General features: G+C 45.2%; 1 protein-coding gene and 1 long non-coding RNA gene across 3 annotated transcripts; both read right to left on the reverse strand.

Moving 5' to 3' along the window:
- Nucleotides 1-23,345: 23,345 nt before the first annotated feature.
- Nucleotides 23,346-49,922, reverse strand: LOC122934805 (zinc finger protein OZF-like). Its single transcript, XM_044290506.1, has 5 exons — nucleotides 49,880-49,922; nucleotides 49,084-49,207; nucleotides 45,635-45,732; nucleotides 25,598-25,655; nucleotides 23,346-24,734 (listed from the first exon to the last, which is right to left on the reverse strand). Exons 2-5 carry the CDS (start codon nucleotides 49,166-49,168, stop codon nucleotides 23,656-23,658), a joined length of 1,320 nt encoding a protein of 439 aa, XP_044146441.1. The 5' UTR covers nucleotides 49,169-49,207; nucleotides 49,880-49,922; the 3' UTR covers nucleotides 23,346-23,655.
- Nucleotides 49,923-49,998: 76 nt separating this feature from the next.
- LOC122934860 lies at nucleotides 49,999-56,462 on the reverse strand. 2 transcript variants are annotated; one of them, XR_006388716.1, is made up of 3 exons: nucleotides 56,014-56,462; nucleotides 50,160-50,272; nucleotides 49,999-50,047 (listed from the first exon to the last, which is right to left on the reverse strand). It is a non-coding gene; the product is annotated as an uncharacterized LOC122934860 (long non-coding RNA). The 2 variants fall into 2 exon arrangements; XR_006388717.1 differs by lacking the exon at nucleotides 56,014-56,462 and adding an exon at nucleotides 50,929-51,160.
- Between the last annotated feature and the right edge of the window lie 15,627 nt (nucleotides 56,463-72,089).

A 72,089-nucleotide genomic window follows, 5' to 3' on the forward strand; every position in this document is an offset into this window, starting at 1 on the left:
GCTTCAGGTGTTGCTTGTTGGTAAACTACCTTTCAAATAAATAGCAGCTTCTCACTCTTAGAGGTGCGGTTTATAGATTTTCTTCCTGCCTTCTAACTAGCTGGTCGGTTGTACTCTGTGATGCTTCTGGAGTTGCCAGTTTTCTACTTTCAGATAAGTCTTGTCTGTTCTTATTGTTTTGTATTTGTTATATTGTTGTTTGTATCTGGGCCTGAGACAGAGACTTCCATTCATCCATCTGTGAAGGAATGATTTGTCTCTGGTCCTAACCTCATTCCAGGGCTTTATAGGGATATAAGGGCTTAGGTATACAGCATATGAATATTCCTACCTTCAAGGTCTATTCATATTGATAGGTAGTTAGGGCCCGGGTTAGGGTTGTTTAGGAGGTGACCTGTTTCTTCCCTAGTTTCCAGGCACAGTTACTGTTCCCCTTCCCTCCTTTGTTTAGTGTGGAGTTTTTCCCCCACACTGATCGTGACACTGGCCCTGCAGTTGGGAATTCCATTGCGCGCAAAGGGTAATCCATCCCAGCTGCACATGGTGGATGGCAGCACCCTCCAATCCGGTCCTATCGCCATGGAATCACACCCCTTGCTCCTTCGTATCGGCGACTACCACTCCGCTGTCTCCATTGTTTCCTGTTATCCCCTGGCTCCGGAGACACAATTCTCTGATTGACTAGGCCGCTGGATCCGTCACCTTCTGTTCCCCTCCCAGCTCCTTGGAGAGCGTTATTTCCATCAACAAGCCTTCTACGGCCCTGGGTACCCTTGAACACACCCTACCAGACAAATACCAGGAGTTTGCGGATGTGTTTGAGAAAAAGGGTGCGGATACCTTACTGCCCCACAGGCCTTATGATTGCCCTATAAACCTGCTCCCTGCGGCCCCGCTGCCATTCGGACGCCTGTATAATCTCTCAGAATAAGAGTCCAAGACCCTGAAGGAATATATAGATGGGAACCTGGAAAAGTATTTATCCGCCCTTCTACTTCACCCGTCGGGGATGGTATTTTTTGGTGGGGAAAAAAGATGGTGGACTCCGTTCCTGTGTGGATTACAGAGCTCTCAACGTTATCACCAAAAATAACTAGTACCCGCTCCCCCTCATTCCAGACTTATTGGATAGGGTAAAGGATGCCAGGTTCTTCACCAAAATTGACCTCCGAGGGGCCTACAATCTCGTTCGCGTTCGGCAGGGCGATGAATGGAAGATGGCCTACGAGTATCTCGTAATGCCCTTTGGACTCTGTAATGCCCCAGCCATGTTTCAGCACTTCATCAATGACGTGATACATTACCACAATCAGTAAGTATAAATATACATTACCGGGTCAAGGATGAACAGAGTTTCGGATATGATCAGTTCTCAAAAACTTTTCCAGTATACAAAAATTAATCCAAGTTTCTTTGTGATAAATCCTTCTTATGGCCAATGTTTCTTTGTAGCAAGATTTTCTTGTTGTTGTAGTTGTATTTTAGTTGTTGAAGTCCTTTTAGTTTTTAGTTGAAACCTTTTTTTTGTTGAAGTTAGTCTAACCTCTTACATGCATACTTTATACCCCATTTTATCTAAGAACTCATACCCTTCTAGATTAGGAATTTCCAATCAGATAAGATGGGTGTGACGTATGGTAATCATGGGGATGATGTCATTTAATTGGCATTCCTTAGAAACTTCTGCCCATCTACCACTTGATGGCACTGTTGTATCATATAACAATTTTAAATATTTTAAGAATTAACACATATATATGGCTTCATTACATCACTTAAACTTTGACCTTTTCCACCTTAAATCAATTAGGAGGGATTCTTCTTTGACACTTTAGAATCACTTTCCCAGACATCATGGATCCATCTTGACAGTTAACAGACCATCTTATTTATGGTCCGATAAGAGAATAAAGTCCTTTTACTTTTTTCCTGGTTTGTGTACCCTAACGGTCTTAACTATTGAGTAATGATGTTTGAAATAATATCAGCTCCTCTGAATCAGATTTAGGAAAATTCAACTTAAAGAGGACCTTTCACCAGAATAAAACTTCTAAACTATACAGGCATGTAGAGCGGCGCCCAGGGACCCCCCTGCACTTACTGTTATACCTGGGCGCCGCTCTGTTCTCCCGTTATTGCCTCCGGTATCTTTACAGTTAGGCTCCACCCAGGGGAACCTGCTGTCGGCTCATTCTCCCATGCTGTAGCGCTGGCCAATCACAGCGCTCAGCTCATAGCCTGAGAGAGAAAAAAGCCTCTCAGGCTATGAGCTGAGCGCTGTGATTGGCCAGCGCTGCAGCATGGGAGAAGGAGGCCGCCGGCAGGTTCCCCTGGGTGGAGCCTAACTGTAAAGATACCGGAGGCAATAACGGGAGAACGGAGCGACGCCCAGGTATAACAGTAAGTGCAGGGGGGTCCCTGGGCACCGCTCTACATGCCTGTATAGTTACTTTAGAAGTTTTATTCTGGTGAAAGGTCCTCTTTAAACGCTCTCCACATCCTTTAAAATTATATATCCTACTCAGTGTGATACACACGTTATACAATATACATTAATAATATTTGGTTATAATACATCAATATTGCATAGTATATATGAACCATTAACAAGTTCAAACGCTAAATAAATGCATACAGGAATATATATATATATATATATATAAAAAAGAAAATAATGGCGGCACTGGAGCAAAATACTGGCGGGTGCTAGGTCCAGGGATAGAGCTGCTTACCCCAAATGGATAGAGATGAAAAACGGACAGCACTCCAAATAAAAAGCAATGGTGTTTATTCACCCATGTGGAAGGCAACGTTTCAGCTCATACAAGAGCCTTTTTCAAGCAATGAACACAGTGTATCATGGGGTATATATAGTCCAACCCCTATTACATCACAATAGAATCAATCAACAATAAAGTGCAAATAGTGCATAAACAATTCATAAAAACATACAAGATGTGCACCGCTCATATGCGGCAACCCGCTGTAATATTACATCATGTGTACAATATAGGGCACAGACATTATGCCATACAGTGCAATAATCGAAAAGTGAATACAGGTGCACATCATCAACAATGTGAGAGGAGCGATGTGATGTGATGCTACCAGGAGGGAGCGATGACATACCCGAAGTTGTCCTCTGTGTCACACACGCCAAGCCTCGTCGAATTCGGCGTTCCGATGGAAACACTGCGCAGGCGACAAGTTGCCTCAAGATCACGATATGACGTCCTCACAAGACGTTGCGGGAACATGCGCATCACTGCTGGGCCGCTCATTCGGCCATTTTACAATAGGTAAAAGCCTCCCAATACTGTGTGTGCGCATGACCATGTAAAGATAGACAGGACAGCGCATAGCAGAGAGTATTCCGCGTTCTGTGGCGTGGATATGTCGGAGGCAGGGGAGGGTGCGACTCGTTAGAGACATAAACCCACACCCAATGTGGGCATAGTATGACGGTGACCACGACGGGGTACGCCATGGCCGCCATATACAGAGCCCACCAGAACCCTCCAAGCACCACACCTAGTCAAAGACACACAATATAGAGAAACAGAGGCTAAACAGAGGATAACTTTTTGGCACAACTTGGAAATTTAAGCAGAGATACTAACAATCATGTATAATGAACAAAGGCACAGTATTCTTAAAACGGGTACGCCCCACTTCTCAATCTCGCAGCTATGAAAATAGAAAAAAATAAAACATAAGAATAAAAAATGGCTTAGTGGTGTTCATAATACACTAAGTACCACCAGAGGAGTGACGTACATTATATACACATGACAATGTAGGGCAAACTGCTCATCTAGGAATACATCCCCGGGTTGTAATCCACATTGAGCCCATTGGGTTTTAAGCTATTCAAGGTAGAAATCCAAAAGAGCTCCTTTTTTTTTAGCATCAATACTCTGCTGCCCCCATGTCTAGGCATGGGGACATGGTCAATGGCCCAACATTTCAGATATTTTTCGGAGTGATTATACTCCGAAAAATGTTTGGGGACAGGAAGATCCTTTCTTTTTTTGCATATGGAAAATCTGTGGTTATTTAACCGCGTCTTGAGATCGGTCGACGTTTCCCCCACATATAACAACCTGCATGGGCAGGACAAGACATAGATGACAAAGTTAGAGTTACAAGTGAGGTGGAAACGGATCAGGTAAGAGACTCCAGTAGTGGGATGGACAAACGTCCTACCTTTGCCCATATTTTTACAATTAATGCAGCTAAGGCAGGGGAAACTACCCTTGCCATGTATGTTGAAATATAGGAGGGTATTTTTTATCCGTGGGCTTAGTATACAGTTGTGTATGCAACTTGCCCTTGCTGAATGTAACCAGAGTATCTAGAAACTGTAATTCAGTCTCAGAATGGACAAGGGTAAACTGTAGATCTTTATTGACACTGTTTAGAAAAATATGGAACTCGGTCAACTGGACAACACTACCAGTCCATATGAGGAAGATGTCGTCAATGTATCTCCACCACCACAGAAAATGGCTGCGGTGGTGGGACACATAGACGACATCCTCCTCAAAGCACCTCATAAAGATGTTGGCGTAGGTCGGTGCTACATTAGACCCCATCACTACGCCTTGTTTTTGCTGGAAAAATGTATCCTGGAACAGGAAATAATTGTATCTCAAAATTATCTGTAATAAGTCGATGATAAATTTCTTAGCAGATATGGTGTAAGATGAAAGACCAAGCATACGCTCAATAGCACCAATGCCCAAATTGTGGTCAATTGAGGTATACAAGCATGTGACATCAAAAGATGCCAAGTGGACCTCATGGACACCAATGAGCTCAATCATATTTAACTTGCATAGGAAGTCGGTCGTATCTTGTATATACGACTCAGCCCCCACCGCAAAATTGCGTAGAAATATCGCAATGCAGCTAAAAATAGAATCCGAGCCGGACACAATCGGGCGTCCGGGAGGGTCACTGAGAGATTTGTGCACTTTGGGGAGTATATGTAGAACCGGCGTGACCGGATGGTCAACAGTAAGAAATGTGCACAAATCATGTGCACCGTGTCTGTGGTGTATCTTGACACCGACACTGTGTGCCAGAGATAACGTGGCCATATAGCTCAGGGATGCCCTTCTGGGAGAAATATTGCCTTCAGGGGACCTTCCATTGCAGTGTGCCAATGGCCACTAATTTTCTAATGGCCTCAGAGTCCACCAGTTTATATGGCAGTAGTAGGCGGGCTAGCAGTTCCGACAAGCCAGCAGTCAGCCGTTGGGCAAGAGGGTTATCTGGCGTCATCATCTTTTTACTTTCAAACATTTGGGCCATGGAAGCCTGCCTTTTGCCAGATGAACGTGACGATGGCATGGTGGAAGGTGGAGTGGAGGACAAATGGGAGGATACAGAAGAGGCAGGACGTGGAGTGCCAGGAGTGTGGCTTTGTGGGTTCTGACAGTGTTGCTCCCACTGGGCTCGGTGATGGGAGGCCAGGTGCCTTCTTAAGGTGGTCGTCCCTAGGTGAGGGTTGGGCTTACCGCGACTTATGTGTTGACAGCACAGGCTGCAGATGGCAACACTATTGTCAGCAGCGGACACGTTAAAAAAAATCCCACACTGCGGAGCCATGTGTCGGCGTCCTGGGAGCGCCAGATGTGACCGTGCCTGGTGGATGACTCGTTCCAGATACATTAGCAGTCTGCTTTTTGCCTCCTGTGCACTGTAAGTTCTGCCTGCTTCTCCTCTTCATCTGCTGCTCCGTCTCTCTCTCTGAACTCCACTCCTCTTCCTCTCTTGTGGGCACCCACGTGACATCCATCGACACGTCATCATCGTCACCTTCACCACCACTGACATTAAAAATAAAGAATTCCGCAGCACATCCAAATAGTAAAAAAGTTGAAAAAAGGCTTTATTCACCAGACATGCGACTTTCAATCCTCTCAATGGGATTTTTCTCAAGCAGTGACACAGTGGGCAGTGCTGTGTACATATTTAAGCAACTTCACATCATTAAACAATCAACGAGTTAAGTACATTCATTAGAGATAATAAATTCAAAAATAATGATACAGACAGTACTATCCATATACTAATACAATCACATCCTGTCTCAGATCTAAATACAGTGATATAGTGTCGATCCTTCTCATAACAGATTCAACATGACCATATATAACACAAAATACTCTAATTGTGACAATAATCAACACAGGTATAGATCTTAAAAACCTAAAGTGTACAGGTGTACCTTCAGTAAAATGATGAACTGGATCACAGGAGCGCGCAATGGGGTCAATGCACGTGGGTCCCGGCGTCTCGGGCATTACATTGCGCATGTCAAAGGACCTTCCTGAGTACTCCGATCACGTGATCACCTGTTCAAGCCGATCGTTAAGATGCGCATGTCCAAGGACCTTGGAGCATGTGATCGTGACATGTGATCACACCTCCGATCATGTGATTAGATGTATCACATCATCGGAAAAGCAATATAAGATTCCAAGTACTCCATGGTCTTGCGGACACATCAAAGGATATAATCGCATGTTCGATCTTGTTCTCAAATGTATATATCTAATGTCTAATATCTCTATCTTCCTTGATAGGGTATTACGACAATATGCATTGTCGTACCTCACACATATCAAAATGTAAAATCATCAAGATAAAAGCTATAGACATACGCATGAAACTGACAGAATACACAGACTTGCAACGGCTCTTAGTAGAGTCCCATTGCGATCCGCACAGTACCAGTTCACATGTGAAAGGCAAGGTCAATGGGTCATTGATCAATCTGAGAGATAAAGGTGACTATATAGACGGAAGTACCGTTACTATAAAGAAAAGAGAAAATATATGTGATATGCGGTAGTACCGCCGCTTTTCTTATTGAATATTGGACTCGACATAGTTATTATTGAATGGCCCCCTAGTCTAAACGAGGAGTTCAGCTCATGTGGCTCATACTGTCATCATAGAGCCACAGGCTAGAATATCCCCCCTGTCCGTCGGATACCATTCCTGGAAATCCAACATGGCAGACCCGGGATCATCCTCTAGATTCCGGGGGCAAACTTATAAAAGTCCATTGGAAAATCTTAAATGTCACCAATCTCTCTGAGATCAATGGCTCCAAAGGCCTATCCACATATTAAACCAGAACATGTAGATAAGGCAACTGGACACCACAAGTATCTCATGGCAATGTCGTGTATAGTCATGTTCATGCGTAAGGTACAAAATAAGTAATACACAGAGATCACCTAATAAATCTAATTATTTTTATATCCGCAAGAAAATCTTGCTGTACATTGAAAAAAGTGTGTAAGGACTTGTAGGATAAATAATTCAGGTCCCATCGTGATCCAGTAGACTAACCTTCCATCGCTCACTCCTGATATAAACAAGCCCAATGTTCACCATAATCCTGAGGGTAATAAAAACAATATATAAGATCACCCTGTTATATAAACAAGGGGCACTACCACACATAACTCCATATAGAAACAGGCAAGCAGAATCCCAAGCACAATTACTCCGGACAATAACCAGGGCCTATAGTCCACATTTAATCCCTGAGGTCTCAATGTGTTTAATTTGGCAATCCATCGAATCTCACATTTCTTAAGTAAAGCATGTCTATTGCCACCCCTACGCGGAGTGGGAATATGATCAACCAACATGCATCTGAGGTCCCTTTCCTTGTGGCCCATGTCAGTGAAATGTTTTGGGACTGGAAGGTCCATACGTTTTTTACAAATGGTATATCGGTGCTGGTTAATTCTACTTTTAAAATCCACTGAAGTCTCACCAACGCATAATAACTGACATGGGCACCAAAGAATGTATACAGCAAAAGAAGATTCGCATGTCAAAAAATGCTTGATATGGTATTTTTTCAGTGTCAATGGGTGCAGGAAGAAACTACCTTTTTGCATATATCGGCAATTAATACAATTTAAACATGGGAAACTTCCCAATTTGGGACAGTGTAAAAAGGTCTGGCCAGACTCTTTTTGTGGACCTATATCAGTATGAATTAATTTATCTTTAAGGTTCCTGGCTCTCTTATATGACATGAGGGGAGGAAGAAGAAACTCTTCAATCCCCCCATGTCCACTTTTCAAGACAGGCCAGTGTTTTAAGATAATTTGTCTAACATGTGTACTGTCCTCCGTATAGACGGTAACTAGAGGAATTCTCTTCATTTGTTTGTTATTGTTTTTGTCCCTCTTTGTAAGAAGGTCAATACGTGATTTATCCTGTATAGCGGTAAGATGTTGATCCAGTAAAGCTACAGGATAATCTCTATCTATAAAGGACTGTGTCATACATTTTAGAGTACCTGACAAGTCATCATTGTTGCTCACTATGCGCTTTGCACGGTAAAATTGGCTCAAGGGAAGGGACTTAACCATAGCCCTAGGATTTGCAGTGTTGTAACTTAATAGCGTGTTGCGATCAGTGGGCTTAGAATATAAGCCCGTCGATAGCACATGATCTCTCAAGGTCACAACAGTGTCCAAAAAATGTATTTGTTCACAGGAATGTTCCAAAGTAAATTTAATTGGAAGAACTCCATGAGTGAGTCCTCTGACCCCGTCCAAATCAAAAAAATATCATCTATGTATCGCCACCACTTCAGAACATGTCGGAAGTGGGGCGATACATAGATGTACGTCTCCTCGAGGAAGGCGACCGCCATGTTGGCGTAAGTCGGGGCCACATTAGACCCCATAGCGGTCCCCTTCCTCTGGAGGTAAAAATAATCCCCAAATAAAAAGGAGTTGCATGTCAGTACCAGATGTAAAAGTTGTAAGATAAAGTCCTGACATTCAGCTGAAAAAGTGGACTGGGACAAAGCCTTGGTTACCACCTTTATCCCAAAGTCATGTCTGATTGAGTTATATAAACTGGTAATGTTTAGCGATGCTAGAATTACATCCGTTGATAGGGTGATCTCTACCAATTTGTTTAAAAAATCTGAGGTGTCTTGGATGTAGGACTGGGCTGACAATGCATATTGTCGTAATACCCTATGAAGGAAGATAGAGATATTAGACAACAGGGATCCACAACTAGAAACAATGGGTCTCCCAGGGGGAATTTTAAGATTTTTATGAATCTTGGGCAATAGGTACAAAAACGGTGTCATAGGATGTGAAATAGAAAGGAAGGCTTTGAGCTTGTCATCAATGATGCCAGCATTGCTGGCCTCTTGTAGCAAACTCTGTATCTTCCGTTCAATATCCCATCTAGGGTCCATGTGTAATTTTTGATAAACCTCACAGTCCTCCAACTGTCTATTGGCTTCTGCAATGTATTGATGAGTGTCCATGACCACAATCGCACCGCCCTTGTCAGCAGGCTTAATGGTGAGACTGTGGTCATGGACCAACTCATCAATAGCACGCCACTCAATCTGTGTTATGTTAGGATGTGTAAACCTTTTCTTTTCATTCAATTTCAAAGTATTCACATCTTTCATTACCGCATCAATGAATAGATCAATCGCAGGGGATGACACAGGTGGAATAAAATCACTTTTGTTAAACAAATTATAATCACTCAATTTCAATTCAGTGTTAGTGCATATATTACCCGTAGATGGATGTGTTGCGAACCAGGTTCTAAGCTTCAGTCTACGGAAAAATTGATATAAATCTGCTTCAAGTTGCAGCCAATCCGTATTACTATTGGGACAGAAGCTTAGGCCCTTAGCTAAGACATTCAACTGTATATCTGATAAAACATGTGATGAAATATTTACCACAATATTAGCATTATCTAATTGCGTTTTTTGACCAATGGCCTTTTGCTCCTCGTTTTTATGTTGGTAGCGGTGAAGTTTTCGTCCTCCACGCCGCGTTCGTTTCTTCCTGATGAATTCGTTGTGTACTCTAAAAAAGGCTCAGTAGTGGAATTATTTTGTTGAGTTTGGGTCAAGTCCCTAGTAGGGTTTTTCTTTCCGGCTTTTTGAGTGCGTAAAAAGCCGATTGATTGTCCAATTATACACATTCCCTGTGTTATAATCTAAAGTATCACGTTGCCATTTACTGCGCTTGGTATCCTGTATTTCGGATCTTAATTTATCCAAGTACGGTTGAAACTTGGACAAATAGTCCTGATATTCATCTGTGGACAGCAGGGAACGTAATGTAACCTGTAGAGCTTCTTGTTTTTCTGTAGTATCAGCCAGATCTTTTTGGAGAAATTCCATATTCAATAATATGAGATCCAGTGCAAATTTGTTTGCAATGGATTCATACTTAATGCGAAATTCATTCTCATGCATATACATGGTGGGTTGTGAGTGTGTCCTCAATCCTCGGGGTACTCTGCTGGTTTTAAAATATTCACCCAGTGTAGTGAGATGCAAATCAAGACTCACCAATTTCTTGGTAATGCGTTCAAAATCCCGTTTAGTATCCACGATGTTAGAAATGGACAAAAACTCGGCATCTCCCTTGTGTGCGCCAAGGATTCTGCTCGCCTGTTCCTGGGAGTATGAAAAAACGCCTGGTGTAGACAGGTCCCCAGTGGGAAGATTTGTATCCGAAGTCATCTGGTGTATCTCGGTGTGCTCAGCTCCACTTGATGCAATGCTAATACAGGTAAAGGAGTGTGGGCAGCACCACTGTCTGTAGGGTACAGTCGGAGTGCCAGCGGCTGTGGGGGCGATCCACCTCCAAAATGTAAAAATAAAGAATTCCACAGCACATCCAAATAGTAAAAAAGTAGAAAAAAGGCTTTATTCACCAGACATGCGACGTTTCAATCCTCTCAATGGGATTTTTCTCAAGCAGTGACACAGTGGGCAGTGCTGTGTACATATTTAAGCAACTTCACATCATTAAACAATCAACGAGTTAAGTACATTCATTAGAGATAATAAATTCAAAAATAATGATACAGACAGTACTATCCATATACTATTACAATCACATCCTGTCTCAGATCTAAATACAGTGATATAGTGTCGATCCTTCTCATAACAGATTCAACATGACCATATATAAAACAAAATACTCTAATTGTGGCAATCATAAAGCACAGGTGTAGGTCTTCTTAAAAACCTAAAGTGTACAGGTGTACCTTCAGTAAAATGATGAACTGGGTCACAGGAGCGCGCGATGGGGTCAATGCACGTGGGTCCCGGCGTCTCGGGCATTACATTGCGCATGTCAAAGGACCTTCCTGAGTACTCCGATCACGTGATCACCTGTTTAAGCCGATCGTTAAGATGCGCATGTCCAAGGACCTTGGAGCATGTGATCGTGACATGTGATCACACCTCCGATCATGTGATTAGATGTATCACATCATCGGAAAAGCAATATAAGATTCCAAGTACTCCATGGTCTTGCGGACACATCAAAGGATATAATCGCATGTTCGATCTTGTTCTCAAATGTATGATTACCATATCTGGAGCATTGTAGCACTCCTAGAGTACCTCACACATATCAAAATGTAAAATCATCGAGATAAAAGCTATAGACATACGCATGAAACAGACAGAAAACACAGACTTGCAACGGCTCTTAGTAGAGTCCCATTGCGATCCGCACAGTACCAGTTCACATGTGAAAGGCAAGGTCAATGGGTCAATGATCAATCTGAGAGATAAAGGTGACTATATAGACGGAAGTACCGTTACTATAAAGAAAAGAGAAAATATATGTGATATGCGGTAGTACCGCCGCTTTTCTTATTGAATATTGTACTTGACATAGTTATTATTGAATGGCCCCCTAGTCTAAACGAGGAGTTCAGCTCATGTGGCTCATACTGTCATCATAGAGCCACAGGCTAGAATATCCCCCCTGTCCGTCGGATACCATTCCTGGAAATCCAACATGGCAGACCCGGGATCATCCTCTAGATTCCGGGGGCAAACTTATAAAAGTCCATTGGAAAATCTTAAATGTCACCAATCTCTCTGAGATCAATGGCTCCAAAGGCCTATCCACATATTAAACCAGAACATGTAGATAACACAGTCCTTTATAGATAGAGATTATCCTGTAGCTTTACTGGATCAACATCTTATCTCTATACAGGATAAATCACGTATTGACCTTCTTACAAAGAGGGACAAAAACAATAACAAACAAATGAAGAGAATTCCTCTAGTTACCGTCTATACGGAGGACAGTACACATGTTCGACAAATTATCTTAAAACACTGGCCTGTCTTGAAAAGTGGACATGGGGGGATTGAAGAGTTTCTTCTTCCTCCCCTCATGTCATATAAGAGAGCCAGGAACCTTAAAGATAAATTAATTCATACTGATATAGGTCCACAAAAAGAGTCTGGCCAGACATTTTTACGCTGTCCCAAATTGGGAAGTTTCCCATGTTTAAATTGTATTAATTGCCGATATATGCAAAAAGGCAGTTTCTTCCTGCACCCATTGACACAGAGAAAATACCATATCAAACATTTTTTTACATGCGAATCTTCATTTGTCGTATACATTCTTTGGTGCCCATGTCAGTTACTATACGTTGGTGAGACTTCAGTGGATTTTAAAAGTAGAATTAACCAGCACCGATATACCATTCGTAAAAAATGTATGGACCTTTCAGTCCCAAAACATTTCACTGACATGGGCCACAAGGAAAGGGACCACAGATGCATGTTGGTTGATCATATTCCCACTCCGCGTAGGGGTGGCAATAGACATGCTTTACTTAAGAAATGTGAGATTCGATGGATTGCCAAATTAAACACATTGAGACCCCAGGGATTAAATGTGGATTATAGGCCTTGGTTATTGTCCTGAGTGATTGTGCTGTGGATTCTGCTCGCCTGTTTCTATATGGAGTTATGTGTGGTAGTGCCCCTTGTTTATATAACAGGGTGATCTTCTATATTGTTTTTATTACCCTCAGGATTATGGTGAACATTGGGCTTATTTATATCAGGAGTGAGCAATGGAAGGTTAATCTACTGGATCACGATGGGACCCGAATTATTTATCCTACAAGTCTTTACACACTTTTTTTAATGTACAGCAAGATTTTCTTGCGGATATAAAAATAATTAGATTTATTAGGTGATCTCTGTGTATTACCTATTTTGTACCTTACGCATGAACATGACTATACACGACATTGTCATGAGATACTTGTGGTGTCCAGTTGCCTTATCTACATGTTCTGGTTTAATATGTGGATAGGCCTTTGGAGCCATTGATCTCAGAGAGATTGGTGACATTTAAGATTTTCCAATGAACTTTTATAAGTTTGCCCCCGGAATCTAGAGGATGATCCCGGGTCTGCCATGTTGGATTTCCAGGAATGGTACCCGACGGACAGGGGGGATATTCTAGCCTGTGGCTCTATGATGACAGTATGAGCCACATGAGCTGAACTCCTCGTTTAGACTAGGGGGCCATTCAATAATACCTATGTCGAGTCCAATATTCAATAAGAAATGCAGTGGTACTACCGCATATCACATATATTTTCTCTTTTCTTTATAGTAACGGTACTTCCGTCTATATAGTCACCTTTATCTCTCAGATTGATCATTGACCCATTGACCTTGCCTTTCACATGTGAACTGGTACTGTGCGGATCGCAATGGGACTCTACTAAGAGCCGTTTCATGCGTATGTCTATAGCTTTTATCTCGATGATTTTACATTTTGATATGTGTGAGGTACTCTAGGAGTGCTACAATGCTCCAGATATGGTAATCATACATTTGAGAACAAGATCGAACATGCGATTATATCCTTTGATGTGTCCGCAAGACCATGGAGTACTTGGAATCTTATATTGCTTTTCCGATGATGTGATACATCTAATCACATGATCGGAGGTGTGATCACATGTCACGATCACATGCTCCAAGGTCCTTGGACATGCGCATCTTAACGATCGGCTTGAACAGGTGATCACGTGATCGGAGTACTCAGGAAGGTCCTTTGACATGCGCAATGTAATGCCCGAGACGCCGGGACCCACGTGCATTGACCCCATCGCGCGCTCCTGTGACCCAGTTCATCATTTTACTGAAGGTACACCTGTACACTTTAGGTTGTTGAATCTGTTATGAGAAGGATCGACACTATATCACTGTATTTAGATCTGAGACAGGATGTGATTGTAATAGTATATGGATAGTACTGTCTGTATCATTATTTTTGAATTTATTATCTCTAATGAATGTACTTAACTCGTTGATTGTTTAATGATGTGAAGTTGCTTAAATATGTACACTGCACTGCCCACTGTGTCACTGCTTGAGAAAAATCCCATTGAGAGGATTGAAACGTCGCATGTCTGGTGAATAAAGCCTTTTTCTACTTTTTTACTATTTGGATGTGCTGCGGAATTCTTTATTTTTACATTTTGGAGGTGGATCGCCCCCACAGCCGCTGGCACTCCGACTGTACCCTACAGACAGTGGTGCTGCCCACACGCCTTTACCTGTATCACCACTGACATTAGAGATCTCGGAGTAGGCAGCAACAGCGGGGACCACCCTTCTTGGGCTGATCTGGGTACTGTCGTCAGACTGCTGGGTGGCGACCGTTGATACCTCCTTTCTAATACAATGCCAAGAATGGATGCACATCAGTAAGGTCTTGGAATGGATGGGAAAATAATTCCACTGACTCGAGCGGAGGGGATATGGTAGGTGTCTTTGGTGGAGGATTAGGAGGGTGCAGATGCAGAAGGCTGAATGAGCCACTCAACCAAGTCTGGTGCGTCCTTTGACGTAATCGCACGCATCTTCTGCAACTTCCCACTTAGGCTCTGGTCTGGTGCACCTGCCCGACCCCTACCACCCCTGCAGAACAGCCTGCCTCTTCCACTGCCTGTCATTTTCAAAATCACACCGTGACAAAAGTCCCTATAGAAGAGCAGTATTTGTGGAAGAAGGTATATAGAACCCCTGCTTCAATCAGTTTTTTGGGGGGGGCAACTTGTATATCACACCAGTTGAAATTATTTGTTCCAATAGCATTTGTTACTCTGTGTAGCTGCGGTAAAGCAGCAGAACCGCAAACAAATGCTGCACTACCCAAATGCACTATATAGAAAGTACATTATTGATGTATAACACCCCTGGCTCAATCACTTTTTTGGGGGGGCAACTGGTATATCACACCAATTGAAATTATTTGTTCCAAGAGCGTTTGCCCCTCTGTATAGCTGCAGTATTGCAGCAGAAACACACACAACTGCTGCACAATACAAATGCACTATAATATACTTTCTATGTTAGAAAGTATATTATAAGTATATCACACACCTCAGTAAGTCACACCTATCGATAGCACACCTATACCAGTCCTTAAAAGGACTTTTGTGGCCCTATTAGCTACTGTTCCCTAACAGTCTGTCCCTGCTCCACACAGCAACCTCTCCCTACACTGGCAAAAGACTGAATATAAAATGACGGCCAGATCGGGTTTATTTATAAGGTAGGGGGTATGTCCATGTGCTGAAACTTCTTAATTGGCTGTCGTGTCCCACCTGATGGATGTGTCATGGGTCAAAGTTCTTCACAATGTAAAAAAATATGGCGCCGGCGGATGCAAAATCCGAATAATATACCTTTCCAGGATATAACCTTTTGATACGAAGAAAAGACTAAGATGAAAAATTGATAGACGGAATTCCAAGAAAAGACAATACTTTTCTTCATCAGGATGGATGGAAAGGGGGTAAGCTCTTTCAAAGTAAAATATATTGATGGACATAAAAATTCTTCTGACCTTTTTCCCGGTTATGTACAGTGCAAACTGTTATAATGGAAAAAAGGGGGGGGGGGGAATTAATCATAAATACACTGCCCGTCCCAAAAAACAGTTGCCACCAAAAATATTTTGTTGAACCGCCTTTAGCTTTGATTACAGCATGCATTCGCTGTGGCATTGTTTCGATAAGGTTCTGCAATGTGACAAGATTTATTTCCATCCAGTGTTGCATTAATTTTTTACCAAGATCTGGTAATTGATGATAGTAGAGTCTGACTGCTGCGCAAAGCCTTCTCCAGCATATCTCAAAGATTCTCAATGGGGTTAAGGTCTGGACTATGTGGTAGCCAATCCATGTGTGAAAATGATGTCTCATGCTCCCTGAACCACTCTCACAATTTGAGCCTGATGAATCCTGGCATTGTCATCTTGGAATATGCCCGTGCCATCAGGTAAGAAAAAATCAATTGATTAAATAACCTGGCCCTTCAGTATGTTCAGGTAGTCAGCTGACCTCATTCTTGGAGCACATACTGTTGCTGAACCTAGACCTGACCAACTGCAGCAACACCAGATCATAGCACTGCCACCACAGGCTGGTACAGTAGGCACTAGGCATGATGGGTGCATCACCATCCTCTCTTCTTACCCTGATGCACCCATCACTCTGGAACAGGGTAAATCTGGACTCAGACCACATGACCTTCTTACATTGCTTCAGAGTCCAATCTTTATGCTCCCTAGCAAATTGAAGCCTTTTTTTTCTGGTTTGCCTCACTGATTAGTGGTTTTCTTACGGCTACACAGCTGTTCAGTCCCAATCCCTTGAGTTCCCTTCGCATTGTGTGTGTAGAAATGCTCTTACTTTCACTATTAAACATAACCCTGAGTTCTACTGTTGTTTTTCTTCGATTTGATTTCACCAAACATTTAAGTGATCGCCGATCATTCAAGATTTTTCCCGCCACATTTCTTCCTCGAATACGATGGGTCCCCACTATCCTTCCAGTTTTTAATAATGCATTGGACAGTTCTTAACCCAATTTTAGTAGTTTCTGCAATCTCCTTAGATGTTTTCTCTGCTTGATGCATGCCAATGATTTGACCCTTCTCAAACAGACTAACATCTTTTCCACGACCACGAGCTGAAAGATAAATCGTCCCTGCAGTAATTATCCAATAGTAGGATCATAACTATTTGCTTAGTTAAATCCAGGTGGTGACTTTTTTTGGGACAGGCAAGGTATATAGACTTTTATATCCTGTTATCTGTGCTGAATGTCAGCCATCTTTCCTTGTCTTATTTGAAAGGGCAAGGGGAGTTCAGTATCCTTTGGACTTAGAATCCCTAACTTCAGATTAACTATCTGTACACAAGTGTTTACAGTCTGGTCTTGTAAGAAAAAGATTTAGACAGATTCAATAAGAGGCATTTACTCAGATAAGGGAATATGCTGAGTTTTGATTTATTCCCAGTGAGTAAAAAGAATATAATTTTACCACATATTGTAAGGTTTATTTGAATAATCACGTAAAAGGATTTTGGGATTTTAAATCATTGTTTTAAATAAGGAGATTTTTTGTGTAACTCACCTGTAAAATCTTTTTCTCGACTTTTCCATTGGGGGACACAGACCATGGGTATAGCTTAGAGGTATTAGTAGGAGGGACACTATGCAAACCCAAAAGAGCTCCTCCTCCTCGGGCTATACACCCCCCCCCCCCCAATGAGGGGCATGGCGAGTTCATAGAAATTTATTTTTTTGGCACAAGTTAGCGGAAATTGATTTATTTTTTTTCTCACAAAGTCTCCCTTTCCGCTAATTTGGGACAAAAATTTTAATTTTAATCTTTCATGGACTCAATATGCCCCTCACGGAATACCTTGGGGTGTCTTCTTTCCGAAATGGGCTCACATGTGGGGTATTTATACTGCCCTGGCATTTTAGGGGCCCTAAAGCATGAGAAGAAGTCTGGAATATAAATGTCTAAAAAATTTTACGCATTTGGATTCCGTGAGGGGTATGGTGAGTTCATGTGAGATTTTATTTTTTGACACAAGTTAGTGGAATATGAGACTTTGTAAGAAAAAAATCAAATAATAATTTCCGCTAACTTGGGCCCAAAAAAATTCTGAATGGAGCCTTACAGGGGGGTGATCAATGACAGGGGGGTGATCAGGGAGTGTATATGGGGTGATCACCCCCCCTGTCATTGATCACCCCCCTGTAAGGCTCCATTCAGACGTCCGTATGTGTTTTGCGGATCCGATCCATGTATCCGTGGATCCGTAAAAATCATACGGACATCTGAATGGAGCCTTACAGGGGGGTGATCAATGACAGGGGGGTGATCAATGACAGGGGGATGATCAGGGAGTCTATATGGGGTGATCATGGGTGATCAGGGGTTCATAAGGGGTTAATAAGTGACAGGGGGGTGTAGTGTAGTGGTGTTTTGTGGTACTTTACTGAGCTACCTGTGTTCTCTGGTGGTCGATCCAAGCAAAAGGGACCACCAGAGGACCAGGTAGCAGGTATATTAGACGCTGTTATCAAAACAGCGTCTAATATACCTGTTAGGGGTTAAAAAAATCGCATCTCCAGCTTGCCAGTGAACGATCGCCGCTGGCAGGCTGGAGATCCTGTCTCTTACCTTCCGTTCCTGTGAACGCGCGCGCCTGTGTGCGCGCGTTCACAGGAAATCTCGCCTCTCGCGAGATGACGCACGGATGCGTCCAGGAGGAATGAATCAACCGCCTCCCGGACGCATCCGTGCGTTCAGCGGTCGGGAGGCGGTTAAACTCTTCCACTGTATTTGCAGCTACCACTTCTGCAGGAAGGCTATTCCATGCATCCACTACTCTCTCAGTAAAGTAATACTTCCTGATATTACTTTTAAACCTTTGCCCCTCCAATTTAAAACTAGTTTTCCTAAGTCCTTTTCCATTTGGTGTATCCCTCCAGGAACATCAACCCTGTTACAAATCTTTGTGTCATCAGCAAAAAGACACACCTTACCATTGAGGCCTTCTGCAATTTCGCTGATAAAGATATTAAACAATATGGGTCCCAGAACAGATCCCTGAAGTACCCCACTGGTAACAAGACCTTGGTCTGAATATACTCCATTGACTACAACCCTCTGTTGTCTGTCCCTCAGCCACTGCCTAATCCATTCATCAATATGGGAGTCCAAGCCCAAAGACTGCACTTTATTGATAAGCCTTCTATGTGGGACAGTATCAAAAGCCTTACTAAAGTCTAGATAAGCGATGTCTACTGCACCTCCTCCATCTATTATTTTAGTCACCCAATCAAAAAAATCTATAAGATTAGTTTGACATGATCTCCCTGAAGTAAACCCATGCTGTTTTTCATCTTTCAATCCATGGGATTTTAGATGTTCCACAATCCTCTCCTTAAGTATGGTTTCCATTAATTTCCCCACTATTGATGTCAGGATTACTGGCCTATAGTTGCCCGATTCCTCCCTACTACCTTTCTTGTGAATGGGCACAACATTTTCTAATTTCCAATCTTCTGGGACGACTCCTGTTGCCAGTGATTGGTTAAATAAATCTGTTAATGGTTTTGCTAGTTCACCGCTGAGCTCTTTTAATAGCTTTGGGTGTATCCCATCAGGCCCCTGTGACTTATTTGTATTAATTTTAGACAGTTGACTTAGAACCTCTTCCTCTGTAAAGACACATGCATCAAAAGATTCATTAGTCTTCTTTCCTAACTGAGGTCCTTCTCCTTCATTTTCCTTTGTAAAAACTGAACAGAAGTATTCATTGAGGCAGTCAGCTAGTTCTTTATCTTCTTCCATATACCTTCCTTCTTTTGTTTTTAGCTTTCTTCTATACCTAGAAGACATCTCAGCCATCTGATCCTGTCTATAATAATAAACTGGGGAGTTTCTTTAATTATCTATGAGGTTGGTTATATGAACATAAGCTGGATGAGGTGCTGTACATTGAATATATGCATGTAGTGCAGCAAGTCTACTGTGTTATGTGCCACTTGTGCAAGGGGAGGGAGACTAGGGGCCCACTAGTGGATTCACCTGTACCCCTGTGCTCCAGTCCAAGCCTGGCTCAGTTCACTTCAAGACCACATACAGCATCCCCACTGGCTGCATTTCTTTTAGTCCAGACCTCAATATAGCCATGTACAGTTAACAGGAAGAGAGTAGCAATGTCTCTCCTTTTGCAGTCTGTTAGTACTGGGCACGCTATCAATCAAATTCAAGCATGTCTCGACTGAAATCTGTTCCCAGACCTCTTCTACGCGTTCTCAATATCAGTGCATACTGGTCAGGGTGATTTCTCCAATGAAAAACAAGATACGACAACCACTGATCTTCTAACACTACAAGCACTTGGTCTAAGACTCAAGAGTTCTTTCATGCCCCCCAGAACCTACCACCCAGCCAAAACCTACATCAATCCATACAGCATATTTTGAAATCTCATGTAAGGGATGAGTTTAAACAAACATACTCCTAATTCATCAATAGAAGAACAAAGAGCCATTACGGAATTACAGACAGATAAGAACATCATCACAAAACCTGCTGACAAAGGGGGAGCGCTGGTGGACATGGACAAATCCATGTATATTGGAGAAATTAGAAACCAATTGGGTGACAACACGACTCACGAATTATTGACTACCAACCCTACCACAATAATTGCCAATAAAATTAGGCCCACACTTCAGCATTACCGTCAGCTAGGAGTGATAGATGATGACACCATTACCTTTTTGACTACATATATCCCTATAAGACCTGTTTCCTACATCCTTCCGAAAATCCACAAGAACCTACGTAACCCACCAGGTAGACCTATAGTGGCCTCACTGACTCCATACTGTCTCCACTCTCTATTTACTTAAACTGCATACTCACCCCACTTATCAAAACATCACAATCCTTCCTGTTAGATATCAATGACTTCATCTCAAAACTCCAACAGGCCAGACCAGAGCCAGATTCGTTACTAATCACTATGGATGTTAATAGCCTTTATACACCCATAGAACATAGCAAAGGCATCAGTTCTACTGCTCACTTGCTCTCCACAACCTCCACACTCACTCCTCTACAACAAGAAATCTGTTTGTCTTTATGCTCTTTGGTGTTAGAAGATAATTTCTTCCTTTTTGGTGACCAATATTATGCCCAGAAACGAGGGACCGCAATGGGGGCCAATGTGGCCCCCCTTACGCTAATGCGTACATTACTCATTTTGAGGAAGAATTTGTGTACCCCCACCCTTTGTTCAAACAGCATGCAACGATATGGCTACATTTCATAGATTATATTTTTGTCTATGGAAGGGCCCCCGAATCGAGTGCCCTCCTCTTACAACAATATTTAGACAATATTTACCCTGAACTTGGTTTTACTGTCCAGATCGATGATTGCTCAATTAGTTTCCTTGACATTCTTATTCTCAAAGATGAACAGGGCCAGATAGAGTTTGATTTGTACAGAAAACCTACCTAAAGAAACAGCCTCTTACAATATACAAGCAACCATTCAAAAGCCACCAAGATGTCATTACCTAGATCAGAATTGACAAGGGTAAAAAGAATTGTTACTAATTTGTCCACATTGCACAAAAGGAGAAGATGCTATTGAAATTCTCACAGAGAGGATACCCTAAACACTCACTCCAACAGAAGCCCAGGAGACTATATACTGAAGGTACACAGAATGCCTCATCCAATCGAATACATGTATCCTGACTTACCACCCCTTGCACCTAAAATCCAATACACCATCAGACAACAATGGCACATACTGTCTCAAGTGTATCCCAACATACAGGAGTTTCAGACGCCACCCTTAACCTGTTATAAACAAGCTAGGAATATAAGAGACCGCCTAATAAGAGCAGATATCGGACCTCTTACTAAAACTCCTTGACAAAGGTTTCTACAGACCCCTAAATCGGGCACTTATTCCTGTCTTTACTGCGCTCAGTGCTCTAGCGTCATTAAAGGGAACACTTTCACACATCCACATTCCGGTCAGAAATACTCTATTGATGGATCTTTCACATGTGACTCTACACACGTAGTATACCTCATCAAATGTCTGTGCGGCCCGATTTATGTTGGCAAAACCACACAACATGTTAGGGACCTAGGGATTTCTAAACATACTGTAAATCCACTATTAGGACTGAACAGCTCCTTTTACCAATTCTTGCCCACTTTAAGGAATAAAACCCATCATGCGTCATCTCTACGGTTTCAAGTTTTGGAACAAGTCTCTACCCCACGGAGGGGCGGTAATCGAACACAGTTCCTAAAACAACATGAATCCTTCTGGATACATCGCTTGGATGCCTTGTCTCCGAAAGGACTTAATCGACATTGCAATTTTTTTCTCTAATATTTAAATTGTTTTTATTAGACATGGACAATATTCTGATGTGTTATCTCCTTTATTGCAGACTCGTTAGTCCGGACCTTAGCCTTTAGCCTTCTAGACAACGTGGGTGAGACCCCCCCCCCCCCTCCTTCCACTCACCCCCCATCTCTCACCTCCATTTCCCGTTTCCCCCTTAATCGTAACCCTTTAGCCATAATTATAATATATTCCTAATACGTTGTTTTTATTATTCTATGTGTTATAACAATTGATTCCTCTTTAGGAGATTCTCAACTACCTTGATTTCCCATCCTCTCTAATTCTCTATCTTCTTTCTCTACTCTCTATTCTCCACCCTCCCTTTTTCCTCCTTTCTTTTCCCTCACCCACCACATCATTCTCATACTACATTAGACCTTAATTATTAGATTCTCTGTTACATCCAGTCTACTTTAACATACTATCCATTATATCTTATACACTACATACATTTCCCCTATATCTATATATACACACCACTTTACACACTATCTACATACATGTATCATTATCATATCCCTCTATTCTGTCCTCCCCACACTCTGGTCAGCTTGCCAGTAATTCCCCTAGGAGTCGCGGTACCACTGTGCCCAAGAGCACGCTCCAGATCACGTGATCTCTGCTCACGTGACGCTACATTCTAGCTCCATGATAAATATGCAGCGCGCCAGACCAGCGTCCGCATCCAGATGATCTCTCTTTTGCCCCGGCCACAGGTACTGCAATGTTTAACTATTATCCACTACATTTGCTCTGCCTTATACTTGGCATTTACGATAACTACTAATGAATTGTACTTATGTATCTTTACCCACAAATAAGTTTATTCTGTTGATTATGTAACTGCTCGAGATCAATTTTAAAATTGATATATTCCTACACTTGAAGGAGTTGGTGGATACCTATAGACTTACTACCTTATATTCTTGTTTTTTGCTTCTATCAAACTTCATATACCCCACTGTGGACTTCTGACATCATGTTGTATTTGTTTTAAATTGGTTTTGAGCTCTTATACTGCACTAGTTGGTATATATATATATATATATATATATACACACACACACACACACTATAATTATTAGCCATTTTCTTCCACACTTAGGATATGATCATTTTTGTGTCTCCCTTGGAAAAGGTCAGTCTTGACAGAAACGTTGGGACACTTTATATGGCCCATTAACTTAATTATTCGTAATATCTGGATAACAAAAATATACACAATGATTATGTGAAGATGCACAATATGTATTAAAGTACCACTTAGCAAAACAATTTTGGTGTGCCATAGATCTTCTTACAAATTTAGACAGACCACAGTCCTCTATGAGCACCCATCCTTAGCGGGTGTGCACATCTCATCTCTTTCAGGTGCATACTGGTGGTTGACTCACTTTCCTGAGTATAGGTCATTAATATGGGAAACTGGACAACTGTTTTAAATTATACAGAAGACATGATTAGGCAGCAGGTCTCACAATGAATCTCCACATCTCTCACATTTCTTACAATCTAAACATTACAATGGCTTCTCTTCTAAGTGAATTCTCTCATGTTTAGCAAGTCTTGATTTCTGAATAAAAGACTTCCCACATTTTCCACATAAAAATGGCTTCTCACATGTGCGAGTTCTCTGATGTCGAACAACACTTGCTTGACAGGTGAAACATTTCCCACATTTAGGACAAATAAATGGCTTCTCTCCTGTGTGACTTCTCTGATGTCTAGCAAGATTTGATTTCTGACCAAAACATTTCCCGCATTCAAGACATGAAAATGGCTTCTCCCCTGTGTGACTTCTTAGATGATAGTCAAGACTTGATCTCGCCGGAAAATACTTCCCACATTCAGGACACATAAATGGCTGCTCTCTTATTTGAGTTCTCTGCTGGGCTCCTATGTGAGTTATCTGATGTGTAACAAGACCTGATTTCCGACCAAAGCACTTTCCACATTCTGGGCATGAAAATGGCTTTTCCCCTGTATGAGTTCTCTGATGGGAAATAAGATGTGATTTCCGACTACAGCATTTTCCACATTCAATACATAAAAAAGGCTTTTCCCCTGTATGAGTTCTCTGATGTCTAACAAGACACGTTTTCAGACTAAAAGATTTCCCACATTCTGGGCATGAATATGGCTTCTCCCCTGTGTGAGTTCTCTGATGCCGAATAAATATTGATTGATTGCTAAAGCATTTCCCACATTCAGGACATGAATATGGATTCTCCCTTGTGTGCGTTCTCTGATGTCTAACTAGAATGGATTTCATGCTAAAAGATTTTCCACATGTCAAGCATGAAAATGTGCCGTTAGCTCTGCAATTGCTCTCATGCAAAAATAGATTAGATTTCTTTTTAAAAGGTTTCTCACTAGAATTTTTTTTCCCACATTTCTGTTTAGCTCTTGTTTTACCAATCAGTAATTGCTTAGATGAAGGTTTCTTGTGACCAGCGGTATCAATGGATAGATCTCCGCTGTGAAGGACTGAGGGTACATTAGGAGTTATTGAATCATCTTGTGTGGTATTGTTATCTTCTGCTTCATGATGGGAAGATGAATGGAGATGTCCAAAGGAGTTGCTCATCCCGTCTTCCACTGGAAAATGAAACCAAATTATATTTTTGCAGCTTTTCTAAGACAATTGCAAGCCAGGAAATGTGATCACTACCATCTTCAATAATCTGTAGAATCCCCTGCATAAACACACTGATATAAACTTTTCCCCACCACATATTGGTGCAATGTGTCATTCTAAAACTACTGGTTGACTTGTTTCAGGATTAAGGGATCTCCTATCACTGGTGATTTCCTTTGCCCTTTTTTGTCAGAAATAGGTGAGGCTCATCTACTCTTAGACCCAGGATTCCTTGAGGATCAAGATCTACCTGCTGTGATCTTGGCTGCCTGGCCCTCCTTGGCAACTTCCTTCTTAGCTGGATCCCATCACTCTAGAAATCCTTTGGTCTCCTTGGATCTGCAAAACTGCCTTCTCCCCCACCATCCCCTGCTAGGCTTCCTGCAACATCTCCTGTGATGCTGGCCTGTACTGAATGAAGACTAGTTTGGTATAAGTACTTTACACATTTACTTTTTTTTTGCAGAGCCTCCCTCTTGTCTAAAAGGTTCACCTATTTTAAATTGCCTTTGATCTGTCTTTAGCTAACTGCTACCTTGATGGTCTTGTGATATGGAAACCAGTTTTAGTCTTTAGGACTAGGCCCTAATCTGACTGAATGCTTACATCCTGTACTACTGATCTCCCCTGCAAGGTGGAAACCTGTCTGAGAGGGCATATGGACAACCAGAGCACTCTGAACCGAAAAGGACGTCATAGGTCCACATACTACAGGTTCTTTGGCCTATCGTATCATGTGATAGGAGGTTTCTCTGAACTTCCTATCAATTGTCCTATTAATAAAGACATTTACAATCAAAAAAGATTTATGAAAGGCTCTTACCTTTCACAGACACTGAGATGGGTTTTTCAAGTCCGCTGGTCGTTTCACCAAAACTTTCCTGCAAGATGAAAGACATGAGAAAAATATACCCCGCTGCTAGTTCTTATTATGTCTAGGTGAAAATGAAACACTTCTAGAAGATATGAATTCGGCCACTTTCACACCAGAGGTTTTGCTGCATCCATCATAGATCAGCAAAAAAAGGTTCCATCATGATAATACAACCGGCTGCATCTGGATCCGGTTGTATTATCTTTAAAATGGCCATAACGGATCCGTCATGAACACCATTGAAAATCAAATGGGGGACAGATCAGTTTTCGATTGTGTCCAAGAAAACGGGTTCGTCCTCATTGACTTACATTGTGAGCCATGACGGATCCGTCTTGCTCCGCACCACATCGTAGACAGAAAAACGCTGCTTGCAGAGTTATTCTGTACGCGATGGGGAAGCAACCAAACGGAACGGAATGATTTCGAGTGCACACCGTTTCGTTCAGTTCTGTCCTTATTGACAATGAATGGGGACAAAACTGAAGTGTTTTCCCCTGATATTGAGATCCTATGACGGATCTCAATAGTGGAAAGAGAAAGCGCAGAAGTGAAAGTAGCCTTAGAGATGAGCGAATTTCTTTAAAAAAAAAGATTGGGTCCAATTTGAATGAATCACTCCAAGAATTCAATTTGGGTCTGAATCGATTCTACCTCAATTACAAGTGCTCCAATTGGCCTGAAAACTGGTATATCACAGGCTAAGGCTGGTTTTACACGGGCGTTGCGGGAACATGCGTAATTTTTCTGCGTGAGTGCAAAACATTGTAATGCGCTTTGCACGCGCGTGAGAAAAATCGGCATGTTTGGTACCTAGACCCGAACCTGGACTTCTTCACAGAAGTTCGGGTTTGGGTTCGGTGTTGTGTAGATTTTATTATTTTCCCTTATAACATGGTAATATGGGAAAATAATAGCATTCTTAATACAGAATGCATAGTAATAAAGGGCTGGAGGGGTTAAAAAAAAAAAAAAATTAAAAATATAACTCACCTTAATCCACTTGATCGCGCAGCCCGGCTTCTCTTCTGTCTTCATCTTTGCTGTGCACACGAATAGGACCTGTGATGACGTCACTGCGCTCATCACATGATTCATCACCATGGTAAAAAAGATCATGTGACGGACCATGTGATGAGCACAGTGACATCACCACAGGTCCTTTTCCTGTTTACAGCAAAGATGAAGACAAAGGAGAAGACAAAGGAGAAGCCAGGCTGCGCGAACAAGTGGATTAATCGCACCGCATCCGCACTTGCTTGCGATATTCAAGCAGCCCCATTCACTTGCGTTAAAAATGCACAATATAGAACATGCTGCGATTTTCACGCAACGCACAAGTGATGCGTGAAAATCACTGCTCATGTGAACAGCCCCATAGATATGAATGGGTCCGGATTCAGTGCGGAAATCTCGCCCGTGTGAAAGAAGCCTAAGATCTCCTAGGACACATATTATTTCTCTTGTGTCTTTTTTATTTTAAATAATGTCAGAGTGACACTGATCTGTATAGCTCTGGCTATTTGGGCCGGCATCTGCCTCCAATACGGGACAACTATTGGAATGTTTTTAATTTTAAAAAGCATAACACATGTGACGGCACAGTGTCTTTTTAAACTTTTCATACATTTGGATGCTTTATTGACAGTGTTAAGAAGCAGCCGTCGCATGTGTTATGCTTTTTAAAATTAAAAACATTCCTAAAAATTCTCCCATTTTTGGGAGCAGCAGTGCAATGAGAAACCTAAAAAAAAAAAGCAGGCAACGTGCAGCCATTTAGGGGTAGTAGTAATGGCACCAGGAGGAGCAGGAGCTGCAGTACAGTATAAAACACCATGAACAGGCAGGCAGTCACATCGCTGGGCTGATCATAAATAGCCAGCAATGCCTGAATTATTTTGACAAAGCTAATGCTTGTTGTAGCAGAGACAGCGGGAGAGTGGTAACTTAAATTTTGGTGAAGGAATGGAACTGCACTGCAATTACCACAACTAAGTGGTACAGCAGCAACTGCACTGACAGCAACTTAGCCACATGGGAGTTCAGTTTGCACACAAGCTATTTGCTGGTTGCGAATAGATTTCCCATGGCCACACATTCTGTTATCGATGTCTCATGAGGGAACAGAAGACAAGGAGGAGTATGAGCAGGATAAGAAGAAGCTGCTGATAAGGTCACTGTACGGGATGTGGCCTGGGTGTCACCAAGAAGACTGGGAGAAAGAGGACAGACTTTATCGAATGCTGGCCAGTAGGGGTGGGCGATATAGGCGATATAAATTTGTGCCACGATATGGATTTTGTGCATATCGCCTATATCGGAGCGGCAGTTCAGATCAGAGTCCCAGCAGTGTCCTGGCTGCCATGGTATGTCAGTGAGCAGCACTGACGCCGGGCGCTCCTTCTTCTGTCTGTGCGGCGCATTGCTAATGCTTATAGCTCACGTGCGCCGTGGCCGCCGGGCACTCCTTCTCATAGGTCTGTGCGGCACATTGCTAATGCTATAAGCATTAGCAATGCCCCGCACAGACAAAAGAAGGAGCGCCCGGCGGCCACGGCGCATGCGAGTATAATGCTGCTCACTGACATACCATGGCAGCCAGGACTTCAGTAGCGTCCTGGCTGCCATGGTAACTGATCGTAGCCCCAGCAATACACTGCTGGGACTCCGATCGGAACTGCTGCTGCCACCAATGATGTGGGAAGGAAGGGGGCCCCTGCCACCAATGATGGTGGGGAAGGGGGACCCTGTGGCCACTGCCACCAATGATTAATACTGGGGGTGGGTTTGAGTTACCAGAGGGGGCTGATAAGAGGGAGAGGCTGGGGGGCACATGAGAAGCTGGGGGGCACATGAGAGGCTGGGGGGCACATGAGAGGCTGGGGAGCTGATCAGAGGCTGGGGAGCTGATCAGAGGCTGGGGAGCTGATCAGAGGCTGGGGAGCTGATCAGAGGCTGGGGGGCACATGAGGCTGGGGGGGAACATGAGTCTGGGGGGAACATAAGAGGCTGGCTGCCATGGTCAGCTCCCTGCTGTTGTGTGCACAAAGCACAGGGCAGCAGGGAGAGTGTAAAGTCCTATTCACCCTAATAGAGCTCTATTAGGGTGAATATGACAAGGGTTCTAGCCCTTAAGTGGGCTAATGGTTATTAAATAAAAAGTAAAAAAAATTAAAAAAGTTTAAACCCCCCCCCCAAATATAGAAAACAATATTGCATATCGCACATGCTTAAAATTATATTGCAATATAGATTTTAGGCCATATCGCCCACCCCTACTGGCCAGTTCTATTTCCCCACTGGATTTGGTGACGCCGTTTGGTGACGCCGTCTCATTGCTACATTGCCTCCACTCTTTATTGCAGCCACGCCATCACCCTTCTCCTCTGATGCCGCCTCCTCCTCAGCACACAGATCCCGCTCCCATGTCCTGTCCAACACAAAATCATCATCATAGTCCTAACCCTTCCCGTCACTTTTATTAGAAAGTGATATGTCAACATGGGATCCTTGCCCCCACCGATTCCCTGTTCTGGGTTTGCCTATTTGTCACACTGTCGCCACAGCTACTATTGCTGTTACTGTCACTACTACTTTTACCACCACCACCAAAACAGCTATGCATTGGGTCCTCCGCCTCTGCCTGAACTTCCTCCTATGGCAGTCCTAACTGACACTTCTCACACAAGTCATTAACAGGAAGACTATTTGGATTATCTTCCACAGCACATGGGGTTTTGTTGCCTCTTTTTTGGAAACAAGAAGGTCCCTCATTAGAAGAGCGCAATTAAGAGACAGAGATGATGCAAATGAAAAGAGTCTCTGAAGCTGCAAGGAGGAGAGCAGGGGGAATGCTGTGACTTCTAGCTCAATGGAACATTGTAAGAGAGAAGAAGCAAAAAAGAGGTTAAGGGTACAAGATGTTATGGGCGAGTATATACCCCTGAAAAAAAGCAAGAAAAAAGTGGGGAAAAAGTACCCCAAGGGTACGGCGCCAAGTGGGTGGATGAATAATCTATAGTGCTATATAATTCAGGATTCAGAAAGGCGGGAAAGGCTGCACAAGTGGTACTAGTGTGTCGGAACCGATACTCTGGTAAATATATAGGAACAAAAGGGAAAACGAGTTCAATCCGCAGGATGGGTAACCCCACGTTTGAGCCGTAACAAAAACCACCTTAACAGGCGACAATCCCTATATCTATGAGTGGTCCTGGATACATGTAATACATTTCCTAGGTGTAGATAATATTAAGTGGAGTATAAACCAGAGATAGTTTAGTTAATAATCAATTGGCCCATGGCTCTAAGTGAGAATTAAAGATGTCACAAATGATCTACTCACTTCACAGGGGGGGATGTCCGTCGGATAAAGCTCAAGACACCTTTGGACAGAGCCCCCCTCGCCGGGTCCGCTTATGGTATGATGGGAAATGATGGCAGCTGGGTCGTCAGCATCTGAACAATTCCCTTTTATTGGACAAAGTACGGCACTCAACGCGTTTCGGGGATCGCACACCCTCTTCTTCAGGAGTAGTACAACAATAAAACAGTAAAAAAGCCAATAGTTCTCATTGTCAGACTCAGAGGTGAAAATTGACATCAGCCTGCTGTGGCTGAGAGGAGGAGTGAGCCATCCAATCCACAATCTCATCCTCTTTGTCTTCTATAATATTCTGGCGCCTACTAGAAGCAAGGGAGAACTGTGGTCTGCTGCTACTACTACTACTAGCCGGGCGGCTGGTGCTGCTAATACTGTTTGCACTACTACAGCCACCCACATTCTGAATCGTAGATAACGAGGCACAGGTAGTGGAAGTGCTCATTAGTACAGAAGGCCCCGGGAGTGGGAAGTACAGTGCTAAGTATTACATACCGCACCCTGGTCCTCTTCTCCTGGCGTCAGCTCTGCATTCTGTTCTGACACAGGTTTCAGGATACAGTGTGCGGCACGCGATATGACCCGACACTGACATCAGGACACAGTGCAGCGCCAGTGCCCGGATACAGTGCTGAACTAACAGCGGTGCTACCTGGAGGAGGAGAGGTGAGGTTTTTTTTTTTGTCTGGTCTGAGGTCTGTGTTTAAAGGGAACCGGTCATCAACTTTATGCTGACCATACTAACGGCAGAATAAAGTAGAGACAGGCGAGTTGGTTCATAGGAAAAAGGTCAGATATTAATGGAAACACCACCTAAATGGTTCGGGCACAGCATGGGGAGGATGTCTGGATGCATCTTGAACTCCCAGGTCGTTGCTGGGAATGATGTTGTCCGAGTAGTAGGCCACTTTTACAGACTAAAATATATGTTTTTTTCGGTTTTGTGTTATTGTCAGAGGAAAAATTGTTAGGAAACATTCTTTCCTGTATAGTTACTTGTATATAAAGTGCAAGTGCTGCCAAAAATTACAAGGAAGAGGCACTCTGATACAACCTGTATATCACATAAAGGAGGGCCTCATTCACATTGTGGTACAGTTGTTCAGGTAGTGGGACTCCTACACTTATAAAGCCTCTGCACTAAGTGAAAGGGCTGCCAAAAATTACAAGGAACTGGAACTCCAATACACCCTTTGTTACACATAATGGAGGGCATCATACACACCCTTGAAAAATTATGATTGAGGGCCTGCTGGTGAACTGACCTTGTAAAACATTATATGCGAGGGTCTGCAGGTGAGCTGACCCTGTAAAACATTATATGCGAGGGTCTGCAGGTGAGCTGACCCTGTAAAACATTATATGCAAGGGTCTGCAGGTGAGCTGACCCTGTAAAACATTATATGCGAGGACCTGCAGAAGAGCTCAGCTGAGCCTCTAAAAAATTATATACGAGGGCATTATATGCGACAAATAAGCATGTTGTTATGATGGAAGAGGAGGAGCAGGATGAGAAAAGAAAGATTTTACAATAAACCCTTTTTTGTGGTGGAGGGGGTGCATGGAAATACAGTGCATTCAGTACATTATAAATAACACATTTAAAGTGCCTTTATTGTTCAGCCGCTTTCCTCTGGTGGAGTCGAGAAGTCAGGGGCAATCCAGGCCTTGTTCATTTTTATAAGAGTCAACTTGTCAGCTTTATCTGTTAAAATGCCACCAGCAGCACTAAATCAGTGCTCCAGACAAAAAAAAAAAAAACTAGTAGCCATTGGCTCCTGAACTGAAAAATTTAGTCGCCAAATTAAATTTTTAGTCGCCAAATCGAAACCGAATCAAAATGTTGGTATCGTGACAACGCTACGCCGATCAGATCGGCGTAGGGTTGTTTCGATACCAAAATTTTGATTCGCTTTCGTCACCATAAAAAAGTATTACGATACTCAATACCGCGCAAAAAAGAAATAAAAAAAAACACCCAAAAAAGCAGCGTGCATTTCGCATTTTATGAAACGTTCGGCCGATAATAGAACAGTCCTATCCGATTTTTTGGCGTGACAAGGTGACAAAAAAATGGCGAATGCTCATCGCATAGGAGATATTTTTTTATTTAATGGTTTGTACTTTTCGGACGCAGCGCTATGTAATATGTTTATTTATTGTTTATATATTTTATATGTAAAATTGGGAAAGGGAGGATTTAAACTTAATATTTTAGGGTACTTCCACACTAGTGTTTTTCATTTCCAGCATAGAGTTCTATCCTAGGGGCTCCATACCAGAAAATAACTGATCAGTTTTATCCCCGTGCATTCTGAATGGAGAGTAATCCGCTCAAGATGCATCAGGACGTCTTCAGTTCAGTCTTTTTGACTGATCAGGCAAAAGATAAAACCGCAGCATGCTACGGTTTTATCTCCGGCGAAAAAAAGCATGTGCAGACCGGTAAAAATGTGTAAAAAGATACAAAACGGATCCGCCTGTCCGCATGACAAGCGGAGAGATGGATTCGTTCTTGCAATGCATTTGCGAGACGGATCCACATCCGGATGCGTCTCACAAATGCTTTCAGTCACATCCAAATTAGCGGATCCGGCAGGCAGTTCCGACGACGGAACTGCGCGCCGGATCACACTACCGCAAGTGTGAAAGTAGCCTTAGGGGCTGGAACCCTTGTCCTATTCACCCTTAGGCCCCTTTCACATGGGCGAGATTTCTGCGCGGGTGCAATGCGTGAGGTGAATGCATTGCACATGCAACGCAGGCCCCATGGAATATAAGGCTTAGTAGAAGGTCAATATAATAACCATTATATACACCCCAGTAAAATAAACATTGGTCACCACAGGTCCTGAAAAAAGAACAGGAGACCGGCAGCTACGTGATTAATTGGAGGAGGGGAGTTAATTTTTTATTTTTTTTAACCCTCATTGGCACTGCCCACTGCGCCACCAATGTTTATTATACTGGGGTGTTAGGGGGGTGCACTGCGCCAATGTTTATTATACTGGGGTGTTAGGGGGGTGCACTGCGCCACCAATGTTTATTATACTGGGGTGTTGGGGGGGGGGCGCACTGCACCACCTATGTTTATTATACTGGGGTGTTGGGGGGGGCGCACTGCGCCACCAATCAAGATAACTGACCTGTTAATACAAATACAGGAGGCGGGAGCCGGAATCAAATAGCCGGCACCAGACCTCTATGTCAGGGAGCTGCGAGCCGCGGCAGTTAACCCTTCAGGTACCGCACCTGAAGGGTTAACTGCAGCGGATCGCAGCTCCCTGTCATAGAGGTCGGGTGCCGGCTATTTGATTCCAGCACCCGCCTCCTGTATTTGTATTAAAAGGTCAGTTATCTTCATTGGTGGCGCAGTGGCCACAGCCCCTCCCCTCCTCCTCCCGTCTCTCTTCGTATTGGCGGCGGCGGCAGCACAGGGGAGAGGGAGAGACTCTTTCTCCACTGCGTTGCTGAGAAGAACATCGGTGGCGGGGTAGAGAACTATCAGCTCCTGTGCCTGCCGCTGTATTCAACTGCAGAGCTGCGGGTCTAGTCGCAAATGGCGACAAGGCTAAAAAGTCTTGTCGCCATTTGTAAAAAGTCGCATTGGAAACCATTTTGGTCGCCATCTGGAGCCCGCTCAGACAAAACGCTGGCGACAGGGCAGGCCAGCACCTCCAAGGCGTAGAGCGCCAGTTCGTGCCACGTGTCCAGCTGTAGTTGTAAGGCACTGAGGGATCATTGAGGATGCTGACACGGTCTGGTATTTACTCCTTCACCATCTTCCAAAATAGGCCGCGCATCAGGGTGAGGGTGCTGGCGGGGTGTCATGAAACTGTCCCAGGCTTTGGAGAGTGTTGCCCTGCCTCTGTTGGAACTGCTGTGCTCCACTTTTCACCCCTTCTCGGTTGCCCAAAGAACTATGGACTCTGCCGCCAGTGTTGTCAGATGGGAATTTCAATAGGTGGATGAAGAACACTGCGCATCAGAGACTCTTGACTTAAGTTGCTGCTGATGGAGCTGGTAATGCTCCTGCCCCCCCCCCCCACCCCCACCACCAGCAGCCATAGCAGTGAAACGTGAGCACAGAGGGCCCTGCCGGTCAGACCTTCGTGAGGATGGGTTATGGCGTACATAAGCAGTGGCCAACTTACGATGTCTCGATAGTAGTTCAGTTTATTCTCCCTCTTATCGGGTGAAAAGAAGGCACCCATTTTGGACCGGTAGTAAGGGTCTAACATGGTGGAGAGACAGTAGTTATCCCTCTGCCGAATTGTGATAATTCGGCTGTACACAAGCAACTGAGCATGCATCGGGCCATTTGCGCAAGGGACTCGGAGGGACTCCCTGCCTCCATCTCCACTGCATACTGCCACAGTGTCTTGGGGTCATCTGCCTGGTAGGGTTGTTTTGATACCAAAATTTTGATTCAGTTTCGATACCATAAAAAAGTACTGCGATACTCGATACCATGTTAAAAAAATAAAAACGCCCCAAAAAGTCGCGTGGGCTCCGCTTTTTATGGCACGTCCGGTCCATAATCAAACAGCCCGATCCTATTTTTTGGGGGGACAAGGTGACTGGAAAAAAAGAAAAAAAGGCGAATCGCGCAGTTTTTCCTTTTTTTTTTTTTTCCTTTTACAGCATTCACCGCATAGAATTTTTTCTTTTTTTTTTTTAAAGTTTTCGGACGTGGCGATATGTAATATTTTATTTGTTTATTGTTTAAATATTTGATATGTAAAATTGGGAAAGGGGGTGATTTATACTTAATATTTTGGTGGTGTTTTTTTTTTTACAGTTTATTTAATAACTATTTCCCCCTTGGGGGCTAGAACCTGGGATCTTTTAATCCCTTGTCTATTTGCCCTAATAGAGCTCTATTAGGGTGAATAGGACTTTGCACAGGGCAGCAGGGAGAGTGTATAGTACACACAGCAGCAGGGAGCTTACCCATGGCAGCCAGGGCTTCAGTAGCGTCCTGGCTGCCATGGTAACCGATCGGAGCCCCGCAAATACACTGCTGGGGCTCCGATCAGAAGCTGCCACTGCCACCAATGAGAGGAGGTGAGGGGCTGTTTATAATACTGGGAACAGTTGGGGGGGGAGGGGGCACACTGCTCCACCACTGGAAGGAAGGGGTGAATGCATATACCCCCAAACGCATCTGGTGCCACATCCCCCGCAATTTGTGACCAGATACATTTACAAACCATCGACTGTAACCAACCCGGAAAAAAGTGGGATTCATCATTTTCGAAAGTTACCTACGCGATTTGACGGCTAACACAGAAAGGGACCGATACATCACTGGCCCACGTGTTGAACAGCGTGGCCTTCATTAAGAAAATAACTCCTGATACCAGAGTGTGACAACATCGCCGGCACAACGCAGGGAGTGACAATATCCCAAGGTTCGGTAAAGTCTGATTCGATGGAAGCTGGATTAAAAGGTAAACGAATAATCGCTTGCAAGCTGTTAAGTAGCGGGACGCCGCTACCCACAACCAATATTCATAGGAGGAATAGGCCCTGGTGGAATAAAGTAAGGAACTTTGAAGTTTCAATATCGATTACTAGTAGTGGATATCATTGACCTCCGATTTTATTGCAGTTCGATTTATTGCAGTTTTACTCAATTTTCATATTATCGAGTTATTGCTATTGGGATTGTCCATATTCGATTATATTGCTGCTATTTACCCATTCGATAGTATTTTGCTGCTATAGAGATATATTTACTGTTGTTACAAGCAGGTGTTTTTAGTAGTGGTGTATTTGGTTGAATATACAATGCTGCTATTCTTCCATTAATATATTTTTTATCTGCTATAAAGTTATCGACTATCTTTTTACATATGTTTTTTAGTAATATTCAGCATAATAAAATATTTATTGTATCTTTACATGGTCCTTGATTTCTGAGAGTGCCCTTGAAGCACTAATTAGTACAGGAGGACCAGGGAGCGGTGAATACAGCTCTCTCCGTGCTAGCTCTGTACTCCCAGCTTTTTGGTCTTCTTCTGCAGGTTCTGAGCGTGAGGATGTCGGTGTAATTTGTGACCTCACACTGTGCAACACCGGGTCACAGCACAGCAAGAAGAGCACTGAATCTCAGGAGGGGGTCTGGAACAGGAGAGGTCAGTTTTTTTTGACTGATCTGAGGACTGATTAACTTGGAGGTTTTATAAACCCTTTCCTGACCAAGGGTCATTGATGCCCCCGTGACCACGTCTAATTTTGCAAATCTGATCAATCTAGATCATGTGCAATTTTTATAGAGCAGGTTGTTACGGATGCGATGATATCAAATATGTCTACTTTGTTCGTTTCAGTTTTACATATTAAAGATTTTTTTTTTTTTATGTTTTTGTGCCTCTATTTTCTGAATGCCTTATATTTTTTATTTTTCTGCCGATCGTCTTGTGCAGGGGCTCGTTTTTTGCAGAAAAAGAGTTGAGATTTTTATTGGTACCATTTTTGGGTACATAGGATTTTTTGATCATTCATTATTACAGTTTATAGGGAAAGGTGACCAGAAAATTGGTTGTTTTGGAACAGTTTTTATTTATTTCTACAGCGTTCACCTGAGGGGTTAGGTCCTGTGATATAACGATAGAGCAGACCGTTACAGACGTGGCAATACCTATTATGTATACTTTGTCTTATTTATTTAAGTTTTACACAATAATTGCATTTTTTTAACAAAAAAAGTTATGTTTTAGTGTCTCCATTGTCTGAGAGCCATAGCTTTTTTATTTTTTGACCAATCATCTTAGGTAGGCGCCCATTTTTTGCGGGATGAGGTGCTGGAGAGATTGGCACTGTTTTTATTTTATTTTTTTACGGTGTTCAGCGGAGGGGTTAGGTCATGTGATATTTTTATAGAGCTGGTTGCTACGGACGCGGTGATACCTAATATGTATACTTTTTAACATTTATTTCACTAGGGGCATACAGCTGACACTCGCTGCTGATGGCGGACCTGCAGCCATCACGGATAGCAGGGGGATGCAACAAGGGGGAGGGGTCGAAATGGGGACAGGGCTGGCACAGATTGGGGCAGGGCCAGCATGGAGTGAACACGGCCAGAATATATGGAGCACAGTTGGCACACTCAGACACCAGGGAGCAGCTGGCAGGACATCAAGGGGCAGACAGGCCACATCAGGGTGCAAAAAGCGGGGGCACAAAGCAGGGCATGGAGCAGCAAGCGCCCGATTTCAGGCTCCGCTCTACAGAGTGCAGATCAGAGCCTGAAACCAGCATTTTTACACTGCCGCAATCCGGAGCGATCGCCGGCATTACTGGACTGTACACTGTCCGTGACAGTGGCAGTCCAGGGACAGAAGCTTTAATCCAAGCATTTTGAAGCTGAATGGGGTATGCGCACATTATTATTATTATTTATTATTAAAGCGCCATTCATTCCATAGCGCTGTACATATGATAAGCGGTGCACATACATAATACAGACAATTGCACTAATCATAAACAAGATGAGTTACAAACTGGTACAGAAGGAGAGAGGGCCCTGCCCGTGAGGGCTTACAATCTACATGGTATGGGAGAAGGACACAGTAGGTGTGGGTTAAGTTGGTCATGGCGGTATAGAGGCAGCAGGGTCACTGGTTGTAGGCTTGTCTGAAGGGGTGGGTTTTCAGGTTTCTTTTGAAGGATTCCACTGTAGGTGAGAGTCTGATATGTTGGGGTAGCGAGTTCCAGAGTATGGGGGATGCACGGGAGAAATCTTGAAGTCGATTGTGAGAAGAGGCGATAAGAGAAGAGGCGAGAAGGAGGTCTTGTGAGGATCGGAGAGTGCGTGTGGGGGTGTATCGGGAAAGTAGCTCAGAGATGTAGGGAGGAGACAGGTTATGGACGGCCTTGTATGTGTTTGTTAGTACTTTGAAGTGGATTCGTTGGGCAATAGGGAGCCAGTGAAGGGATTGGCAGAGGGGAGAGGCAGAGGAGTAATATGGTGAGAGGTGGATTAGTCGGGCAGCAGAGTTGAGGATAGATTGGAGGGGTGCGAGAGTGCTAGATGGAAGGCCACAGAGGAGAATGTTGCAGATGTCTAGGCGGGAGATAATGAGGGCATGTACAAGCATTTTCGCAGATTCAAAGTTAAGGAAAGCACGGATGCGGGAGATGTTTTTGAGTTGGAGGCGGCAGGTGGTGGAAAGGGCTTGGATGTGCGGTCGGAAGGAAAGGGCAGAATCTAAGGTCACTCCAAGGCAGCGGGCTTTGTTGACCGGGGAGAGTGTGCAGCCATTGATCGTGATAGATAGGTCTGTTGGGGGAGGTTGAACAAGATGGGGGAAAGATTATGAATTCTGTCTTATCCATGTTAAGTTTAAGAAAGCGAGAGGCGAAGAAGGATGATATAGAAGATAGACATTGTGGGATTCTTGATAGTAAGGTGGTGATGTCTGGACCAGAGAGGTAGATTTGTGTGTCGTCAGTGTAGAAGTGATACTGAAAGCCATGGGACTCTATGAGCTGTCCCAGGCCAAAAGTGTAGAGATTGAGAAGAGCAGGGGTCCTAGGACAGAGCCTTGCGGGACACCAACAGAGAGGGAATGAGACAAGGAGGTGGTGCGAGAGTGGGAGATGCTGAACATCCGGTCTGTGAGGTATGATGTGATCCAGGAGAGGGCCAGGTCAGTGATGCCAAGAGATGAGAGTTTGCAACAGAAGGGAGTGGTCAACAGTGTCGAAGGCAGAGGACGGGTCAAGGAGAAGGAGGACAGAGTATTGTTTCTTGGTTTTGGCTGTCAGTAGGTCATTGGTGACTTTGGTAAAGGCAGTCTCGGTCTAGTGGTGGGTTCGGAAGCCAGAATGTAGGCGGTCAAAGAGGGAGCAGGAGGAGAGGTGGGAGGACAGTTCTGAATGGACATGTTGTTCAAGTAGCTTTGAGGCATATAGAAGAAGTGATATGGGGCGATAACTGGACAAGGAAGATGGGTCAAGTGAAGGCTTTTTGAGGATGGGTGTAATGGTAGCATGTTTAAAAGCAGAGGGGAAGACACCAGAGTTTAGTGATAGGTTGAAGAGATGAGTTAGGGCTGGGATAAACACTGCATTGATGTTAGGGATGAGGTGGGATGGGATTGGGTCAAGTGCACAGGTGGTCAGATGAGATTTGGAGAGTAGAGTGGAGAGTTTTTCTTCTGTAATGGCTGAGAAGAGAGGAGAGGGTGCTGGGGGACGGAGAAGGGAGTTGAAAGTGCTAAAAAGTTGTTTAGGGCTGTGTGACAGGGAAGATATGAGAGATGAGAAGTAGGCCTGTTTTGCATCAGCAAGTGAGGATTTGAATATGAGAAGGGATTGCTTGTATGCAATGAAATTATCTTTAGAATAGCACATAGCACGTATATAGCCGTATGGCAGTCATGAAGGGGTTAACATGGGGGTCTTATTTGAGGTCTGAATGGGTGTGTTAGTAATATGTCGGGTCTGAGCTGAGGTCTGATAAAAATTATTATTACTCTTGTTTTCCTCCTCTACAACCTAGGTGTGTCTTGTAAGTCGAATAATACCGTTTTTCGAGTTTTTTAATACTAACATTTTTTAATAACTTTTTCTTTTCATCTCCATGTTCTGTCCCCATAACATTTTTCAGGTATATCTACGGAGCTGTGTAAGGGTACTGTAGAGGGAAGGGGTAGATTTATATTTTGGTGCCTCACAACCTGGAATTGACATGGATTGTTTAAGGATTTGCATAATTTAAAGGGAACCTGTCATCAACTTTGTGCTGCCCATACTAACGGCAGAATAAAGTAGAGACAGGTGAGTCGATTTCAACGGTCTGTCATTTTAAAGTTAAAAGTAAGTGGTTGCCGAGAACCAACATCACAATCATTGCAGACTGGGCCTGGAAAAGAGTCCCGGCCACGTGGGAAGAGTCATGGTTATTCATAAATTCCTGCTTTCCCCGTCCACCTGCTGATGATTGACAGTGTTCTACCTAGTTTTCTCCCTTTCTCTCTAGGAGAGAACTGCCGATCATCAGCAGATGGGGGGAGAGCAGGAGATTAGGAATAACCAGGACTCTTTTCCAGGCCCCGTCTGCAATGATTATGATGCTGGTTCTCAGCAACCACTTACTTTTAGCTCATGAAATCAGCATTTCTGTCAGTATTTTATGCTGCCCTCAGTGAGATCAGCATAAAGTTGATGACAGGTTCCCTTTAATTTACAGAATATGCCCACAACTATGAAGATGTTTTTTCTTTTTTTATTGTAAAGCAAACAACAAATAGGACAAAATAACAGAAAAAGTCAATGTGCATAACTATTCACCCCCCTAAAGTCAATACTTTGTAGAGCCATCTTTTGCAGCAATCACAGCTCCAAGTCGCTTTGGATAAGTCTCTAGGAGCTTGCCACATCTTACCACTGGGACTTTTGCCCATTCCTCCTTGCAGAACTGCTCCAGCTCCTTCAGGTTGGACGTTTGCGCTTGTGAACAGAAATCTTTACTTCTGACCACAGATTTTCTATTGGATTGAGATCTGGGCTGTGACTCGGCCATTCCAACACATTTACATGTTTCCCCTTAAACCACTCAAGTGTTGCTTTAGCCGTGTGTTTGGGGTCATTGTCCTGCTGGAAGGTGAGCCTCCGTCCTAGTCTCAGATCACGCACAGAGTGGGACAGGTTTTGCTCAAGAATATCCCTATATTTAGCACCATCCATCTTTCCCTCAACTCTAACCAGTTTCCCAGTCCCATCCCCCCAGCATGATGCTGTCACCACCATGTTTCACTGTGGGGATGGTGTTCTTTGGGTGATGTCATGTGTTGGGTTTGCGCCAGACATAGCGCTTTCTTTGATGGTTCAATTTTAGTTTCATCAGACCAGAGCACCTTCCTCCATACATTTTGGGAGTCTCCCACGTGCCTTTTCGTTTTTAGCTGAAAGTAATGGCTTTCTTCTGGAAAATCTGCCATAAAGCCCAACTTTATGGAGCATACGGCTTATTGTCGTCCTATGTACAGATACTCCAGTCTCTGCTGTGGAACTCTGCAGCTCCTCCAGTGTTACCTTAGGTCTCTATGCTGCCTCTCTGATTAATGCCCTCCTTGCCCGGTCCGTGAGTTTTGGTGGGCAGCCATCTCTTGGCAGGTTTGCTGTTGTGCCATGTTCTTTCCATTTGGTTATGATAGATTTGATGGTGCTCCTGGGCATCATCACAGATTTGGATATTTTTTTTATACCTTAACCCTGACTTGTACTTCTCAACAACATTGTCCCTTACTTGTTTGGAGAGTTCCTTGGTCTTCATGGCAGTGTTTGGTTAGTGATGCCTCTTGCTCAGGTGTTGCGGCCTCTGAGGCCTTTCAAAAAAAGGTGTGTATATGTAATGACAGATCATGTGACACTTAGATTGGACACAGGTGACATCATTTCACTAATTATGTGACTTCTGAAGGTAATTGGTTGCACTAAAGCTTTTTATGGGCTTCCTAACAAGAGGGTGAATACATACGCACATGCCAATTTTCTGTTTTCTATTTCTAAATAATAGTTTTATTTATATATTTTTCTCATTTCACTTCACCAACTTAGACTATTGTATTCTGATCCATCACATACAATTCAGATTAACAAAACATTGAACTTAAGGCTGTAATGTAACAAAACAGGAAAAAAGTCAAGGGGTGAATACTTTTGCAAGGCACTGTATAGGCCCTGTATGGCCAGTATATATATTATCCCTGAATGGATAGTATGGGCTATATGCCCCAGGTTGAATAAATATATATATATATATATATATTTTTTTTTTATTTTTTTTTTAAATGCTGCCAAAATGTTCCCCCAACCACAGGTGCCCCCCCTTCCCAGCGGATTAATCCTCCTGCAGGAGCATACCAGCGAACCTGGAAATAGTGTCTAGTTGCAGGAACTTCAAAAGACAGAGGATCAATAGAGATCCTCTGACTTTTGATAACATCTTCGGCAAGGCGGGAGATGTTTTGCATTACAAAGACAGGGGAACAAAGAGCTCCGCCCTTGTATGCCATGTACCTCTGGCGCCAGAGATGCACAGTCCATGGACACCGGGGCTGGTGCGGTGACGTCACATCACTGCGCCAAGTCACGTACGCGCCTGCAGCATGGGAGGTTCGGGAGCAAGCGCTGCTGGGTTTAAATAACCCGGCAGCACTGCGATCAATGGGAGGACAAAGGAAGGAATGACAGAGATGGACCGGGCAGCCCCATTGAAGGAGGGGAGTTGAGCCCTGCAGCCCGCTACAAGCAAGGATTATCCCCTACAACGAGCAATAACCCCTGGATGGTTGAGTATCCCCAACCCTATACCACCAACGTATTTAACCCCTGCATTACACCACCAAGGCATTAATCTTTTATTCCCTCCTGCCATACCCCGGTATCATTAACCCCTGATAATATTACCCCAGTTATACATCCCTACAATATTAACCCACTGAAACCAATCCATTATAACCCTGTCATTAACCCCTGCCCCAACAATCCCTGATTTGCTGCATATATCCCTGGCCTGCACTGTATTAACCCTTGCAGTGCCAATCCCTGTAGCCCACAGCTACATCCCTGCCTATACCCCTGGCATCGTATTAACTTTTGCAGTGCCATTACCCCTGTAACCCTTTATACCCCATAGAGACAGTGTGTAGCCAGGTGGGTGGGTGCTGCTATTTACGTGTGTGTATGCAAGTGTATTTTTAGATAGTTTGTGGGATGGAATTGTGATTGTGTTGTGTTAGTGTAGTTTAGTTGTATTGTAGTGTTTGTCTATATGTATATAGTGTATATATATTTATAACCAGTGATATAAATATAGCGTAAATAATTGACTGTAGACGTGTTATTGTTTTAATAAATATTTTATTGTTTAGACACAGTTTATAGTCCTTTTGTCACCGCTATAATAATCCGACACACGTAGTTCAGAAAAAAGGTAGGGCAACCAGATAGTTAGTATTTAAAGTATAAATAGGCTCAACAAATGACTCACACCTATTTATTAATAATTAATATTCCCTTTAACAGGTATTGTCACACTAGCGTTTAAGTTTTCCGGTATTGAGTTCAGTCATAGGGGCTCAATACCGGAAAAAAAACGGTTCCGTTTTTTCCCCGTTCATTCTCAATGAGGACAAAACTGAAAAAAACGGAATGCTCTAAAATGCATTCCGTTCCGTTTAGTTGCGTTTCCAGAAAGGAGGGCAAACAGCAACATGTTGCATTTCGCTTTTCGTCCTGGGAATATAGATCCTGGGGACGGATCAGTTTTCTGCCACAATAGAAAACGGATCCGTCCTCCATTGACTTTTAATGGAGTTCAAAATGGATCCCTCTTGGCAATGTTAAAGATAATACAACCGGATCCGTTAATAACGGATGCAGATGGTTGTATTATCAGTAACAGAAGTGTTTTTGCTGGACCCTACCGGGAAAGTAGCCTGAGAGCTAATTTTTTTGAGGGACGATCTGTAGTTTTTATTAATACCATTTTGTGGTATGTTTTTTTTCCCATTATACCATTCGCCGTAAGGGATGAATATTTTTTAGCTTTGGTGTTATCGGATGCAATGATGTCTATATTTTTGATTATTTATTTTTATTTTAATTTAGGGTAAAGGTGGGTGATTAGAATATTTGTAATTTAAAAAAGCTTTTTTTTTTTTTACTTTTTTGGGGCCCCCAACGTGCAATCATTAGATATTAAGTATTGGAACTTTAGCCATTACAGAAAACAAAGATCAGTATATGTCAATAAATGCTGCCATCTGCATTGGATTATACATGTAATATTGATCTTCTCTGGTATTTTAGTCGCGGGCGTAAAAGTCCCACGTCAATGCTATTGTTCTTATCACCTGATACTTGTACCATTGTAACTTGCCTTATATCCCAAATATGATCTGCTACTATGATTTGTAACCCCCTTTCTTTGAAAACTTAATAACTTAAAAAAAAGAATATACATGTAATAGTCCTAAAAGCCTTCTACAGCTTCTGGCCTATTACTGCTATGGGACGCCTTCCCTGATTTCAGCCAGGGAAAAGTGTTCCTGCCCAGAAAGCGCGTGCTTCTGGGTTTTTTACCTCTCAGATGCCGCGGTCACATTTGAACACAGCATCTGAGGGGATTAAGGTCTGTGAACGGCATTATCACTGATCACAGACATTAGCCCCGTATGTCTGCTGTATGGAACTAAAAGCATCCGGCGGCTAAGGCACTTGTTCCGGAGCAGACACCATCTTTAGAGACCCGACATCCGCCGTACATGTATGGCGGATGTCAGGAAAGGGTAAAGGGAACAGTTTAGGGGCCATTTTTCTGCTGACAAGTTCCATTTAATTACAATTTATACAATCTTTTATGACACCAGAAACCATTTGCAAACAACAATAACATGAAATACAGCATACAGTATACTCCACTGCTGCTGGGGGAGGTCAGTAGACGGAGCGTACAGTATACTCCACTGCTGCTGGGGGGGGGGTCAGTAGACGGAGCGTACAGTATACTCCACTGCTGCTGGGGGGGGGGGTCAGTAGACGGAGCGTACAGTATACTCCACTGCTGCTGGGGGAGGTCAGTAGATGCAGCGTACAGTATACTCCACTGCTGCTGGGGGAGGTCAGTAGATGGAGCGTACAGTATACTCCACTGCTGCTGGGGGAGGTCAGTAGATGGAGAGTACAGTATACTCCACTGCTGCTGGGGGAGGTCAGTAGATGGAGCGTACAGTATACTCCACTGCTGCTGGGGGAGGTCAGTAGATGGAGAGTACAGTATACTCCACTGCTGCTGGGGGAGGTCAGTAGATGGAGAGTACAGTATACTCCACTGCTGCTGGGGGAGGTCAGTAGATGGAGAGTACAGTATACTCCACTGCTGCTGGGGGAGGTCAGTAGATGGAGAGTACAGTATACTCCACTGCTGCTGGGGGAGGTCAGTAGACGGAGAGTACATTATACTCCACTGCTGCTGGGGGAGGTCAGTAGATGGAGAGTACAGTATACTCCACTGCTGCTGGGGGAGGTCAGTAGACGGAGAGTACATTATACTCCACTGCTGCTGGGGGAGGTCAGTAGATGGAGAGTACAGTATACTCCACTGCTGCTGGGGGAGGTCAGTAGATGGAGAGTACAGTATACTCCACTGCTGCTGGGGGAGGTCAGTAGACGGAGAGTACATTATACTCCACTGCTGCTGGGGGGGGGTCAGTAGATGGAGAGTACAGTATACTGCACTGCTGCTGGGGGAGGTCAGTAGACGGAGAGTACAGTATACTGCACTGCTGCTGGGGGAGGTCAGTAGACGGAGAGTACAGTATACTCCACTGCTGCTGGGGGAGGTCAGTAGATGGAGAGTACAGTATACTCCACTGCTGCTGGGGGAGGTCAGTAGATGGAGCGTACAGTATACTCCACTGCTGCTGGGGGAGGTCAGTAGACGGAGAGTACAGTATACTCCACTGCTGCTGGGGGAGGTCAGTAGACGGAGCGTACAGTATACTCCACTGCTGCTGGGGGAGGTCAGTAGAAAGCTCCATTACATCAGTCTATAGAGGATTTGTAGAAACCTCAGCTTCACCTACCTGATGATCCAGTGGGATATTTGGTTTCTCCTCTGGACAGTCCTGGGAATACTGAGGACTGGGACATCTCTCTGGTGGATTTCTCTGCCTGGATCCATCTGTAGGAAAAACACACAGTGACTGAATACATTGTCTACATCCAATGATGAGAGAATCTGTGATGCCGGCCGGTCCGTGGCTGCTGACATCTTCTTGTTCCTTGAAGGCCGTTGGAGCGTTTACCCAATTCCCTGCTCCGGTGGTCCATACCTGTTGACATTTCATTGTTCTGTCCACAGCGTGCTGATCTGTGGCCAGCTCTTGGCCTGCAGTGGCTTTGTCCGCCTGTAGGGCATGTGCTTCTTCTGGTTCTTAAAGGGCCAGCATGTGTGGCCCTAATCTGTCCACTCTATGGCTAGACTCCCTGGGATATTTAAGGCACCCTCCCCTGTGGAATGGTGCCCGAGTAAGAGGTTAGAGTTTCTAGTTTCCTACCAAGGAGATCCACTCTTGAGTTCAGTTTCACATTTACACTGCTTTCAGACAAGCGAGAGTGACGCTGAGGACTCACATCGCAGCACCCGTCCTGAACTTCCAGCACTGCCAGGGTCGCATAGCTTTATATTGATTTATGATGCTATGTAACCCTTAGAGGTCTTTAATGTATTGAATAACACTGACATAATGCTATCAGTGTTATCCAATACGTTCCAGAACTGTAAGGCCCCTTTCACGCGGGCGAGTTTTCCATTCATTTCTATGGGGCTGTGCACATGAGCGGTAATTTTCACGCATTACTTGTGCGTTGCGTGAAAATGGCAGCATGCTCCTCTTTGTGCGTTTTTCACATAGCGCAGGCCCCATAGAAATGAATGGGGTTGCGTGAAAATCGCAAGCATCCGCAAGCAAGTGTGGATGCGGTGCGATTTTCACGCACGGTTGCTAGGAGACGATCGGGATGGGGACCCGATCATTATTATTTTCCCTTATAACATGGTTATAAGGGAAAATAATAGCATTCTGAATATAGAATTCATAGTACAATAGCGCTGGAGGGGTTAAAAAAATTATTTAACATTTTTTAACTCACCTTAATCCACTTGTTCGCGCAGCCGGCATCTCTTCTGTCTTAGGCCTCATGCACACGGCCGTTGTTTGGGTCCGCATCCGAGCAGCCGTTTTGGCGGCTCGGATGCGGACCCATTCATTTAAATGGAGCCGCAAAAGATGCGGACAGCACTCCGTGTGCTGTCCGCATCCGTGGCTCCGTTCCGCGGCACCGCAAAAAAAATAGAACATGTCCTATTCTTGTCCGCGATTTGCGTACAAGAATAGGCATTTATATTTCCGGCGCCCGTTCCGTTCCGCAAATTGCAGAAGGCAACTCGGGTGCCTTCCGTTTTTTTAGGATCCACGGTTTGCGGACTGCAAAAAAAGGCACGGTCGTGTGCATGCAGCCTTATTTTGTGAGGAATAGGACCTTTGATGACGTCACTACGTTCATCACATGGTCCGTCACATGATTAATCACAATGGTAAACGATCATGTGATGAGCGTAGTGACGTCATCAAAGGTCCTATTCCTCACAAAAGAAGACAGAAGAGATGCCGGCTGCGCAAACAAGTGGATTAAGGCGAGTTAAATTATTATTATTATTTTTTTAACCCCTCCAGCCCTATTGTACTATGCATTCTGTATTCAGAATGCTATTATTCTCCCTTATAACCATGTTATAAGGGAAAATAATACAATATACACAACCTTGAACCCAAACCTGAACTTCTGTGAAGAAGTTCGGGTCTGGGTACCACATTCAGTTTTTTATCACGCGCGTGCAAAACGCATTGCACCCGCGCGATAAAAAAAAAACTGAACAACGGAACGCAATCGCAGTCAAAACTAACTGCAATTGCGTACCTACTCGCGCAGGTTTGCCGCAATGCACCGGGACGCATCCGGACACGCTCGTCTGCAAGGGGCCTAAGCGTTACATAGCATCATAAATCAGTATAATGTGACCCCGGCAGTGCTAGGAGGTCAAGACGGGTGCTACACTGAGAGTCCGGAGCGTAACACTTGCTCGTCTGAAAGCGGCCTTATTCACCTCTGCCTATTAACTAGATTTAACTTATTGCTGCCTGACCTGACCTCAGCCTGTTTCCAGTACTGACCCTGTGCTGCCTACTCTGATCTTTGCACTATTTACTGCATTACACAAACGCTCCCTGTCTTTGCTTGTCTTGTGGCTACAGTTCTGACTGATCCCTTGGGGCTTTTCATTGGTATCTCTTGATCCCAGTGGCTCAGCAGCCACTGAACAGAGACTGCTTCCAAAGGTAAACGTGAAAGTGTAGAAGCAGCACCTTACGGTCTCAAGATAATGCGTTGTTCAATGCAGCAGCCTAGCCGTAGGCCCTTGATCCATCAGGCCTTGGAATACGTATATGAAAAAGAAGATGGCTTCGGCAGCATGTAGCAGTATCAAAAACTTCTTTATTTGTACCTCCAGACACAAATGGCAACGTTTCGACTGTTCACCAGTCTTTGTCAAGCCTAATGACATCAGTGTTGGTAGGCATATAAATACCCCCCATAATAAAAAACACGCCCCACATTTAAATCAACAAAGCTAATCATTGTGATGGAATAAATCTGTACAGGTTGTTACTTACTGAAACCGGCATGGACTCCCTCCTCCTCATGTGCGCCACAGCGTGTTATTTACTCCATTGCGCAGCCGCGGCTCACCGGCTACACATGCCGGAAGTGTCGTCAGTTACCATGACTACGGCAGGCGTTGACGTCTCCGGCCAATAGATAGCCAGAAGAGAACATTGTCGTCATCATCTGCGCGACGCCCACGTGACACCCCACATGGTGCGCACAACCGTGCGTCAATCTCATGGGTCACATGGGCGGCGCAGCCAATGGAGACATAGTGCAAGTGTCGGAGCCATGGAAACCCCGACGCCGTGGACTGCGCAACTTGTCCTAAGGTGATGTGCATGATCCATATGTCAACATGCACACAATGGGTGGCTGGATGAACATTGTCAGATCAAGATCGCAACAATGATCACCACATTCTCCCTAACTGATGCCCAAATCAAACAGAGGTGGAGACCATGTCCGGCGTCGCATATCATTATGTATGGCACATATTTCAAAAATGACACCCATCAGACAATAAAAGGCATTATATCATACAATTATAGCAATCACTATAATGGGGATGTGTTATCACATATAAAAAAATTAATTATAACAAATTAATTAATGATGTCCCTATATTAATTAATGTGCTTCCAAAGGTAGTGACCTGGTGGTTCCCCTGCAGTGATGTCCATATGGATTAAAGGGTAAGGACCGTGGGGGGGGGGGGGGGGGGGGGGGGGACACACCAAATCTACATCCGCACTCTAATTCAAAACTGTTCTCTCCTCTACAGTCATGGAAGGTCTCCTCTTACCCGGTGATGTGAGGGACTGGTGATTCTCCATCATGATGTCTTTGTACAGATCCTTGTGTTCTTCTAAATACTCCCACTCCTCCATGGAGAAATAGACAGCGACATCCTGACACCTTATAAGAACCTGACAACACAAGGACACAGTTATTACCAGACCCCTCCCTTGGCGTTATTGTATAATGTCCCAGCATTCCCAGCAGCGCTCACCTCTCCGCTCAGCAGCTCAGTGATCCTGGTGGTAAGTTTTAGGATCTTCTGCTCATGTATCAGGGAATGAGGTGGAGGCTCGGTGATGGGGCTCTGGGTCCTGCTCCATCCTCCTGACACACGGGGTGTCACACACTCACCAGACGACTTCTTCACTACCTTGTAATCCTGTGTATGGGGAGACGCCGATCACTACAGAGATTCTAAGAATCCTTCACCTTTCTAGACATTTCCCTGTTTTATTACTAGAAATAAGAGTGATGTCATGTGAGACTCTCACCTCTCCAGTTATCAAGGAGATGATCACCAGGGTGAGGTCTAATATCCTTGCAGCCATGTGGTCTCTGTCCTTGTACAGATCCTTGTGTTCTTCTAAATATTCCCACTCTTCCATGAAGAAATAGACAGCGACATCCTGACACCTTATATGAACCTGACAACACAAGGACATGGTCATTACCAGACCCTCCCTTGGCGTTTATGTATAATGTGCTTGATGGATATGCACCTGTGACTATGAATATGAATGCGCTAGTCTAAATTTTCTTGTAGTATTGTATAATGTCTGAGCATTCCCAGCAGCGCTCACCTCTCCGCTCAGCAGCTCAGTGATCCTGGTGGTAAGTTCTAGGATCTTCTGCTCATGTATCAGGGAATGAGGTGGAGGCTCGGTGATGGGGCTCTGGGTCCTGCTCCGTCCTCCTGACACACGGGGTGTCACACACTCACCAGACGACTTCTTCACTACCTTGTAATCCTGTGTATGGGGAGACGCCGATCACTACAGAGATTCTAAGAATCCTTCACCTTTCCAGACATTTCCCTGCTTTATTACTAGAGATAAGAGTGATGTCATGTGAGACTCTCACCTCTCCAGTTATCAAGTGGATGATCTCCAGGGTGAGGTCTAATATCCTCGCAGCCATGCGGTCTCTGTCCTTCTCCATCCTTGGTGGGTCCTTGATGGAAAAGACCATTGGCTCTTGGGGAAAGAAGGAGGATTGGGAGAAAAATCACATCTTACATGAACTAAAGTGTCTCACAAATTAGGAATGACAAAAGTCTACCAATATTGTACAACGGAGGTGACTTAGCTCTTGAGGTGTCTTATACATACCAGACTGGTGACCATAATAAATCAGTCAGCCGGCCTCCTGCTATACAGTGAATACAGTGTTACACAGGATACACATCGCAGTCTACCACATACAGCAGACAGAGCTCATCTTATTTTTACTGTAAATGTCTTTATTATTGGGATGACTGATAGGAAGGTCACAGACACTTGATCTGACATGCTTTCTGCAGCCTGAGAGAATTTGAAAGTTTTCCAATGTAATGACTCACATTTGGTCTCAGGACTGTGTTTAAAGTGAACCTGAGTTTTCAAAAAAGGTTTGGATAATGGCAGTGCTTCTTTGTACAGTCTGAGAAGGAACTGTTATGTTTGGGCTTACCTTAAGTTTATTTCAGCCATATTATCTTGTTTCAGCAGCACAGCTAGATGCATTTCACTCAGAAGCAGGGGGGTCTCCCTTCTATAGGTACTGTACGCAGTGACCTCACTTCCCTTACTCTCCACTATGTTTTTTTCTAAGGAGCTCAGAAAGCTGATGAAGAGGTATAAATCACACTTACAGAAAGGCAGGAGGCTCCTGTGATCTTCGGAAGATTCGTAGAAGACGTTATTTTATCAAAGTCAGGATCTCAGCTAGCTCCAACACGCCCTACTTGCTCTCATCTGTATTCTGGGTCTAGGTAAAGTTGCTGTATAATTACTCCTAATTTCTTTGATTGTAAGATGGCTAGAAGGTTGGAGGAGTGTTTAAACTAGGGACTGGGGGGAGGTTAATTACGTTATAGGAGGGGAAGATAGTGCAGATAGAGACCGGGGGCAAGGTAGTGGGACTAGGGGAGGAATGGACTAGAACTAAGGGGACAGCACTATTGTGAAGGGGCACTAAGGGGACAGCACTATTGTGAAGCGGCACTAAGGGGAAAGTACTATTGTGAGGGGGCACTAAGTGGACAGCACCATCACGATGGTGAACTTAGGGGACAGTACTATTGTGCGCGGCACTACTAAGGGGACAGCACTATTGTGAGGGACACTATTAAGGGGACAGCACTATTGTGAGTGACACTACTAAGGGGACAGCACTATTGTGAGGGGGCACTACTAAGGGGACAGCACTATTGTGAGGGGGCACTAAGGGGACAGCACTATTGTGAGGGGGCAGCAAGGGGACAGCACTATCGTGAGGGGGCACTACTAAGGGGACAGGACAGCACTATCGTGAGGGGGCACTACTAAGGGGACAGCACTATCGTGAGGGGGCACTACTAAGGGGACAGCACTATTGTGAGGGGGCACTACTAAGGGGACAGCACTATTGTGAGGGGGCACTAAGGGGACAGCACTATTGTGAGGGGGCACTAAGGGGACAGCACTATTGTGAGGGGGGCACTATTGTGAAGGGGCACTAAGGGGACAGCACTATTGTGAAGGGGCACTAAGGGGACAGCACTATTGTGAAGGGGCACTAAGGGGACAGCACTATTGTGAGGGGGAACTAAGGGGACAGCACTATTGTGAGGGGGCACTAAGGGGACAGCACTATTGTGAAGGGGCACTAAGGGGACAGCACTATTGTGAAGGGGCACTAAGGGGACAGCACTATTGTGAGGGGGAACTAAGGGGACAGCACTATTGTGAGGGGGCACTAAGGGGACAGCACTATTGTGAGGGGGCACTAAGGGGACAGCACTATTGTGAGGGGGCACTAAGGGGACAGCACTATTGTGAAGGGGCACTAAGGGGACAGCACTATTGTGAAGGGGCACTAAGGGGACAGCACTATTGTGAAGCGGCACTAAGGGGAAAGTACTATTGTGAGGGGGCACTAAGTGGACAGCACCATCACGATGGTGAACTTAGGGGACAGTACTATTGTGCGCGGCACTACTAAGGGGACAGCACTATTGTGAGGGACACTATTAAGGGGACAGCGCTATTGTGAGTGACAATACTAAGGGGACAGCGCTATTGTGAGGGGAACTACTAAGGCCACAGCACTATTGTGCATATGCCACTAAGGGGACAGCACTATCGTGAGGGGGCACTACTAAGGGGACAGCACTATTGTGAGGGGGCACTACTAAGGGGAAGGCACTATTGTGAGGGGGCACTACTAAGGGGACAGCACTATTGTGAGTGGTACTAGGGTTGAGCGGTATACTGGTGTTCACAATATACCGCGGTATTAAAAAACGGCGATAGGGCGATATCGCTGTTTCCTAATTACCGCAGTATTTTGCGACGTAAATCTGCGTCCGCCCGCCCCTGCACCTTGCATAGCGCTGAGAAGTACAAACACATTACTTCCTCTCGCTCCTGGCTCCTTCTTGCTCCGCCTCCCTTATTCAAGTCTCCAGACTCCACCCACCATCTGACATCACCGTCCGTCACCCACCCGTGTCGGTTCTATTGTTTGTGGCGAACTCTGTGTGAGTACTGGGTGTCTCTGGAGAGACTTTTCCTGCGGCTGCCTCGCTAGTGTGCTCTAACAAAATTAGAAACGTATTACTTCCCGCAGCGGGCTGCCCCCCGGCTCTCCCTCCTCCTTGCTCCCATATTCAAATCTCCGCCCACCGACATCTGATGTCAGAATCAGAGCACACAAGCGCGGCAGCCGCGGGAAAAGTATATCGTAAAGTATTATTATATGTATGGTGGGCACAAGACTTTATTATAACATCTCCTTGTGGCCCCCGCCCCCTACAGTGTAACGTCTCCTTGTGGCCTCCATACAGTATAACGTCTCCTTGTGGCCCCTCCACACAGTGTAACATCTCCTTGTGGCCCCTCCATACAGTGTAACATCTCCTTGTGGCCCCCGCCCCCTACAATGTAACGTTTCCTTGTGGTTGGCCCCATAACAGTGTAACGTCTCCATGTGGCCCCTCCATACAGTATAACATCTCCTTGTGGCCCCCATACAGTATAACATCTCCTTATGGCCCCCGCCCCCTACAGTATAACATCTCCTTGTGGCCCCCATACAGTATAACATCTTCTTATGGCCCCCGCCCCCTACAGTGTAACGTCTCCTTGTGGCCTCCATACAGTATAACGTCTCCTTGTGGCCCCTCCACACAGTATAACGTCTCCTTGTGGCCCCCATACAGTATAACATCTCCTTGTGGCCCCCGCCCCCTACAATGTAACGTCTCCTTGTGGTTGCCCCCATAACAGTGTAACGTCTCCATGTGGCCCCTCCATACAGTATAACATCTCCTTGTGGCCCCCATACAGTATAAAATCTCCTTGTGGCCCCCATACAGTATAATGTCTGCTTGTGTTTTTTTTTCTTTTAAACGGGTATTTATCGCGATAAATGTCTTAATATCGTTATCATCTGAATAGTTTTGATATCGCCCAACCCTAAGTGGTACTAATAAGGGGACAGAACTACTGTGAGGGGCACTAATAACGGGACAATGATATTGTGAGGGGGCACTAAGGGGACAATGATATTGTGAGGGGGCACTAAGGGGACAGCACTATTGTGAGGGGGCACTACTAAGGGGACAGCACTATTGTGAGGGGGCACTACTAAGGGGACAGCACTATTGTGAGGGGGCACTACTAAGGGGACAGCACTATTGTGAGGGGGCACTACTAAGGGGACAGCACTATTGTGAGGGGGCACTACTAAGGGGACAGCACTATTGTGAGGGGGCACTACTAAGGGGACAGCACTATTGTGAGGGGGCACTACTAAGGGGACAGCACTATTGTGAGGGGGCACTAAGGGGACAGCACTATGGTGAGGGGGCACTACTAAGGGGACAGCACTATTGTGAGGGGCACTACTAAGGGGACAGCACTATTGTGAGGGGCACTACTAAGGGGACAGCACTATTGTGAGGGGGCACTACTAAGGGGACAGCACTATTGTGAGGGGGCACTACTAAGGGGACAGCACTATTGTGAGGGGGCACTACTAAGGGGAGAGCACTATTGTGAGGGGGCACTACTAAGGGGACAGCACTATTGTGAGGGGGCACTACTAAGGGGACAGCACTATTGTGAGAGGGCACTAATGGGACAGCACTATTGTGAGGGGCACTACAAAGGGGACAGCACTATTGTGAGAGGGCACTACTAAGGGGACAGCACTATTGTGAGAGGGCACTACTAAGGGGACAGCACTTAAGGGGACAGCACTATGGTCAGGGGGCACTAAGGGGACAGCACTATTGTGAGGGACACTACTAAGGGGACAGCGCTATTGTGAGGGGGCACTAAGGGGACAGCACTATTGTGAGGGGGCACTACTAAGGGGAGAGCGCTATTGTGAGGGGGCACTACTAAGGGGAGAGCGCTATTGTGAGGGGGCACTAAGGGGACAGCACTATTGTGAGGGGGCACTACTAAGGGGAGAGCACTATTGTGAGGGGGCACTACTAAGGGGAGAGCACTATTGTGAGGGGGCACTACTAAGGGGAGAGCACTATTGTGAGGGGGCACTACTAAGGGGAGAGCACTATTGTGAGGGGGCACTACTAAGGGGAGAGCACTATTGTGAGGGGGCACTACTAAGGGGAGAGCACTATTGTGAGGGGGCACTACTAAGGGGAGAGCACTATTGTGAGGGGGCACTACTAAGGGGACAGCGCTATTGTGAGGGGCACTAAGGGGACAACACTATTGTGAGGGGGCACTAAGGGGACAGCACTATTGTGAGGGGCACTATTAAGGGGACAGCACTATTGTGAGGGGCACTACTAAGGGGACAGCACTATTGTGAGGGGGCACTACTAAGGGGACAGCACTATTGTGAGGGGGCACTACTAAGGGGACAGCACTATTGTGAGGGGGCACTAAGGGGACAGCACTATTGTGAGGGGGCACTAAGGGGACAGCACTATGGTGAGGGGGCACTAAGGGGACAGCACTATGGTGAGGGGGCACTACTAAGGCTACTTTCACACTTGCGCTTGATCGGATCCGTTCTGAACGGATCCGATCATATTAATGCAGACGGAGGCTCCGTTCAGTACGGATCCGTCTGCATTAATAACTTAGAAAAATTTCTAAGTGCGCAAGATGCCTGAGCGGATCCGTTCAGACTTTCAATGTAAAGTCAATGGGGGACGGATCCGCTTGAAGATTGAGCCATATGGTGGCATCTTCAAGCGGATCCGTTCCCATTGACTTACATTGTAAGTCTGAACGGATCCGCTCGCCTCCGCACGGCCAGCTGAACGCTGCAAGCAGCGTTCAGCTGTCCGACTGGCCGTGCGGAGCGGAGGCTGAACGCCGCCAGACTGATGCAGTCTGAGCGGATCCGCTCCATTCAGACTGCATCAGGGCTGGACGGAGGCGTTCGGGTCCGCTCGTGAGCTCCTTCAAACGGAGCTCACGAGCGGACCGACGAACGCTAGTTTGAAAGTAGCCTAAGGGGACAGCACTATGGTGAGGGGGCACCACTATGGGGATAGCACTATGGTGAGGGGGCACTAAGGGGACAGCACTATAGCACTATTGTGAGGGGGCACTACAAGGGGACAGCACTATAGCACTATTGTGAGGGGGCACTAAGGGGACAGCACTATCGTGAGGGGGCACTACAAGGGGACAGCACTATGGTGAGGGGACAGCACTATTGTGAGGGACACTACTGGTCACGTGATGACGTAGTACTCGCCTCCTCCTACCTTCCAGTCATGCGGCCCACGCTGTGTCCGGTCTCTGATCCGCGCTCTGGGGTCGGTTTACATTCTGGGATTCCCGCGCTTTCTGCCCGCGGACGCCGTGTGGCTCAGGTCTGAGGTGATGTCGCTGCCGCCTGTCCCCGGAGCTGCTGCTGCTGCTGCTGGGTGTTCAGCGTCCTCTGCTCCCCCCCCCCCTGACCCGCTCTGCTTATCTCTGCTTATCACCGGTATCTGCGGCCGTTTGGTTACAGGCTGGAAGTTGTGTTTTCTGCTCCCTCTGCTGAAATGTGATGCGTTCTCCTCCCTCCCTCCTCACTCGTGTTTTTTTTTTTTTGTCAAAAATGTTTTTCTTTAATCTGTCAGACACGTGTGTCCGTGGTTACAGCTGTCCAGAAGGCCAGGCTCTGTGAGATAGAGCATAGCCACCTTGTGCAGCTCTCACCCCAGCTTGCTGAGCACTTGTATGCAGATAGAGAGCTACAGGGACAGGTGGACATCAGGGAACCTATAAGTAATCCTCCCGCAGGTCCCCGATGACAGGGTAAGGCTCCATTCACACGTCCGCAATGTGTTTTGCGGATACACGGAGCCACGGATCCGCAAAACACGGAAAGCGGCAATGTGCGTTCCGCATTTTGCGGACCGCACATTGCCGGCACTAATAGAATATGCCTGTTCTTGTCCGCAATTGCGGACAAGAATAGGACATGTTCTATTTTTTTGCGGAAACGGAAGCACGGATGCGGAAGTGCGGATCCGCAAATGTGGATGCGGACAGCACATTCCGGCCCCATTGAAAATGAATGGGTCTGCACCAGTTCCGCAAAATTGCGGAACGGATGCGGATCCATTTTGCGGACGTGTGAATGGACCCTAAGTAACCGGCCTCCATTCACACGTCCGTAACTGTTTTGCTGACAAGAATAGGACAAGTTCTATTTTTTTTCAGGAACGTAATTGCGGATCCCCCAAAAAACATATGCGGATTCGCATCCGTTCCAGCCCCATTTAAAAAAAGTGAATGGGTCCACAAATTGCGGAAGGAATGCGTATCCAAATTTCGGACGTGGGAATGGACCCTAAGGCTCCATTCACACGTCCGTGATGTGTTGCGGGTCCACAACACACCCGCCCGGCCCCCCCATAGAAATGCCTATTCTTGTCTGCAAGCTGCGGACAAGAATAGGACATGTTCTATCTTTTGCGGAGCTGCGGACCCGAAGATCGGGGCCGCGCTCCGCAATTGCGGACACTGTGTGCTGTCCACATCCATTCCGTCCCTATAGAGAATGAATGTGAATGGAGCCTCAGCCTAACCGTCATCCTTTGCTGGAGCCCGTCTCATTGGCCCGTAATTTTTTACTACCCTCGGTGCGTTCACAGCAACTCTAAGCGTGAAATTTGCCTGGCCCGTCGTTGTGCGCCTGCGCCGACACACCACCTTCTCAGCCACTCTGGTGGCGAGCAGTGAGACACACCTCCTTCCGGTGCGGCTGCGTCACAACAGCAAGTGACGAGGGTAGCAAAAAATAACGGAACACCGGCCTCAGTCTTCTTTCCAGGTGCAGGACGCACAATAATAGTGCGCATGCGCCTCTATCTGCGGCTCCGGTCAACAAAGCACTGCGCATGCACAGTTATTTTCTCTCCGGACCCGTGCGTGCGCCGGTATCGCCAATGAGGTAATCAGGATTGTCATAAACTACTCGCATTACAAATATAATACATTATATTTTGTTTTATTAAAATTTTGGCAGCCAGTTGGCCAAATGTCATAACTTGGCGGCTATCTTCAATAAAGGTTGTGCAGCGATTTGTTTTTTAGCGCCATAATAATAATCAGCCCGAGTCTAGTTACTTCTCCTTTTCTGTCTCCAAAATTTATTTAATATCTCTCTAGATAGATATCATATTTTTTTTTACAATTTTTTGTTTTTGGGGTATAGAGACATACGTATACTATTTCTGTATCTTTATATATATATATATATTCCAGAAAAACGGGCAGCACTCCAAAAGAAGTAAAATAAAAATAAAACTTCTATTCACCCATGTGGAACAAGCGACGTTTCGGCTCTACCAATAGAGCCTTTCTCAAGCAAATAATCAGGACAAAGTGCTCAGTACACACAGCATACTCAATCATGTTAGGCTACTTTCACACTTGCGGTAGGAAGGATCCGACAGGCTGTTCACCCTGTCGGATCCGTCCTTCCGCTATTTCACCGTGCAGCCCCCATTGACTATAATGGGGACAGGGGCGGAGCTCCGGCGCAGCACGGCGAAAGGCCGCCGGACTAAAAGTTCCAGCATTTCAATGCATTTTTCTGACTGATCAGGTCTTGGGCTACTTTCACACTGCCGTTTCAGGGTCCGTCTGTGAGATCCGTTTCAAGGCTCTCACAAGCGGGCCCCGAACGGATCAGTTTGGCCCCAATGCATTCTGAATGGATGCGGATCCATTCAGAATGCATCAGTTTGGCTCCGTTGCGCCTCCTTTCCGCTCTGGAGGTGGACACCAAAACGCTTTCTGTGTCCGCCTGGCGGTGCGGAGCCAAACGGATCCGTCCTGACCTACAATGAAAGTCAATGGGGACGGATCCGTTTACATTGACACAAATATGGTGCAATTGTAAACTGATCCGTCCCCCATTGACTTAATGTAAAGTCAGGACGGATCTGTTTGACTTAGACTTTTTTTTGACTAAGTGTATGCAGACGGATCCGTACTGAACAGATACCATCGTTTGCATTTATAGGTGCGGATCCGTCTGTGCAGATACCAGACGGATCCGCACCTAGCGCGGGTGTGAAAGTAGCCTTACAAATGCCATCAGTTGGCATACATTTTGGTGACGGAACTGCTTGCCGGATCACTCTGCCGCAAGTGTGAAAGTAGCCTAAGGGTACTTTCACACTAGCGGTTTTCTTTTCCGGCGCTGACTTTCGTCCTAGGGGCTCAAATCCGGAAAAGAACTGATCAGTTTTATCCCCATGCATTCTGAATGGAGAGCAATCAGTTCAGGATGAATCCAGTTCAGTCTTTTTTTTTTTTTTTTTTTACTGATCAGGCTTTTCAGAAAACCGTAGCATGTTGTATTTTTACCTCTGGCCAAAAATACGGAACACTTTGACTTAATGCCGACTCTGGCATTTTTCCCATTGACTTGCATTAATGCTGGATCCGGCCCCGTTTGTTCCGTCAAACCGCATTCGACTTTTGCATGTTAAACCCTGAAAAATTTGTAAAAAAAGTTAGTCCATAAATGGCGGATCCGTTTTTTTCCAATGCATTTTTTTCATTGTGATCCGAATCCTTATCAGGATTCAAATGTAATCCGTTTTTCCGGATCCGGCGGGCAGTTCCGGCGACTGAATTGCCCAGCCGGATTCAAACAACGCTAGTGTGAAAGTAGCCGAAGTGAAAATTACAACAAAGCCCGGATCAATAAAGCCAATTAATAGTGAAAAGTGACAAACAATGATGTAAACAGTGTTATAAAAATAGAAATGCAAAGATTATTACAATATACAATCTGATAAAATAAAAAAAAATTAACAGGCCGCCCCCCCCCCCCCCCCAGTAGAGGCAGATCAGGCAGGACCCCAAAACCACTACCGCCCAGGAGAGTTCTCCTCCATACAGGACACCGCATGAAAGGCCAAAACTATTAATGAGGAATATAAATGAATAATACAGTAATCGATAACACCCAGCATAAGAACGAGGTATCCGTTTTTTTTTTAAATACATCAAGTCGCAGCATCCAGACATCTGGTCAGTCCCCGTCAACTCATCCCCTGCCTCTTCGGTACACCATCTAAAGAAATGAGAGAGAATTTTTATTTTATTTTTTTATTGGTGACATTAAAAAAAACTTTACTTTTCTATATATATATATATTAATTAATATTGTCTTCGTCCATAATATCATCAACCACATACGCAGGAGCCAAACAGTTAGGACCAGAGGGCAAGCCTGCCGTGGACCACTGCTGAAAACCTGCTAACAAGGGGAATGTATTTTTTTCTGTGGACTTTCCGTGGTGTAAACGAACACCGAGACTTTGAACGGTCATTTGGTTTTGCCTTTTGTGTAAATAAACACTGAACCGTTTAAGTTAAAGACGTTGTGATTGCCTCTGTTGTGCGTCCGCTAGCCTGTCTACCAGAGCGAATCCCCACCGTATATATATATAAATGTTTAGTCTACACAATAGAAATGAATGGGAGCGGTGGCCACATAAGCGCCGTGCGCTCCCATTCACTACTGTGGGTAGAGCGCTTGGTGACCTTTTTCTTCGCCTGAAACAGGCATAGAAAATGTTAAATGAGACATAGTCTTACACCCCCCCCCCCCTTCCACACACACCACACCTACCTTTTTAGACCTGCCGTGTGCATGGAGAATTTACAGATTGCAAATCCACTAGCCGTTGCGCCAAATACGCCTAAGGGTGGGTTCACACTCGTGTTAGGGATTCAGTTATGGCTTTCCGTTACAACATAGTTTTAACGGAATGCAAAATGGGAAAGCATAACGGATCCGTCTGGGTCCCGTTATGCAAGACGGAAAACAGGGGGCAATGGATGGCAGAATGGGGGTACTGTGGATGTCACTGTTGAGCCTCATGCACACGACCGTTGTTCGGGCCCGCATCCGAGCCACAGTTGAGTGGGGGGCATGGCCAGCCTGTGACTCAACACTGCAGTGCAGCCAGGATTGTGTATCAATAAAGATATGTATTCAACAAAACAAGAAGGGGGGGGGGGGATCTGCCAGGATAATGTGATGTCTTCCAGAGGGGAAGGAAAGCTCGGGTATTTGGGGCATATGTATGCATGGTGAGGGGTGTTAGGAGCACATAAATTGGAGGCGGCTGTCTCAGGCAGAGTCGCGCATCTACGCGTCATCTCGCGAGACGCGAGATTTCCTGTGAACGCGCGCACACAGGAACTGCAGGTAAGCGAGTGGATCTACAGTCTGCCAGCGGCGATCGCTCGCTGGCAGGCTGTAGATGCGATTTTTTTTTTAACCCCTAACAGGTATATTAGACGCTGTTTTGATAACAGCATCTAATATACCTGCTACCTGGTCCTCTGGTGGTCCCTTTTGCTTGGATCGACCACCAGAGGACACAGGCAGCTCTGTAATAAGTAGCACTACACTACACCCCCCCCCCTGTCACTTATTAACCCCTGATCACCCCATATAGACTCCCTGATCACCCCCCTGTAAGGCTCCATTCAGACATCCTTATGTGTTTTTCGGATCCGCAAAACACATATGGGGGTCTGAATGGAGCCTTACAGGGGGGTGATCAGGGAGTCTATATGGGGTGATCACCCCCCTGTAAGGCTCCATTCAGACGTCCGTATGTGTTTTATGGATCGGATCCGCAAAACACATACGGACGTCTGAATGGAGCCTTCCAGGGGGGTGATCACCCCATATACACTCCCTGATCACCCCCCTGTAAGGCTCCATTCAGACGTCCGTATGTGTTTTGCGGATCCGCAAAACACAGACACCGCGGTTCCGCAAAACACATACGGACGTCTGAATGGAGCTTTACAGGGGGGTGATCAGGGAGTGTATATGGGGTGATCACCCCCCTGTAAGGCTCCATTCAGACGTCCGTATGTGTTTTGTGGATCCGCAAAACACAGACACCGCGGTTCCGCAAAACACATACGGACGTCTGAATGGAGCCTGACGGGGGTGAAAACCCCATATAGACTCCCTGATCACCCCCCTGTAAGGCTCCATTCAGACATTTTTTTGGCACAAGTTAGCGGAAATTGATTTTTAGTTTTTTCTTACAAAGTCTCATGTTCCACTAACTTGTGTCAAAAAATAAAATCTCACATGGACGCACCATACCCCTCACGGAATCCAAATGCGTAACATTTTTTAGACATTTATATTCCAGACTTCTCATGCTTTAGAGCCCCTAAAATGCCAGGGCAGTATAAATACCCCACATGTGACCCCATTTCGGAAAGAAGACACCCCAAGGTATTCGCTGAGGGGCATATTGAGTCCATGAAAGATTTAACTTTTTGTCACAACTTAGCGGAAAGGGAGACTTTGTGAGAAAAAAAATAAATAAAAAAATTTCCGCTAACTTGTGCCCAAAAAAAAAATCTTCTATGAACTTGCCATGCCCCTCATTGAATACCTTGGGGTGTCAGGCCCCATTGACTTACATTGTGAGTCAGGACGGATCCGTTTGGCTCAGTTTCGTCAGACGGATGCATTCTGAGCGGATCCTTTTCCATTCAGAATGCACTAGGGCAAAACTGATCCGTTTAGGACCGCTTGTGAGAGCCCTGAACAGATCTCACAAACGGAAAGCCAAAACGCCAGTGTGAAAGTAGCCTAAGAAGTATGGGGGTTCAGCAGAGGAAGCTAACAGTAAATGGGGGTAAACCGATGATAATTTTTGTTTAGTGCTTTTTATGGAGTAGAATCAGATGTTCAAACCATGACAGTTGTCTGGAGACCGTTTTTGACGATAAGAATAGTTTGCATGTTGCCCTAAAGTGTTCATATTGTAGGAAGTTTACATTTAGGCACTTTATCTGGGACTGTACCTTGTTGTGGTCCGGTATCTTGCCAGCAGACATGCATGTTGTGATATTTATGTCTCGTAGTTTTGACCAGAATGATCTCATAGAGACAATGTCTTGTTGCACTATATGAGGAAGCTGGCAGCAGAGGGGAGGTGCCCTCTAATAGATTGCCACAATCTCATTGTACCACCCACCAAGATAACATAGTATATACGGCCGAAAAAAGACGCTTGTCCATCCAGTTCGGCCTGTTATCCTGCAAGTTGATCCAGAGGAAGGCAAAAAAAAACAAAAAACTGTGAGGTAGAAGCCATTTTTCTCCACTTAAGGGGTAAAAAAATTCCTTCCCGACTCGAATCAGGCAATCGGACTAACTCCCTGGATCAGCGACCCCTCTCTAGTAGCTATAGCCTGTAATATTATTACACTCCAGAAATACATCCAGACCCCTCTTGAATTCCTTTATTGTACTCACCATCACCACCTCCTCAGGCAGAGAGTTCCATAGTCTCACTGCTCTTACCGTAAAGAATCCTCTTCTATGTCTGTGTACAAACCTTCTTTCCTCCAGACGCAGAGGATGTCCCCTCGTCACAGTCCTGGGGATAAATAGATGATGGGATAGATCTCTGTACTGACCCCTGATATATTTATACATAGTAATTAGATCTCCCCTCAGTCGTCTTTTTTCCAAAGTGAATAACCCTAATGTTGATAATCTTTCAGGGTACTCTAGTCCCTCCATTCCAGTTATTACTTTAGTTGCCCTCCTCTGGACCCTCTCCAGCTCTGCTATGTCTGCCTTGTTCACAGGAGCCCAGAACTGTACACAGTACTCCATGTGTGGTCTGACTAGTGAGTAAAGTGGCAGGACTATGTTCTTATCACGGGCATCTATGCCCCTTTTGATGAAACCCATTATCTTATTGGCCTTGGCAGCAGCTCCCAGACATTTGTCTGCCCAAGCCTCCAATCCAGATCCCTCTGTAGCTGTATACTGTCCTCTTCAGTGTCAATGACTTTACACAGTTTAGTGTCAGCTGAAAAAAATAATATTTTACTATGCAAGCCTTATACAAGATCATTAATAAATATATTGAAGAGAATAGGGCCCAGTACTGACCCCTGAGGTACCCCACTAGTGACAGTGACCCAATCTGAGTGTGTACCGTTAATAACCACCCTCTGTTTTCTATCACTGAGCCAGTTACTTCCCCACATACAGACGTTTTCTCCCAGTCTGAGCATTCTCATTTTATATACTAACCTTTTATGTGGTACAGAGTCAAATGCTTTGGAGAAGTCCAGATATCCGACATCCATTGATTCACCGCTGTCAAGTCTAGAACTTACCTCCTCATAGAAACTGCTTAAAGGGGTTATCCCATCTTAGACAATGGGGGCATATCACTAGGATATGCCCCCAATGTCTGATAGGTGCGGGTCCCACCTCTGGGACCCGCGCCTACAAGGAGAACGGAGCCAGGGAGAGTTGTGGCTGGAGGACCCCGGGTTTCCCAGGGTCCGTCCACCACCAGGCGCAGCTACCCGCCTCTCCCATTGAAGTGAATAGGAGCGCACCGCGCCTGCGCAGCCACTGCTCCCATTCATTTCTATGGAGGGCAGCTGCGCATGCGCAGTGCCCCCTCCTTAACTTTCTCCGCTCCGTTCTCCTTGTAGGTGCGGGTCCCAGAGGTGGGACCCGCACCTATCAGACAATGGGGGCATATCCTAGCGATATGCCCCTATTGTCTAAGATGGGATAACCCCTTTAAATTAGTTTGACATGACCGATCCCTCACGAAGCCATGCTGATATGGCATTATTTGCTTATTTTCATTGAGATCCTCCAAGATAGCGTCTCTTAGAAAACCTTCAAACAGTTTGACCACAACAAATGTTAAACCTTCCGGGCTATAGTTTCCGGGCTCTGTTTTTGGACCTTTTTTGAATATTGCTACCACATTTGCTATACGCCAATCCTGTGGAACACTCCCTGTCAGCATAGAGTCCTTGATATCAGATATTAGGGTCTGGCTATGACATTACTTAATTCTCTTAGGATACAGGGGGTATGCCATCTGGTACTGGTGATTTGTCTATTTTAATCTTTTTAAGACGCCACTGTACTTCTTTCTGGGTCAGACAGGACACTTTTAATGGGGAATTTACTTTTACATTCTGCATTTCATCTGTCAGTTTATTTTCTTAAGTTAATACAGTGGAGAAAAAAATATTTACTGTATTTTTCGCCCCATAGGACGCAGGGAAAATGTCTTATGGGGCAAATACTAATCAGGCGCTTCCATTTTGAAAGCGCTGTTTAGTACCGGTGGACCGGGAAGCGGTGAAAGCACTATACTCGCTTCTTTCTGATCCACAGCGCTCTGCTGTGAAGGCTGCGCACATGTGAGGGCGCGTTGTGACCTCACACTGTGCGTGCCACACACAGCAGACTGAAGAGGAGGATTACCGAGCGCGGACAGTGAGGAGCGGCGCCGTCCGGAGCAGGAAAGGTAAGTGTTTTGTTTTTTTTTATTTCGGGGCTGATGGAGGCATATGGGGGCTAAAGAGTGAGGAATATGGGGGGCTAAAGAGAGGCATATGGGGGCTGAAGAGAGATGTGGGTCTCTTTTCTGAAGTCTTATAGGGGGTCATTCACATTGGGGTCTGAGCTGAGGTCTGATTGGGGGTCTGATCTGAGGTCTTATTGGGGTCTTATTAACATTGGGGGCCTGATTGATGAACTGACCTGAGGTGTAATGGAATTTTTTTTTTCTTATTGTCCCCCTCTAAAACCTAGGTGCTGTAATAGTTTTGCTTTCTCCCCATTGCTCTCTGCAACTCCCCCCTCATTACTCTGACACCTTCAGATTTATACTTTTTACCATTTATATTATTGAAGAATATTTTAGGGTTAGTTTTACTCTCTTTGGCAATTAATCTCTCGGTCTCTAGTTTGGTCGCTTTTATTTGTTTTTTACATATTCTATTTTTTTTCCTTTTAAATGCTTTCTTTTTGTCATTTATTGCTTTCTTTACAGTTCTATTTATCCACATTTGGTTTCTTCTTGTTCCTTAACCTTTTATTCCCATAAGGTATGTACCTCTCACAATTAAAGGATGCTTTTAAAAATATCCAATTTTCTGGCTGTCTATTTATTTTTGAGGACTTTGTCCCAGTTAGTTAGGCCTATGGCCTCTCTTAGTTGGCAAAATTTTGCTTTTGTGAAGTTTGGTATTTTTGTTCCTCCCTGTAGAAACGCTCTTTTGAATGATAATTGGAAGGTTATTACTTTGTGGTCACTATTTCCCAGGTGTCCCCCAACCTGCACGTCTGTTGTTCTGTCCGGCCTATTGGTTAATACTAAGTCCAGTATGGCCGTCCCTCTAGTCGGGTCCTGAACCAGTTGGGAGAGGTAATTGTCTTTGGTTATTGCCAAGAACCTGTTTCCTTTATGAGACATACAGGTTTCAGTTTCCCAGTCTATATCTGGGTAGTTGAAGTCCCCCATAATAACCACCCCATTATGATTTGCCGCCTCGTCTATCTCGTTTAGTAGTAGATTTTCTGTGGACTCTGGTATATTAGGTGGTTTATAGTAAACTCCTATTAGTAATTTATTATTGTTTTTGCCTCCATGTATCTCTACCCACAGTGACTCCACATGTTCATGTCCCTCACTTATATCTTCTCGGACTGTGGGCTTTAGACAGGACTTTACATAAAGGCAGACCCCTCCCCCTCACTGGTTTTGACGATCCTTTCTAAACAGACTGTAACCCTGTACATTAACTGCCCAGTCATAGCTATCATCCAGCCGTGTCTCAGTTATTCCCACTGTTATAGCTATCGTCCAGCCATGTCTCAGTTATTCCCACTGTCATAGCTATCATCCAGCTATGTCTCAGTTATTCCCACTGTCATAGCTATCATCCAGCCATGTCTCAGTTATTCCCACTGTCATAGCTATCATCCAGCCGTGTCTCAGTTATTCCCACTGTCATAGCTATCATCCAGCCGTGTCTCAGTTATTCCCACTGTCATAGCTATCATCCAGCCGTGTCTCAGTTATTCCCACTGTCATAGCTATCATCCAGCCGTGTCTCTGTTATTCCCACTGTCATAGCTATCATCCAGCCGTGTCTCAGTTATTCCCACTGTCATAGCTATCATCCAGCCGTGTCTCAGTTATTCCCACTGTCATAGCTATCATCCAGCCGTGTCTCAGTTATTCCCACTGTCATAGCTATCATCCAGCCATGTCTGTTATTCCCACTGTCATAGCTATCATCCAGCCGTGTCTGTTATTCCCACTGTCATAGCTATCATCCAGCCGTGTCTCAGTTATTCCCACTGTCATAGCTATCATCCAGCCGTGTCTCAGTTATTCCCACTGTCATAGCTATCATCCAGCCATGTCTCAGTTATTCCCACTGTCATAGTCCTCCTCACACATCACTAATTCCAGTTCCCCAGTTTTATTAGTCAGGCTTCTGGCATTAGTATACATACAATTAAGAGGTTTATGTATATTTTTTTACTTTACACCTCTCCTTCTGAACTGTTCTAGTCCCTCCTTCCATTCCTCCCCCAGTCTCACTACCTTGCCCCCGGTCTCTAATTGCACTATCTTCCCATCCTATAATGTAATTTTCCTCCCCCTCCCCCAGTCCCTAGTTTAAACACTCCTCCAACCTTCTAGCCATCTTCTCCCCAACACAGCTGCCCCTTCCCCATTGAGGTGCAGCCCGTCCCTACGATAGAGCCTGTAGCCGATAGAGAAGTCGCCCAGTTCTCCAGGAACCCAAACCTCTCCTTTCTACACCAGTTCTTGAGCCACTTGTTAACCTCCCTAATCTCCTGCTGCCTTTCTTGTGTGGCTCGTGGTACAGGCAGTATTTCGGGAAAACACTACCTTTTGAGGTCCTTGCCCTAAGCTTTTAGGGACCTAAATCCCTAAAATCAGTTTTAAGGACACTTCACCTGCCTCTAACTTTGTCATTGGTTCCGATATGGTCCATGACTGCTGGATCTTCTCCAGCCCCTCCCAGTAATCTGTTACCCGATCCGCGATGTGTCGAATTCTAGCGCCAGGAAGACAACACACGGTTCGGCGATCCCTGTCTTTGTGACAGATCGCCCGATCTGTACCCCTAATAATTGAGTCTCCCGCTACCACAGTGCTTCTCAAATAGTGGGGTGCGCCCCCCAGGGGCGCCAGGCTCCGTAAAGGGGGGCTTGTTCAGGGCCGGCCTTTGGGGTGTGCGGGCTGTGCGGCCGACAGCTCGCAGTGTAATATGCGGCAGGGAGATGAGCGCTTCCATTGTGGAAGCGCTCATCTCCCTTCCTCTGATCAGAGGCAGGCGCTGGACGTGATGTACGGAGCGGGGGCCGGGGGAGGGACTGGGAGGAGGAGCTGGGGGCCGGCAATAGCGGTGGGGCGGTGCGGTCACTGTACTATAGCCCCGCCCCACCGCTCCCTCCGGTATACTAATATAAAATGTATTATTGAATTAAAAGTTATTAAACATGCCCCCCCATACTTGTAATAATACCGTATATCCGAATTTCTTCTGTATAATGCCGGCAGGCAGGTCGGGCGGCCGGCGCGTCCCTCAGTGATGTCACGTGCCTGCGCCGCCTGCTTTATGAATGAAGCAGGCGGCGCAGACAAGTGACGTCACTGAGGGACGCGCCAGCCGCCTGCCGGCATTATACAGAAGAAATTCGGATAAACGGTACTATTAGGAGTGAGGGGGGCATGTTTAATAACTTTAAACGGCGGCGGCGGGCACACGGAATCTGTGGATGGCACATTTAAGGGGTGGGGGTCTGTGGATGGCACTGTTATGGGCTGGGGGGGGCACTGTAAATGGCACTGTTATGGGGTGGGGGGGTCTGTGGATGGCACATATATAACAGTGCCAGCCACAGATCCCCCTGTAACAGTGCCAGCCACAGATCCCCCCATAAGTGTCCGTCATCCACAGATCCCCCCATAACATTGTCCGTCATCCACAGATCCCCCCCATAACAGTGTCCGTCATCCACAGATCCCCCCCATAACATTACTGGCAAAGGGGGGGCTGTTATTACTGGCGAAGGGGGGGGGGGTGTTATTACTGGCAAAGGGGGGGCTGTTATTACTGGCGGGGGCTGTTATTACTAAGGGGTGGGGGTCTGTGGATGGCACTGTTATGGGCTAGGGGGGGGCACTGTGGATGGCACTGTTATGGGGTGGGGGGTCTGTGGATGGCACATATATAACAGTGCCAGCCACAGATCCCCCCCCATAAGTGTCCGTCATCCACAGATCCCCCCATAAGTGTCCGTCATCCACAGGTCCCCCCATAAGTGTCCGTCATCCACAGATCCCCCCATAAGTGTCCGTCATCCACAGATCCCCCCATAAGTGTCCGTCATCCACAGATCCCTCATAACAGTGTCTGTCATCCACAGATCCCCCCATAACAGTGTCTGTCATCCACAGATCCCCCCATAACAGTGTCCGTCATCCACAGATCCCCCCCATAACAGTGTCCGTCATCCACAGATCCCCCCCATAACATTACTGGCAAAGGGGGGGCTGTTATTACTGGCGAAGGGCGGGGGTGTTATTACTGGCAAAGGGGGGGCTGTTATTACTAAGGGGTGGGGGTCTGTGGATGGCACTGTTATGGGCTGGGGGGGGCACTGTGGATGGCACTGTTATGGGGTGGGGGGGTCTGTGGATGGCATATATATAACAGTGCCAGCCACAGATCCCCCCCATAAGTGTCCGTCATCCACAGATCCCCCCATAAGTGTCCGTCATCCACAGATCCCCCCATAAGTGTCCGTCATCCACAGATCCCCCCATAAGTGTCCGTCATCCACAGATCCCCCCATAAGTGTCCGTCATCCACAGATCCCCCCATAAGTGTCCGTCATCTACAGATCCCCCCATAAGTGTCCGTCATCCACAGATCCCCCCATAAGTGTCCGTCATCCACAGATCCCCCCATAACAGTGTCCGTCATCCACAGATCCCCCCATAACAGTGTCCGTCATCCACAGATCCCCCCATAACAGTGTCCGTCATCCACAGATCCCCCCATAACATTACTGGCAAAGGGGGGGGCTGTTATTACTAGCACAGAGGGGCTGTTATTACTGAGGGCTGTACTTATAACAATTTTATAGACAAATTATACTATTTACAGTCGTGCGGGGGGCGCGAAATGTTTTCTTCTTCCTAGGGGGGGCATGACAGAAAATAATTGAGAAGCACTGCACTACCAGCACTTGTCTGCCCTGCTTACTGGAAGGAAAAAAATGTGGGGGGTTCAGTCAGCACAACCCTGTATGCAGGTGCAGATTGCTATGGCGAAATACACATGCAAACGTAAAAACACAAATTCAATCGCACTCTGCAACCAGCACTCTGCCCTGCCTTTATGCTGGATGTTGAATGAGGCATTGGTGTACATTTTGGCCAAAGCGTAATAAGCCACTCACCACGTCAAGGTCGCCTTCATGAGTGGTCCCTAACACTAGTTCCTACCTGTTATGGGCCATGACAGCCACACAAAGTCCAGGGAGCGCAGGTACAGCATGCACGCCAAGCACACTCTGCTTTTAACCCCGTCCTGTGCCATAACAGCTTCCATCGGATCCAGGGATGCAAGTACCAACATGCATGCTGAGCCCACTATATACTTCTCCTGGAGCCTAATGGCTACTGGTAGGTACTATATAAGCAGACATTCCCCTGACTGGGAGAGGAAGTGTCTGGCTGCAGCAGTGCCGTCCCTGAACGCTCATCCCCCTCTTCTGCCAACCTTGCAAACTTGTTGGGGTGTGTCAGATCAGGGCTAGCCTCCCTGGCACTCTTCCCTCTACCCCGCTTTCTAACTGTTACCCAGCTACCTACCTCACTTTCCTCAGCCTCCTCGCTACCACCCTCCCCCACATCTACCCCATAGAGTGCTTGCTCAGTGAGAACCAAACTCTTTTCCAAATTTTTAACGCCTCTGTGTTGAAATTCGCCCGGTTAGATGCTCGATCTGCGATTCCAAACAGGCAATTTGCTCACATTTTGAACAAAGATATACACCCTCAAACGGCTGTTCCAGGACTGCAGACATCAGACAAGACTGGACTGCGCTGTCAATAATGGAACAGATGCTAAATGGAGATTATGCAAGAAGACGGTGCAGTGATAAGAATGTAACTTACTGTAGTCCCCTCCTAAAGTCCCTGAATAGGAAGTCACGCAATCTAAAGTCACACACTTAATACAAACACACACTTAAAAATCAAACACGCGCATGCTCAGAAACGTGCGTTATATGCCTGTTTGTATAAATGCAGATCTCAAACCAGCCTGTTTTTTTCCCCTCTGGATTCAAAGGTGTTCGATGAGGTTTGAATGTCCTTGTTTTCTGGGAGCCATTAGATCCTCAGACAGTCAGGCCCTAGGATGATGAGGTCTGAACTCTGATGAGGGTTGGGGAGTGTAGCTATATCAAGCCACCTTTGCAGGTGTATTGCCGTGTAATATTGTTTGATATCAGGAACTCCTAAACCTCCCCTATTCTTCTTTCTTGTGAGTATCTGGTAGGATAATCTAGGTTTGCAACCTTTCCATAAAAACAAGGAGAAGTATTTTCGGACACTAGCAAAGAAGGACCCAGGTAGGTGCATAGGGAGCATCTGCATATAGTAGAAGATCAAAGGAAGTATGTATGTTTGCAGCAGATTTTTGCGTCTCATCTATGAGAGGTATGGGAAGTCATATTCCTTCACTAAGCAGGAAATTTTGAGTAGCAGCGAATGGAAATTCAATGCATACAAGTCATCTGTTTTACATGGGATCTGTACTCCTAAATAGGTCATGGAGTTTTCAGCTCAATGAAAAGGGGATGATCTGCGCAACAAGGCCACCTGGGATTGAGTGAGAGAAATGTTTAACAGATCAGATTTAGTGTAATTTTTTTGAAGTTTAAGAGTATGCCATATTGTTGGAAGATTTCTAGTAATCTGGGTAAGGCTGTGTTAGGATTTGAAATTAATAGGAGCAGGTCATCTGAAAAATCTGATATTAGATGAGTGTTTGAGTTTCTGGTGAATCCTTTAATGGTGGTGTCTTGTCTGAGTTTTTGTAAGAGAACTTCCATCGTTAAAGAGGACCTTTAATCGGTCCAAACATTGTAAGATAACTATCAGGCTATGTAGCGCGGCGCGCCGGGATCTAACTGCACTTACTATTATTCCGGGGCGCTGCTCCGTTCTCCCTCTATTTCCCCCGGTATTTTTGCTGACTTGGCACTCGGAGGAGTCTGCCCTGTTTCTCCCTGGACGTTCCTTCTCAGGAAAAAAAAAACTCCCAGGCTGTGAGCTCTGCACTGCGATTGTTTGTTTTAAAACGTTTCTTACCCAGGGGATCTGCTGGCTCGACAAAAAACAACCTAAACCTAGTAAGGCAACATGACGAGAGCAGTAAGAGTAGGCGCTTGA

The sequence above is a fragment of the Bufo gargarizans genome, chromosome 4, assembly GCF_014858855.1.
Source record: "Bufo gargarizans isolate SCDJY-AF-19 chromosome 4, ASM1485885v1, whole genome shotgun sequence".
NCBI classification, from domain to species: domain Eukaryota; kingdom Metazoa; phylum Chordata; class Amphibia; order Anura; family Bufonidae; genus Bufo; species Bufo gargarizans.

Excerpts from the sequence above, each read along its gene's own strand:
- LOC122934805 (XM_044290506.1), bottom strand. The coding sequence starts at position 49,168 with ATGGAGGAGTGGGAGTATTTAGAAGAACACAAGGATCTGTACAAAGAC. Across the intron at positions 45,733-49,083 it reads CCAGTCCCTCACATCACCGG|ATGGATCCAGGCAGAGAAAT; the intron begins GTAAGAGGAGAC and ends TTTTTCCTACAG. Across the intron at positions 24,735-25,597 it reads CATCTCAGTGTCTGTGAAAG|TGGAAGACGGGATGAGCAAC; the intron begins GTAAGAGCCTTT and ends TTCATTTTCCAG.